The sequence below is a fragment of the Crinia signifera genome, chromosome 8 (genome assembly GCF_055691185.1).
Source record: "Crinia signifera chromosome 8, ASM5569118v1, whole genome shotgun sequence".
Taxonomy (NCBI): domain Eukaryota; kingdom Metazoa; phylum Chordata; class Amphibia; order Anura; family Myobatrachidae; genus Crinia; species Crinia signifera.
Genome location: NC_139224.1, coordinates 114,661,557 through 114,722,504, shown reverse-complemented (window position 1 = coordinate 114,722,504; position 60,948 = coordinate 114,661,557). Strand labels below are relative to the sequence as shown.

The window sequence follows — 60,948 nt, the reverse complement described above, 5'->3', positions numbered from 1 at the left end:
ACTACAGTGCTCAAAACCACCAACCAATGCAGGTTTTAAGGAGGTCTGTGCTTGCAAACAAATGACTCAATCAGGGCTTTAAACATAAAAGAACAGCCTTAAAACTTGGAGTGCCACCGCCTCAGACCAGTTTCTGAGTGGCAATTATGTTTAAATATTTAACAAGTCACCTGCTCAGAAAACAAATATCCCTATTAAAAGTACAAAAAAGTCTGTTAAGGACAGTGTATAGTGTTTAATAAAAAATGTGCTGCACGGTCTCTTCTGTAGAAGATGTAGAACACTTCAAGGCACCAAAAACAAATCTGCAATATTTAAAAAGATAAAAAGAGCATAATAATAAAAAAAGTCCTTCTGATTTAAGGTGCATTACATTATTTTGTTTATCCTTTAGCTTTGGCGCCATCAGCAGCATGAACGAGGCAGATCAGAATGTCCTGAGCTTTCAGCTGCGCATATAGAATTGAATTGCATAGTTCAAAAGGCCTTAACAGTATCCATAAAAAGGCACTTCATCTAAGTGTGTGCTTTAAATCTGGTGGATTGCAGCCAAGAATGTTATCAGAAAGGCAAAGTTTCCGCAGATGTATATAGTCAGCACAATCTTCTTGAAGGTGTGGCCCTGAAAAAAGGTAAAAATATCACATTTACTGTAGCAGCACAAAATACAAACCTACTCATATCATATGTAAACGGCAGCTGCTGCCCCCTGTTGGCAATTATCCGAACTACAAGAATTTTTTTAGATCAGTTTCCTCTGCCTTTCTTTCCTTTGTGCTAAATACCCAAAAAGGACAGTGGACATGAAATGTATAGATAGCTTTGGTGTATCAGGGGATAACTAAATAAAAAAACCACAAATATATGTATAAAATATTTAACTGCTGAAGAACAATTACTTAGAACAGCCCCAGTAACATACCCAGGGACTATCACTCAGAAAGTACTTTAACCATTTTATTTTTCAGAATGTGACTTCATTCAAAGTCGCTAAACTTCTAAACCTTTTCCACTGACAAGAAAATCCTGGGTTATTGCACATAAACCTGAGTTTCCTGTCAGTGGCAACAGCTCAACCCAAGTCCAGTGACCTGGGAATCCAACCCTGCTAATGATGTTATTTTCCCAGGAAGAGCCTGCGTAATGCTCAGTGTAAATAGTTAAGCAGGGTTGATCCGACCCTCAGTCCATATACAGCATAGGTAAGGCCAGCACTAGGAGATTATCACATCTTCATACACCAGCGCTGCTCACATTAGCAGTGATGTCACCAACCATCAACGGTGCCAGTCTGAAAGGTGTCTCAGCCAGGCAGCGGTGTAGCTAGGTGCCATGGTGCCCGGAGCAAGGGCATATTTCGCCCCCCCCCCATGAATTGGGGGCATGGCTAACATGTGTTGGCATGTTACATTTAAAATATATAAGACGCTGTAACGGAATCTGCTGCGCTATATAAGACGCTGTAACGGAATCTGCTGCGCTATATAAGACGCTATAACGGAATCTGCTGCGCTATACAAGACGCTGTAACGGAATCTGCTGCGCTATATAAGACGCTGTAACGGAATCTGCTGCGCTATATAAGACACTAACAGAATCTGCCGCACTATATAAGACACTGTAACGAAATCTGCTGCGCTATATAAGACGCTATAACGGAATCTGCTGCGCTATATAAGACGTTGTAACGGAATCTGCTGCTCTATATAAGATGCTGTAATGGAATCTGCTGCGCTATATAAGACACTGTAACAGAATCTTCTGCGCTATATAAGACACTGTAATGGAATCTGCTGCGCTATATAAGACGCTGTAATGGAATCTGCTGCTCTATATAAGACGCTGTAGCGGAATCTGCTGCGCTATATAAGACACTGTAATGGAATCTGCTGCGCTATATAAGACACTGACGGAATCTGCTGTGCTATATAAAAGATGCTGACAGCTGTAAATAAATATATATACAGATAAAGAATAAAGATATATACAGCACACAGAAGGGCCGGGGGGCAGCAGAAGCCAGAGAGATTCACTCTCCACTAGTGTATAATATTCCAATTGTATACATCTGTAGCACACTGACTGTATATATAATTTATGTATACAGTAGTTGGAGCCATGTTGCTGTCCCCTAATGGTCAACCCTTCACCCCTATATAAATGTCAAGGTGCTAGTCTAGGTGGTGGCCGGGTCAGGTGACACTGTACTTACAGTTCTGCCTCCAGAGTCCTGCTTAGCTCATGTTTCCAACACAGGCAGCTGCTGCAGCAGTGTCTTCTGCCCAGCTTCCGTCCCCTCAGGCGGCTGAGGGATGTAGAGCAGTAAGTGCAGCCAGCCGGGTGACGGGGAGGTGCAGGGCAGCGCTGCTTACAATAAGCATTCAGGACGGGACGCCTCAGCTTAGAATAAGTACTCCGCCGGCGGCTGCTTCTAAAGAAAAGCACTCTGCCGGGTGCCGCTAGTCCTTGCTAACGGCTCAAGCTGTCAATCAGCAGCGGGGCCCGGAGCAGAGTGCAGCGCAATAACTAAATGCACAGCCTGTTGCTGACAGGCGCCAGCGCCCACCGCAGACCCCGCTGGCTCTTGCTCCTCCAAGCAGCCGCGAGGTCTGCCTCACGGTGGCTACGGCGCCACTGCTTGAACTGCAGGCAGGTATCATTTGCGGAGGGGGGGCGGGCCGGCGGCGCCAATCCACCAATCGGCGCCCGGAGCATGAGCTCCGGTGGCTCCGCCCTCCCTACGCCTCTGCAGCCAGGTTTTGTAAACCACTCCTTACCCAGTCAGTTTACAAAATCCCCAATGCAACCCAGACTTTTGATCTAAAATGGTGTATTCAGGATATCTGGAGAACGGTGGGAATACCTAAATTCCAGAATTACCAGAACACAAAAAAAAAGTTCATGTTGTGTGTGTTATGACATCATAGGAAGTATATTGCGAATGACATTTGCGGTGAAAGGGATCAGCAGAGTCCTACCTCATATTCAGTCTGTGACGTGTTTAGAATTTCAACTCGATCTTCTGCTCTTTTTTCGGAATCTACATTAAAAAAAAAAAAAAGCGTTAAAGCTAAATCTATATGACAAAAATAACTACTGATAAAATGTAGGTCATCATGTTGGTGCATGTGTACAAATGCCAGCTACCACATGTGGTCGGTAGCAGCTTGGCATCTAAATGTGACGGCCGCTGGAGAACTACCGGAGTTAAAAATGGAAGAGTGATTAGCAATCTATATAGTCATAATAATAAATGCAGTATTTCTAGGACTGAACCAATATTCGGGAGAATACAGCCTACCAATACACTTGGAAAAAACGATGCCGAGGCACTAGATCCCATGACAGTATATACAGTTCGCCAGCACAGACAGTGTTGTCATCTATATTCACAGCCACTGTAGGGTTTCTTTCTTCAGACAAATGGCTGTCAGTATCACAAATTGAACTACGTTTCCCTTTTCTATATAAAACACATTTTCCACCAAAATGCTGCGTCCAACCCGGGTTTTCAAACATGGTTGCAACTCATGTCCCAGCCGGCGCAGATCCCGTTCAAACCGAAGGCTGGACCTGGCATCATGGCAGGTAGATCCCATTCAGACTGCACCTGTGTGCATTCTGCTTGCTCTGCTGGGAATGGGTCGACTTAATTTAGGTCAATAGCAAGGTCAACATACAAATGGCCAATATGAGTTTTTCACTTTTTTTTTTGTCCTGGATGTTGACATAGTCGACATGGACACCCTCAAATTGTACCGCATCTGCTCACCATGCTCTGGGCACGGTACCTGGGTGCGCTTGGCACACTATACCCTAGTGGATGGTAGGGCATGAAATACCACCTGTCGGCACATGTTGGCTCCAAAAAAAATTTGAAAAACTAAATTACGACCCTGACTGTCGACCTTGCCATTGTCGACCTAATGAATGTGTTGCCTTCCAACCATGTTGACCTATTTCTGGACTGAAATAGGGTGACCCTAATGGACGTATCCCATTCTGCTAGTACTTGCAGTTGATATCTAGTGTCCATGACCTGTCCCTCTGCATTCTTTTAAGCGCAACCCAAACCAGAAGACAAGGGTTGCGCAATTCACATTGCACCAATAACCAGGTTGGTGCTGGGCTCCACCATGGTGGTTACCTGGGTTGGATTCCTTCGTAAAGTGTTGCAAGTTAATTTTTATTGACCCTTTTTAAACCAATCCTCAACCCGAGCAACCCGAGTTAAAAGTTTGATGTATAAAAGGTATTTGAAAGCTGAATACTAGCACTGTTGGCTCTGATAGCAAGTCAGTATTACTACATTTGAGGTACATCTTCCTGACCCCACCATATTACATGCCATACTGTGATAGTACACTATAGAATGGCATATACTGTAATTTGTTACAATCCTATCAGAATCCTATCTATATATCAGCCAGGAGGTGGTGGGCAGTGATAAATGTCTATTGATTTATGTCATTAATATTTATGGCCAAATGTAATAGGTGTGAGAATCAGAAAAAAAGATATTTTGGGAGAGTTCATTTTTTTTTTTTAAAGTGGCAATCCATTACATGGCAAAATCAACCTAGTTTTTTAGTATAAATGATTGCCGCTTTAAAAAAGTGGGAAAATGTTCTCTGTTTTCTAAACATTGGGGAATAATAAACAAAGCCTTTTTCAATTGTATGAGGGGACGTAGTAGTGGTAAGGACCATACACTAAAATAGTCTTTACAAATTTCCAACTAGAAGGCTGGTTGGAATGAAAACCTGGTATGTGAGCAATCACTAGCCACCATTTGCTCCCAACACTTGGAAAATGGACGAATATAGTGGTTCAGACACCTTGGTTAAACCAACAGTGGATTGCCATTTGTTCCCAAAGATTACTACATTTTACTTCAAAACTCCTTAGGTGTATGGCCAGCTTCACTAATATTGCAACAAATCCAAGTTTTTGAAAGTCCCCCATTATCTTATATAAATAATTTTATGTTAATGACTACAAATTTACTTTGCTTTACCAGTGTTTGAGGAAGAATTGATCACTGCATGGCATTATTCTGTTGTTAATACAAAAATGCACTCAAAGCCTCTAAAGAAGCATTTTTTTTAAGCAGTGCAGACAATTTAATGGAAGCTCTGTATATCTATCTATTCAATAAAAAAAAAAGAACTTACGCTTCCGAAGAAGACAGAAGCTATGAACTTCCAGCAAGATGTCTACACTGACGTGCCACAATATAAACCCAACCATTGTATAGGTGTCCCAGGGGTCTGGGAGGTCCAGAGCTTGTAAATCCATTCCAAGGAACATGGCGGACACTGTTTGAGAGGGGAAAACAAACGTCACAGAGCAGAAAGAGACTTTATACCATGAGGGTTATCAGAAATAACCAATAATCTCTGGGCCGACTGCCTGCCACTATTTCAGCCACTTACCCGCCACTATCCTGGCAATGGTACCACTTCCCCAATGCGTCCAGTTAAACAGCGGCCTCCTAAATGGTAAGGGGGGAAATATAATTATAGATTTTGTTTTTTACCCCATTTAGACAAAATCAGTCAAAATATATCAGATCACCTAAACCTTATTGTAAAGTAAGAGCTTGTTAATACTTTGAGAGCCAAGTGAATGTCAAAATAGGTGTAAAAATTGGCAAGCACACATTTTAATTCATCATAATGACCTGGAAGGTTAACTTTTTCCACAACATTTTTATTTGAATTTATATAACAAATGAGAGCGATGCTGGCATTTTAGTGGATATTTTGAACATCTCTCACAGATATGTTGCCAGTCAAAGGGTTAATAGATCAATACCAGAGTCACAAGACCGTAAGCTGAGCCACTGAGACTTTGGGGGGCATTTACTAAGATTGAATGGGTATGAATGCACCCATTCAATGTTCATTACGGCCGGGACCCGGCATCCAGCAAATTTACAATCAGCCAAATTTGTCAGAGCGTGAACACACACTAACACAGGGGTGGTATATAGATTACATATACCTGCCAAACATATTTCCAGATTTTATAAGTGGCAATGTCATCACATTTCTAGTTGAACACTAGAAACAACTATCAAATTAATCACCCGATTGCAGCTTTTAAGCATATTTAACATGTTGGTCTGTCTGCTTGCACATTTCTGGTTCTTCTAGAAGTGGTTTAATATGTGATATTGCTACTGGTTGTTATCCACTCAACCACTATATCTCCTGAACATTAGTACATCCTGTATTGGAGAATGAGCACATAAGGCACTCACAGACTAGCAGACTGGCAGTCTGGCAATCAGACCCAATTGATATTGCCAGAGTAAAGCAGAGGCATCATCATCTAGAGCAGGGGTGGGCCACAGAGGGCCTGCAAACAGCTCCTGACTGGCCCGCCACTGCTGTATGTGGGTTTGATGGCAGCTGTGTGGCCGTGCAACATAGTCCTGTATAGCTGATGCTCAGCCTGTGCGTAGCAGGCATATGCACGAAGGACTACGCTGCGTGTACACACAGCCACCATCGGACACATATACAGCAGCGCCGAGTGAATTTTGGCATATTCAGTGTGGCATAATGTGAATTTTGGCTCCTTCCATGTGACTTTTGGCTCATTTGGTTTGAAATAATGTGAATTTTTACTACTTCAGGGTGAAATTTCACTGTGTGGCATAATGTGACTTTTGCCTCAATCTGTGCAGCATAATATGTAAGGGGCAAGTATAAGGGGCCAACTATTGTGTTGCATGATGTTTAAAAGGGGTATATGGTGTGCTACAGTACATTTAAAGACACCCCCCTTTTGAGTGAATACACCCCCTATTTCTGGAGTGCGGCCCTCAAATATCTGCTGGAAGTATTAAGTGGCCCCTCAGCTGAAATAATTGCCCACCAATGATCTAGAGTGACATAAACCAGAGCCCTGGACTTCTTACCTGGAACTGTAAGGTGGGGGTCTGAAAACTGCCAAAATAGGCTGGAGAATGGTCAAAGCCATAACTACACAGCCCAAATATGGGTGAACACCGGCTCGCTGCAAAAAACAAAAACAGAATTTTCACTTAGCTTTAAAGTAAAACAAAGGATACCAGTTATTCTTCTTTTATGTGAATACAATTCTAAAAACAGGAACACAGAATTTGATGGTAGATAGTACCTCTTCGCCCATCAAATCTGCCTATTTTTTGGCAACTATTTTTTGGCAACTTCAACCCTATTTGTTCATAAGGATATTCTTAGGTCTACACCAAGGGTGTTTAAATTGCTCCACTTTCTGAGCCTCAACCATCTCTGATGGGAGGCTGTTCCACTATGTCCACTACCCTTTCTGTGAAGTATTTTTTCTCAAATTTCCCTAAACCGACCTCCCTATAGTTTCAGTGCATGTTCCCCTGTTCTAATACTCCCCCGTGTACCTTGTTGAAATCCTCAATATATTTTAAAGTTTCTATCCTGTCCCCCCTTTCCATTCTCTGCTCCAAACTATACATATTAAGATATTTTAGTCTTTCCTGGTGAGTTTTGTATTGTAGGCCATGCACCATTTTAGTAATCCTTCTTTTGTATGTCCGGTTCTGTATGGCCTCTTGAACCGGACACAGGGCCAGATGCACTAAGCTTGCGCGGTTGGTAAGTCTGTTGACATTTTAGTGAGTACCCAAGCTTAAGAAGTAGTAGTTATAGGCTGATCTAACTTTATTCCATATACATATCATACCAATTTTGTGACAGCAACCATACTAGTAGTACTTACTGTACTCCAGTGGCCTCGGTAATAAAATGGCAGTACAAAAGCAACACCGGTTAGCACCACAGTGGTGACCATGAGGATACGGTGAACCTGGTTAGAGAAGAAAACAGTTTAAACTCCAAAGTTCTCCTTTCCCACCTTTGGTCAGAAATGCTCATAGAATGACATGCATTCAATAACACGTTTTTAAAGAATTCAACCATAAAATATGCTATATTAGGTCCAGCAAAATAATATCGATAATATTTTAGAAATGGTTATTGTGACAAATAGGTTTCCATGGCCATTACAATTTTTAAACTCAGACATTAAATAGATATAGGCAGGTTTGGACTGAGTTACCAACAGTAAGGAGCACAACAAAAGGGATTATATGAAGTCTGTTTGTTCTCGTGCTAGTGTTCATTCTATTTTGAACGGTTTGAGATAAGGGACATTTAAGTCACGTATCAGCTAAGGAATACACAAATACACAAACACCTCTATAGAAGATTAAGAAAACAAAAAAAACTTTGTTCACACCTGGAACCAAATTTCCCCCCCAAACATTCTTGAGTTTGGCCAGACGGGTTTGAAGAATCGGGCGACAAGTACTCCAATGCTTACTGTGGTCATCCATGCCAGGAACATCATCGCACCTAAATAGAGGAGCAGTTAATGTAGTATTTTTCCACACTAGATGCTCAAGGCACCCCAATAGTTTACATTTTAGGTATATTCATGCCTGAGCACAGGTGGCTAAATTACAATGAGTGATGTACTTTGATATCCATGATCTAGTACAAGTGACTTTGGCCTTCATTTCCGATTGACTCAGTCCCCGGCGGGACCGATATTTTAGCACTGCGTATTCACACATTTGCATATGTGCAGGCCTGCTGTGCGGGTCCTTCAGCGCCGTGGCTGGGTGGTGTGGGATGGAGGTGTGCTGCTTAGTGAGCCAGCCAGAATCACCCCCTTCAGTCAGTCACTTGTACTAGAGCATGGATATCAAAGCTTGGTCTGTTATGGTGTCTTGAGGACAGAGGGTGACATTTAATAGGATGCGATTTTTAGTAACATTTAGAAAATCGCACCTTATCGCACTTTTTAAAATCAAATTTTTTGTGCGAATTTGCATATTTAAGTCATTTTTAAATAGCGTGAGGTCCCCCCTCCTGAGCATAACCAGCCCCGGGCTCATTTAGCCGAACCTGGTTCCAAAATATGGGGGACAAAAAGCATCTGGACTCTTGGACCGGTCCTGGTTTCAGAAATACAAGGGACCCCTACGCTGTTTTGAACCAGGCGGGAGGACCCCACGCCGTTTAAAAAATAAAATAAAACACTTTTTACACTTTTTTTTTTTTTTTTTACACAGGACCATGCACAGATCGCAATCTGTGCAGGGTTCTGGCTAATTTGCCTGTCAGAACCTTGTCTACATATGTGGCGAATTTTAGACACAGTGTCCCGATTTCACATCTCATTAAATATGCGAATTGTATACTTTTCAATGGGAAAAAATCTGGATGCGAATGTGCTTTCACTTTCAGAATGTGCAATTTCGCGGCAAAATCGGCGGTATTTGCCGTTTTCGCAACTCATTAAATATGCAAATTCGGGAAAAAGTGTGATTTCGGACATTTTTGTCAAAAAACTAAAATCGCACAAATCACATTTTTGCATCTCATTAAAGGTCACCCAGAGTTTGGGAAACACTGAGGCCCACATTTTTTTATTTCTCTATAATTTTTGTAAAAACTCAATTATTTACAACAAAATTGATTAAAAGTGGAGGAAGAACAGACACTTATTTTGTGTCTTAAAAACATTCTATCATGTGATCATCTCAGACCAAAACAAAGGATAGAACCATGATAAAAACAAAGGAACCTACCATGGAACTTGATGAGTAGAGGAGACCGCGATCCTCCAATGTCTTCAGAAGGCCCAGAGACATTATACATCTTGCTGGTTACGAGAGGCTGGCGACCATGTTTCAAAATAGATCCTTTTAGGAAAAAAGCAAAAAACATTTGTTTACAGCAGAAGCCCAAAAAGAAGGCAGTAGAAAAATAAAAGGAGTAGACAGAAACATACCATCCTTAGCATCGCCATCAGCTAGAAATATATAATAACTGCCATCCAGTGCAAACCTCTCAGCAGAGGATGAAATGTGAATGCTTCTGCGAAAAGAACATTGAAGGATTCCATCTGCCACCCTCCACGCCATGTCCTGCAGACTGTCCTGGAGCAAAAAAAATAATAATTATATTTATATATATATATTCATTCACAGCAGGTGGTGGAACCTATTTCTTCCCAAAGGTCTTCACAGGGCGCTGGGCCACCCATTGCCACCCTCACCCTGCAAAAACAGGACATCATGCTGGGGGGCAGAGCTATAAGGAAATAGATGCTGCATAGTATCTGTTGGCATATCCCTGGGAGACTCCAGGTGGCTCTGCAGCAGAGCCAAGCACCCTGTAAGCCAAACACAGGGTGCTGTGGGGCAGCAACGATGCTACCCCCAAGGCCCTGCGTCTTGCGTGATTGCACAACTAGAAACCTTAGTTATAACAATGATACCCAAATTGTAATCTCAAATTGAAAAAATAAAAAAAAGGCATGCATTCATCTCTAGATAAATGTTTCTTAAATTCTGCTGACTTTTGTTAACGTCCTCTAGCATGACCGGTCATTGTACACTTTTTGAGATCTAATTTTATTTGCTAACAGCAACACCTGCTGACTTATCAGGCCAGAATCTTGTGGTTGCAATTTACAGAAAAAATGTACATAGGCATAAGGCAAGTTGACCACGGTCACATGCAGATTAGTACGTTTCTATGTGTAGTAGTGGTTTTCTGTTCAAATAGTCATCTAAAAACCATTCGTTTTTAAATCCCAGACATTTTGATACAATCATACACCTACATTGTTGCTACTGCTCATTACCCATGAACTGTACACTACTCCAAATAAGAGGATTAGAGTATAATTAAATAATGTTCAAAACCTTGGACCATGGCCAGTCCATACCTTTCCATTAAAGAGTTGTCCCCTCCTCAATTTAACATCCACCCACCATAATTCAATACAACAGTAGCATAACAAATCTGCCATTAGAATTTAAAAATATGGAAACATGTTTGTCCATAGCAGACTCGTCCAAACTCCAAAACGGGAGGAGAGGACTAGTATCTAGTTAGCTAGTTCTTAACTTTACCGTATATTACAACAAAGGTCCTGCACTCAGCGAAATCAATGGGGCCTGATTAAGTGACCCCATTTTTGGGGAAATTAGGACTTTATCACTCAATTATAATCATGGCAATTATTATCGCACTACTTTGCTTCTCTGACTTTTGGTGAAGATCAAGTGTAGTTTCTGTTCTCATCGGTGGGTCTGGTTCAAATCTTTGGTGAGGAGTAGGGAAACACTAGGCTAAGGATCCCTGAGCTGTGAGGCGAAGGCAAGCCTAAGAGGCATCTGAAAACCTTTTTTCCTTCAGTAGGCTTTTTGGCTCTGTGGGGATGGGGTGTAACGGGTCCTTTCTCCTTTTCCAAAGGTCCATGACCTCTGCATGTTTTTTGCACTGCTCAATGGATGTTGAAGCCAGGCTCATTGGGCTTCAAGAAAGCAAAAAGCAAAAAAAAAATAGAATCAACGTTATGATATGGGGAGCGCAACGCCTCCATGATTTTTATTTAAACAATGTGGTAACACACCACATGCACCCCAGATCTAGGAGTGGCGAGTGCAGTGGATCAATGCCTTAAATATATATAAAAGCAGCAGGCCTATAAATAATGGATACCACTAAAATATCTGACTACACTATGTCCAGCAGTAGTTACAACTGAATATTAAAAGTGCATCTGCTGTGAAGGAGAAGGTGTGATTTTCCCTGGCCTTGCCGAGTCATACCGAATGCTTTTAGAAAAGTTTAAGATCCCATTTATTCTGAAAATTCTCTTCTGCATGACGAGAAGACAAAAGTTTTGTTCAACACTTACTCATCAACTATATATGACCAATGCCTAGTGTCCATGCTGCGGTACCAATTGATCTATAACATGAAGATGCAAAACAAAATTACCGGAGATGTCATCTCTGGGTGGGTTCGCCCCCTGTTGTAGCCGGGGTTTATCTCAACACCTTGACCTTCAATCATGCACAAGTAGACATCATCATCGCCCTATGGGATACATCAAAGCATAATATTGTTATACGTAAGCAGTTGGGATGTCCCTGCCCTGTTTGTATTATTTGTTTTTGGACACGCTTAACACAGAATAATGACCACAAATTGAATGAGTGGTTTACCTTATGGAAAGTGTGTGGGAATTCTCATTGCATACAACCATATTTAAATTCCAACTTTCTATTTAAGTAACTACAATACAAAATAAACCTGCACATCCAAAGAAAATTTAAATTAGTTACTGCAGCCATGTGCATAGAATCACTAGAAAGGCACATTCAATAATAAAAAAAGTAACATTATATGTTAAAGAAAAAAAGATATTCCTATATGTCAGCGAATTCACTGACATTGCAAACATTAATATATAAATAACAATACCTCTAATATTGCGCTATAATCTAACTGTGGTCGCTTCCAACATGGAGTCCCCTACTAGTAGGAACTCACCAAAAACTTCAATATACAATAGTGTTTTCTTAGCGCCAAATGTCAAGAGTTAAATTCCTTTCATATACATACAGGTCGAGTATCCCGTATCCGAATATCCGTTATCCGAATTATTCCGAAAACCATACATTCCAGAAAGTGAAGAAAAATTATTTTTTTTTATAAAAACTCACTGGGGACATCTGTAACAGCACTACTGGTGACATGATATGTAACTGGCACTATATATGTGCAAGACAATGATTGCTTGGCATTCAAATTCAATATCTGAGATAGTACACAAATTTTGTTTCATGTTTTGAAACCTTGTTTTTTGAACAAATAAAATATATTTGTGTGTATTTTATGTGGTAATACATTATATATGTGTGTATTTTATGTGTTTATACAGCATAAATGCAAGATACTTCAAAAAACATCATTAAAATATTAAAATATTCCGAAATACGGAATAATCAGTTATCCAAAATTCTCCTGGTCCCGAGCATTTTGGATAAGGGATACTCAACCTGTATAAGAATACATAAGTTCATGTGTAAAAATATTTATTAAAAAGTCCAATAAAATTCAATTCAGGAATTTCTTTACAATGCTCCTTGCGACTGGAGAAATACACAGTGTCTAACAGATGTCTGAAATCAGAAGTGTAGCATACCCTGCTACACTTCTGATTTCAGACAACTGTTAAACACCCACAACTGCTGCCGCTGCTGATTTCCTAGGGCGGGATGTTGTAACATCCGCAGTCCCCCTTCACCGGGCATCACATTATTAATAATGGCATGCGTGCGCATGCGCAGAGTGACCCGCCGGCCGCAGGGCATGCTGGGAGGGATCCCTGCGGTAAGAAGCCCATAGGCTTCTGCAGGGAATCGCCAGCTTTTGCTGGCGATTCCCTCCGCAGCGCTGCCACTGCGGAGGCACAATACAGCATACAGAAATGCGGTAAAAACCCGATAACGGGGTTTTTACCACATTTCTGTGATAGAGAATCGCCCCCCTAGTGCCCTCATCATCCTGACTCCATCTGTGGGGGTGGGGAGGGGGGGGTGTTGAGGTTCGAGGGGAGGGAATTTGGGGGGAGCTTTGATAATCAACCGGGTGGAGCAGCCATGCGGGTGGTGCTGCCAGATGGTGCACCACTGAAGGTAAAACTGGTACACACCTAGGAACCAATGGCATGCATGGAAATTTTCTGGGGTAGCCAATGCCAGCAGCGGTGCTCAGCCTGGAAAGTTTCTGGGCATGCCACTGAAGGAGTTAACAAAAGATCGACTTGCAAAAGGTTGACACTGACTTAAGTTCGACTCAAGCAAAAAGGTTCACATGGAAAAAGTTGACACTTGAAAAGGTTGACATGAGTTTAAAAAGAATTGCGTCAATGTTGACACCTAAGCACGTGGACCCCCAATTAGTGTAGTGCATACTGTAGCATGACCAGTGATTTTACCAATCCCAGAGTATGAAAAAGTCCAAAATACAAAAAAATTTGAGGGGGAAAACTCATGTTGACCTTTTTTATGTGTAATGTATTTGCCATGTCGACTTTTTGTCGATGTTGACTTTGTGCTGATTGACCTAGACCTATTATGCAGATACCATGGGTATACTATAGACTAGGATTTTGTTTGTTACAACCCACAAAATGCATTCCTAACTATGTGTAGGCAATAGGTTTAATTACCATATTTATATATCAGAATGTAAAAATGAAACATTCAACAATGGAAAGTAGCAGCCACTTAATGGGTTTGGTCATATGGAATGCAACCCTCCACCAGTTACTGACACAACAGTGACCTCCCCGCCAATCTCTTGGCATGTGGTGTAGTGCACTTTGACTGTTGCCATCACAGACACTATCCTGGCTATTTCTGGTCTCTGAGGTTAGAGGTCAGCCAGGGGAATAAAGACTACTTGCCAATGAGGAATTTGCTGGGAATGGATGGGCCATAATGCTTCAATAGAAATCTATGAACATTGGGAAATTAACACTTAATTACCACTGGGTGGAGAGAGGCATCACAAGGGGGAGGTGTGTGCGGATTCATGTTCAGCAGGCTACAACACTAGGGGGGATTTGCTACATGAATATATACAATGGTGATTGTAAAATGCTACATGGACCATTGCCAGATACAGCCACAGGGTGGCGCTAGACACATTCTCGGCATCCCCCCTAAAATAATAAATAGCATATTAAATAGATATTATTCACTTAATACAAATAATTTTAAGACCCGTTCATAAGAATATTTGCATTAACATTTTTTAATAGTCTTCTGTATTTACGAACTTATGTGGCAGTTGTACTTAGCCTTGGAGAAATATAAACTCACAACCAATCAGCTCCTGTCATCTGTTAGTACATCCTGGCAGTTCAGGTCTGATTAGCTGGTTCTTTTCCAATCAGAACGTCATATAGGCCAGATACAACATATTGGCCTTAAATCATTCTAGTGTGCACACTGTAATGCTTAGTACATCTACTCCTATGTCATTTAAGCATCTCAAGAAACACCATCTTATTTAGGAGAATATCTAGGTGAATAGGCAAGCTTAATCTGGGTACTAAAAGCCACCGTTGTGGTTTAAATACTAACCATCCATTGGTCATGGGACAAGGCAAACGCCACATAACCTCTTCCTGGGCCACTCATCTCAATCGTCACAGCGTCACCATGCCTTCTAAAGGACAGGAAGAAGCACTGGGCACTCCGCTCTGGATCACAGAAAGAAGGGTTTCTGACACAGAATTTGCTGCTTCCACAATCAGATGCACTGAACTAAAACACAATAAGCATTATTCAGTCATGTTTTTATACAGCTATTTAACTTTTATTGATGAGTAAAACTACAGCCTTACTATAGTGAACATGAAATGCCGGTTTTGCAGAGAATATCTATAATGATAAAGTACTAATGGTAAATTGTAATAATGGTTTGGGTTGGACACCCTGAGGGTAACTCAGTTAGTCACTCAGATTATCTGATGCAGAAGGGGATCACAGAAGCCTGAATTGGGCACTTTTATAGTTAATGCACCACCTGAGACTTTAGCATAATTTCACACAGCCACCTCTGAATCATCTCCTAAACTGGCTTAATAGGGGGATGGTTAAGGTTGTAAATGTCTGGTTGTTTAGCCAGACATTTACTAAGCAACATACAGCTAAAACTAGCGCTTTGCGGTTTTTGATTATTACACACAATTGTAAAGGTTGTGCCAAGTGTTATTTTCTTCCCCCTTGCTTAATGTTAAATATGTAAGAAAACAAAATTATTTTCTGATTAGGCCTAGATGCTTCTTTTTTCTATGAATAATATATTTTCATGACTTGTATTCTATAGGGTGAAATTTAATAGGGTGTGAGAATCAGAAAGTGAGAGATTTGGTAAGAAATCTAATTTTTTTTTAAAGCGGCAATCATTTACACTGCAAAACCATTTCGATTTTGCAATGTAAAGGATTGCCGCTTTAAAAAAAAAAAACAAAAAAAAAAAACTTGGAGATTTCTTACCAATTCTCTCACTTTATAGTTCTCTCTCCCTATTGCATTTCACTCCCTATTTTACAATTACTATGCATTATTTGTGTAACATTTTTCCTTTATACATACAGAAACAGACAGGTTGTGTTAACCAGCCCTGGAAAAGAACCGCACACATGATTAAGGAGGCGTGTTTACAGCTCATGGGGCGTGTCATGAGTCACAAGGGCCTGGCTTTCTGCCATGCCCCAGTCTCTCTGTACATTGGGCAGCTAAGGAGAGCACTGGTAGGTGGAGCTAGTTGGCCAGCACCTGTTTCTGTGAGCCAGCTAAGCCCAATTGCCAGAAGTACCAGATTGGCAGTCTGGCCCTGAATACAAGAGGTTATAACTTGGATCTGGCTTTAATCATTTCTCCATTTTTGTCTGCTTGATGATCTCTGTTGCATGAACAGCATCTCATCTCACACACTGTATGACAAAGCTACCAATGTAGTGGACCCCACATAATCTAAAAATGTTATATTCATAACTTGCTAGATAAAGAGATTTATAACAGAACTGTATATGATCCCCATAACTGTTCAAACTCAAAAGTCACGTGGTTGCATGCACTGACACCATGTGCATGCCTGGTGCTCAGCTGGAACCAGAAAACAGAGCTAAGGAAATTCGATGCCGCACTTCTGCTATTATAGTATAAATTTGTGAGTACAGAGTATGACCAATGTGTTCTGAATAAGGTCTCCCAACTAAGTGTTATCGATCAAGAAACTATCTGCCAACGTCGCTTTGAAAAACGGCAGGCTTCACTTTACGACAAATCGCCAGCAAGAGATTTCCTTTGGTGGGGTGCAGTGGACCCTGAAGAGACATGCCGAAACCAACAGTGTGCGCAATCGCCCGTGACCTGGACAGCCTCATGTTACCACAGAACAAGAAGACAAATATATTACAGTTAATAGTAAATGGTAAAGATTCCAAACAGCCCCACAGAGAGGAGTCACTACTGTCAAGCGCCATCTCAAAGCTATAGGAATATAAACCAGCCCGTAAACTATTGATGAGGCCCATTTACAAAAAGAAGAGGTTACTATGGGCTAAAGCTCACATGGATTGGTCGGCTGAGCAATGGAAGAAGGTTCTTCTCATGGACAAATCAATGTTTGAGCTGTTTGAGTCTAAGAGGCATCACATACCAGGTGAGCCCATGCTCCCAGCATGCATTGAGCCTACAGTGAAGCATGGAGGAGGTTCTATCATGGTTTGGGGCTGTTTCGGGAATGGACCTCTTGGTGAAAAAAGAAGGAATCATGGACTCGAAGCACTATCAAAGCATCTTACACACCATTGCCTCTGGCATGCACCTTACCGGACATGGGTTCACCCTACAGCAACATAATAACCCCTAACAGTCCTCACGTCTTTGCAAAAATGATGTCCAAAGAATGCCAAAATGTGATGAAAAACATGGTTTGGCCAATCCAGAGTCCAGGTTGTAACCCAATTGAAATCTTGTGGGATCACCTTGACAGATGCCTTCAAGAAGATCAAATTATGAGTAAAAATCATCTGTGAGAGGTACTGCAAGAGAAATGGAGGGCAATCGGAGCTGAAATTTTGGTAGCTAGAATGCCCCGAGTGTGCGCTGTGGTGTGCTCTGCTACCGCGGGTTCTTTAATGAAAGCAAAATTTAAGTAAATCATCTTTCCAGTTGTTTAAAAACTGTTTGTTTAAAAACCCTGTCAATAAATTCAAACATGATTACTCCACTTCAAAAAATATGAATTTATCACAAATAGCTTTTCACATGTGTCCCTCCTTAAAAAAAAAATCACAAATATGGTCGGTAGTGTAAGTAACTATTCAGTTGAATTAGAGAGATGCAGTAGGAGAGCCAAATGCATCGGCACTGCTTATAGGCTAGATCAGTGGATCCCAACCCTGGTCCTCAAGTACCCTCAACAGTGCATGTTTTCCAGTTCTCCACACAGAATCACAAGTGACATAATTAGCTCCACCTGTGGATCTTTTAAAATGTGTTTAAATAATGGGTGCACCTGTTGGGTGACCTGGAAAACGTGCACTGTTGCGGGTACTTGAGGACCAGGGTTGGGAACCACTGGGCTAGATGGTGAGGAAGCGTGGCAATCTAGTGTCAAAGCTGTGTAGGCAGCTGCTAATCTTTAGTTGATGCTTGTGAACAAATTGCCAGTTTCAACAATATCATCTCCTTTTTGTAGGTGGGTAATATAATGCTGTTATAATGTGGCTGCAAGGTTAAGCAGTTCTAACCATTGAGCAGTACGTGGCTGGAAAGCAGGATTTTAAAGTAGTTAAAGATAACTAGTAATTCTGATTATTATTTATTTTGGGGCTTTTAAGTCCTTGCATATACTCAACGTCATTAGCGATGCACACTCCCGCATATCGTCAGCGACCCCCCTCTCTGCTGAACAAGCTGATTCTTTGCTGTAGGCAATTTCTCCACTTTGTCCCTTTCCAAGGCTTGATACCTCTCTCCCCCATATCAGGAACATTGTGAAACAATAACATCTGTGTACGGTTTCTCACTGAAAATTCTTGGTTTTAACCACCATTAATAACCATATATGCGCAGGCCATCTGAGCGAGTGGACGCGGTGTCGTGTATAGTTGCCGGCCCTTTTGCACGGATCAGTGTGGGTGGGGGGCATGTGGCCGCAGACTGGAGCTGCACCCATGAAAACACTGGGTGTTCCCATGGTAATTCTCTAGTGATGCAGGTGCCGGAAGTTAACCTCACCGAATGTCAGCTGCCCACCCTCTTCTAGCTGCAAATCTAATGCTGTGTACACACGGGGGAGATATATTGCTCAGTTTCTCCTTTTCAGCAGCGACCAGAGATGGTCGCTGATGAAAAAGAAACTGCCGGGGGGGAGCCCGGCAGTGGTAATCAGCTGGTCGCAGGAGCATGTTCCTGCGACCAGCGATCACCACAGGGGCAAAAACGGGAGCGCGCACCCGGCGATATATCGCCGGTGCACACTCCCATTGCGGGCAATATGGTCGCTCAGCGACCATATTTCCTGCGATTTTGCACAAAATCGCCCCTGTGTGTACGCACCTTAAGACACCAGAGAGTGTCTTAGATTTGTGGACACCTTTAAAATCATTCGATGGTCGGCGACCATCGAATGATTTTGTCCCCGCATGCAAGCTGCGAATGGATGTTTAGGCAAAAAACCCATTTGCATGCGTGTGGATGAAATTTGTATGCCTGCAACGGGCAGTTGTTCGTGAGGGTGGTCTTTAGTTGACTCGAAAAGATGCAAAGTTGCAGCTTTGCAAGTCAACCAGAATGAGGGCCTTTAATAGAACAGAGGTCGAATGCGGAGATCATGCATTGTTACACAATTACTTAGCTAATAAAGGACAAAACCAATCACGCCCAAGCGTGTGAGCAGCGCTTAATGAGGTGACACACACCAAGTTACACTGTAGCAATGTTTTACTTGATAATATTAAAAAACATATAATGAAGTACAATACAAAAATACACAGTAAAAACAATATAGGTACCATAAAAAACGATTCTTCACATCACAAGCTGGGGTGAGTATGGCTGTATTGAGTCCAGTGTAGGACAGGGGAGTATATCATATGATAATATGGAAATGGGAAAGGGAGTGAAAATTGATTACAGGTAAGTGCACATTACCATTTGGTGGACGATCTGTACTGTGACCACGGGTGGTAGTTGGAATCCTCACCCGGGTAGTTGATTTTTGGAGAGTGCTGTCGGTTGGCTTCCGCTAACGATGTGACCCCCTGTAGATTTTTGATGGTATTTTGGGGGGGGGGATGGAATACCCCAACACTTTTTCAATGAGCGGTGTCCGCCAAAGAATCGACAGGAGAAACTCGGAAAGATGGTATTGGTAGATGAAGCAATGTCCTCCTTTTTGGAGATGGCAAGCTGGAATTATGCCGCTGGGTGTTCCAGGAGAGACCTTAGCCACCAAACACAATGGAAAGACTGGGGTGATGAGCGGGGTATTTTGAACAGGTGAATCCGTGGATCAAAGTGTACCAGTGGGAGATTCAATCTGGGTACAGTATCCCACACTTGGAGTGAAGAACCGGAGGTCTGCCTGACGCGTTTCACTGCCAACTGCAGCTTTATCAAAGGTAAACACCTCCTGTTAAGCGCCTGTTATTTTCCCTTGGCCTTGGGAATTTTCTTGTTTAGCTAATAAAGGGCCTGATTCAGATTAGTTCTTGAACAGGTCCTGGGTGGCGGCTTGCAGAGCTCTCTCAACCTCAGTATGATTGATATGTGTTTCTTCTCCATTTTTAGGCGTGAAGAGCTCAGGTCTGGGCTGCCTGGTTCCAATGGTCAGGGTGAGTCCGCTTGCGCACATTGGCCAAAAACAGAGACAATGGTTGTGCTGATTCAATACTGCATCTTCGGATGCAGAGCTTCATGCTGCATTTGCATTTTATTTTTATGTATTGCACAGATGCTATTACTGTGCAAATCAGAACCAGGCCAGAATTTAGAGAACTATGCAGATTTTAATACATTAATACAGAAGATAAAAACAAAAAATTGCCTCGATTGCACCATTTGCTGGGACTCCTATTCTAATGATCAGCGGACAGCTCACTCCAATCAAACCTCTTTGGCCTTCTTAAAACAGGCAAAACCACATTAAGAACCCATGGAGTCCTGGGAATTGGTGTGTCCCCTTCCCACTTCCATATGTAAAAAAACAAACACACACAAATGAAACAACATAAAAACATTGCAATCTGTGCCCCACAAGAGAATTTGCCTGAAGGATAAACCGGTACTTGTTTCCTAGCACGGCCACAATCTTATGGATCGTGTACCTTTAAGTTAAGGTACACGATCCACACGATGGACCCGATTTCCTTTGAAATCAGGTCCATTTGGCCGGCTAAGACACAATATCGGGGGCATCACGTCGGTCGGGACCATTAACATTGGTCCCGACGCGATGCCCCCGATTTTTCCATAGGCTTTAATGTTAAAAAATATTTTAACATTGAAATCGTGTCGGGAAAGGTAAAATATCGGGGGCATCGCGTCGGTCGGGACCATTAACATTGGTCCCGACGCGATACCCCCGATTTTTCCATAGGCTTCAATGTTAAAATATTTTTTAACATTGAAATCGTGAGAAAATGTGAAAAATGTGAAATGGGCCAATATGACCCATTTCACATTATAGATGTCCCCGTCGTCACCCCACGATAGACGCCAACCCGAAGCGTGGTGAGCGCAGCGAGCCCGCGAGGGGCGGCGGTGCGCGTCCTCCGACCTTTTCATTCCCCTACTATCCACGTCGGCGTGGAGTTGAGAATAGAATAGTGTGGCGAGCGCAGCGAGCCACCGAGCCCCAAGCGTGGCGAGCCCCGCGAGGGGACGCGTATAACTTCACAGGTACACGCTGCGCTCGCCACGCTTCGGGCTCGGTGGCTCGCTGCGCTCGCCACACTATTCTATTCTCAACTCCACGCCGACGTGGATAGTAGGGGAATGAAAAGGTCGGAGGACGCGCACCGCTGCGCTCGCCACGCTTCGGGTTGGCGTCTATCGTGGGGTGGGGTTTACGCCGTTAACGCCACCACCTCCCAGGACGACTTCGCTGCGTGACACCTACCTCGTGCTGGCTAATATAGCTAGCTCAAAGGGGCAGGGCGAAGATGCAGTGAGACGTTATTGCTTGGCTGTGGCCATATTGTAATTAATAAATTTTTTGCCAATGCCCGCTATTTTTTGCCAATGCCTTACATTGTCCACTACCTGCCCCTTTGCCTGCTCCTTAAACTTGTACTTATGAGCAGTCTGTTAGACTGACACTGAGCAGCAGGGACCAGCGTATACAAGCTGTTAGTGTGTGACAGACTGATTCGCTGTCCTATCACATCTGTCTCAATGACAGGCGGGTGCTTTGATGTGGGCTGAAGCCACGTCCTTGTCACTGAGGCAGTTGTGTAGGTGTTTTTCAATGGGCTTTGCAGCTTCTTCTCCCTGCGGCTCAGCCCACCCCCACTAATGACAGTTTTTGATTGTCAGCGGGAGGCTACATCTTGTTTTTTTTAAATAATTTTGTGACAGGTGAGGCACTGCCTCATCTAACTGCACATCCCTGGTTTAAGTTCTAACAGAATAGAAAAATGCAGTGTGAGGGGGCCCATGTGCAGCCTGGGTCTGTGCCTCCTCCTCTCTAACAGGCAGAGACCTTGAGAATTTGTGGTGGCCCGTTTCCCAGAGGCCATTTACCCTACTGCATATGTACAAAACGCTGGGGAACTGGCTTATTGGGCATTTTCTTGGAGACCTGCGCACCACCTAGCATCTCACTGTCACTGCACCCATTATAGATATGCTAGTGACCATGATACCCATGAATGGTACATAAAGCCAAAGAAATTCATTTTTTTATTTATTTTCTGTCATAAAGTTCTTATTGTTATACAAAACTCTTGATGAAACATGTGAATGCACATTACCCGTTGTGTAAGCGATGACGTGGAATGCGCACTTTGCGGTGTGAAGGTCTGTGGTTTCTGTGTGAAGGGTGGAGAGCTACTTTGAGAAATAACTGGTCCTGGAATTTTCACCCAGTAAATTGCATATTTTTCCACAACAGTGGTTCTAAAAAACAAAATATACATACAGTATATTATACAGATTTTAATTTCCATACAATACAGAGAATAAGTATAATCCCTTTTTTATTAACTTTGTTTTTCAGCATCTCAGCGTGCGCTGCAATATGTTTTAAAATATGGTGTTCTTGAAAATATTTTCCAATCTTTAGCAGAAATGCCACCTGGTGTGCATACAAAGACTGTGGGTCCAATTCAGACAGGTTAGCAAGGCTGCAATTTTTACAGATGGACAAAGCCATGTGCAATGCAGGCGGGGCAAATGTAACATGTGCAGAGAGAGTAAAGCTGTGTACACACAGTGCAATTTGGTCGCTGAGCGATTTTGGCTTAAGACCCCGGGGGTGGGGTCAGCTGACAGGATGAAGTCCGTCAAGAGGGGGTTCAACATCCTTGCACTGCTGGGCCCAGCAGCACATTCCTGCAGGAGAGGAGGTGTGGGCGGACCATATGGGGCAGTCAGATTCAGTGCTTCCAGCTGTACTTTGTATTAAAAGCGAGTATGGCGTTCAGCACCGCCATTACATTACACAGCAAGCAGCACTGCAGCCCTGACGGCCTGGCACTCTCCTGGTTAGTAATGGATATATTTATTTTGACAATACTCAATGTAAAATTTAGAAAACCTAAAAATACTTTAAAATATGACATAAAAGACACATATATGTGTATTACAAGAGTAAACAGTTTTGGTTATACGTAGACACTTCAATTTTTTCACATAAACACTCCTTTTACAGATTGTTAGTCGCTGTTAGTACTGTTCTTTGACTGTTTGTTAGTAGGAGTTTAGTCGGTTAGGATGTAGAGCCCAATGCGTTTCGTCAGTACGACTTCCTCAGGGGCGAAAGCAAACCGATATTTGAATATTGAATAGGATGTATACCAAACCAGTATTCCCGAATCTCACAAAATAAGGAGTAAACAGCTGTGAAATAGAGTACTTCTATGAAGAGAGTTAGCTCAAAATATATGGCCTTTAGTTCACCCAACAACCATATATAAATGATGTGTCTCAGTTGGATCCCAAAGCTGAAGTTTTTGGGATCCAACTGAGACACGAAAAAGGTCTGACGTTTCGATCCTGTGATGGATCTTTATCAAGGAGAAGTCAAAAGGAGTTATCATCCATAGAGTTCAAAGGGAGACAGCAATCCAGAGGTCCATCTGTGACAGCAAGCAGAGACCTACTGGGAAGCCGCCTGTCCTGGATTTATATACCCACAATATCAGCTAATTGAGTTAGACACCTCCTAGCGCTAATTGGGGAGTTTCCAGTGTATGAACCGCATCACGCAGCTCCTGACAGTGGTACTTCCTCACTAGTGGAACGCATGTACCGCCCAGCCTCCCGGCTGGTGACACGCAAGCTGTTCCATAGTGATGAGTGCTCAATGTGTACGGGGCGCATCCGCGGCATCACCGGGTCCCGTCGCGCACTGGTTCTTAGTGTGTATGGAACAAATGCATCAATGCAGATGTCACAATCGTTACCCGCTGTATACTATACTGTGCTTTAATCAGAGTGACTATTGACTATGCCACTTGCCGGCTGAGGTATTGGGTGCTAAGTTCCAAATGTCTCGGATTGCATGCGCTTATATACACGTGTTACACCAGAGAGTGCTAAAGCGAGAGATACATTATTAGATGCTTACAAAATGTGAACTATGCACCTGTGTGAGTGATAGTGTCAGTGACTAGTTATGCAATAGTCAAAGTATGATGGGTAACTGGCTTGTGACATTGCAGTGTGGGTATAAAACATAAAACAAGAGCCACAATTTCTGGGTGTGCTTAGTACAAAAAGATATATAAACATCATGTCCATGTGATGCAGGACTCAGTAAAAAAACCAGCGCGGGGTCCCCCGCCCGAGCATAACCAGCCCCGGGCTCGAGCCGGTGCTGGTGACATAAAATCACGGTCCCCGACAAATAGGGGTTCCCTTGATTTAATGAAACCAGCACCAGGCTCAAGGTCCGGCGCTGGTTCCCGAAATACGGGGGACAAAATGACTAGGGGTCCCCCGTATTTTAAGAACCAGCACCAGACGCAACCAGCCAGCAGGGTAATGCCCCAGCCGGGGGACACTTATTATATAAGGCCAAAGCATTATCCCCCTGGCTGGTCAGCATGGGCAGGGGTCCTGGGGAAGTGGGGACCCCCCCAATGAAGGGGTTCCCCCCCCTCCAGGACTTACCAGCCCATGCTGAAACTCCGGGGCTGTCCCCGATGCCCCTGGGCATCGGGCTGATGGATAGTGTAAAAAAATAGAAGAAAAACTATTGTTTTCTACTGTAGAACTATGAGTCCCAACAAGCCTACCCCGCATGCTGGGACTTGGAGAACCAAAAGTCCCAGCATGCGGGGCATTAAAGGGCCCGCTGGCACTTATAGTTCTACAGTACAAAAAATAGTTAAATAAAACACACTGACACCCTGAAAAATAAAAGTTTAATAAACACATAACACACACACTGATACTTACCTACCTTGAGCCCGTAGGTCGGTCCCTGGATCCTGGGCTCCTGGACAGAAGAGTCCGGTTCCGGGGCCTTGGTCCTGGTTCCGGGGCTCCAGGGCTGATGTCTCCGGGGTCCAGGATCCGAAGAAGTCCAAAAGGGGTTCCTAAGGAAGGAAATCCTCTCCGGCAGACGCGCTGCTCCCGGCTGGTACCCGCTCACGGACTGAAGAGGCGCAGAGATGTTTCATCTTCCGCGCCTCTTCTCAGAATGATTCCATTGGCCGCCTAGCGGCCAATCAGGAGCCGATAGCGGCCAATAGAATCATCCGGAGGAAAGGCGCGGACGATGAAAATCTCTGCGTCTCTCCAGTCCGTGAGCAGGTACCAGCCGGGAGCAGCGCGTCTGCCGGAGAAGATGCCGAGGTCGTCGCCGGGGACCAGGTGAGTAGGATTTCCTTCCTTAGGTACCCCTTTTGGACTTCTTCGGATCCTGGACCCCGGAGACATCAGCCCTGGAGCCCAGACCAGCCCTGGAACCAGGACCAAGGCCCTGGAACCGGACTCTTCTGTCCAGGAGCCCCGGACCCAGGGACCGACCTACGGGCTCAAATTAGGTAAGTATCAATGTGTGTGTTATGTGTTTATTAAACTTTTATTTTTCAGGGTGTCAGTGTGTTTTATTTAAATATTTTTTGTACTGTAGAACTACAAGTGCCAGCGGGCCCTTTAATGCCCCACATACTGGGACTTGTGGTTCTCCAAGTCCCAGCATGCGGGGTAGGCTTGCTGGGACTCATAGTTCTACAGTAGAAAACAATAGTTTTTCTTCTATTTTTTACACTATCCATCAGCCCGATGCCCACCGCCCAGGGGCATCGGGGACAGCCCCGGACTTTCAGCATGGGCTGGTAAGTCCTGGAGGGGGGGGACCCCTTCATTGGGGGGGTCCCCACTTCCCCAGGACCCCTGCTGACCAGCCAGGGGGATAATGCTTTGTCCGCGGGACCTTATATAATAAGTGTCCCCCGGCTGTGGCATTCCCCTGCTGGCTGGTTGGGTCTGGTGCTGGTTCTTAAAATACGGGGGACCCCTAGTCATTTTGTCCCCCGTATTTCGGGAACCAGCGCCGGACCTTGAGCCTGGTGCTGGTTTCATTAAATCAAGGGGACCCCTATTTGTCGGGGACCCTGAATTTATGTCACCAGCACCGGCTCAATGAGCCCGGGGCTGGTTATGCTCTGGCAGGGGACCCCGCGCTGTTTTTTTTTTTTTATTTTAACTGTTTAAACTGATTTTTACACCAGAACCCTGCACAGATCATTGCGATCTGTGCAGGGTTCTGGCTAATTCGCCCATCAGAACCTGGTCTTGGCTTGGTTTTGGGCGAATTATAGACACACTTTATACAAATCGCATACCATTAAATATGCGATTTGTATACTTTTTCATGTGAAAACATCTGGATGCGATGTGCTGCGAAAAGCAGTCATCGCATTTCCAGTGTGTCCAACTTGTTGGCCAAAATCGCACTTTTTTCACATTTTCGCAGCTCATTAAATATGCGAAAATGGAAAAAAAAATGCGATTTCGGCCGTTTTTGCGAAAAAACTCGCAAAAGTCTAATATTCTCAACCCATAGAATGTCACCCATGATGTGAAAAAAGTCAAATGTAATGCACTATGCATGTGTCAATCCATATTCAATTGATCTAAAATAAAAAACATATAGGGAGATATAAATGGATGAGAGATTCAGAAAGTGAGAGATTTGGGAAGAAATCTCCATTTTTTTTTTTAAAGCGGCAATCATTTACACTGCAAAATTAAACTATTTTTGCAGTGTAAATGATTGCCACTTTAAAAAAAACCTGGAGATTTCTTCCCAAATCTCTCACTTTCTGAATCTCTCATCCATTTAAATCTCACCCTATATGTTTTTTATTTTAGATCAATTGAATATGGATTGACACATGCATAGTGCATTACATTTGACTTTTTTCACATAATGGGTGACATTCTATGGGTTGAGAACATTAGACTTTTGCGAGTTTTTTCTCAAAAACGGCCGAAATCGCATTTTTTTCCATTTTCGCATATTTAAATCTCACCCATTATGTCCCCAAAAAACACCAGTTGCCTATAGTAGTAGCGATGCGTAACGCCAGCACCAGTTGCTGACAGTAGCGGCGCTGTGTAATTAACGCACCAGTTGCCTATAGTAGTAGTGATGCGTAACGCCAGCACCAGTTGCCGACAGTAGTGACGCTGCGCAACTCCCACACCAGTTACTGACAGTAGTAGCACTGCGTAATGCCAGCAGTAGTAGCGCTGCATAACTCCAGCACCAGTTGCTGACAGTAGTAGCGCTGTGTAATTACCGCACCAGTTGCCAATAGTAGTAGCAATGCATAACGTCCACACCAGTTACTGACTGTAGTTGCACTGCGTAACTCCCACACCAGTTACCAACAGTAGTAGCACTGCATAATTGCCACACCAGTTGCCAACAGTAGTATCCCTGCGTAAAGCCAGCAAAAGTTGCTGATAGTAGTAGTGCTGCATAACACCTGCACCAGTTGTCAACAGTAGTATCCCTGCGTAAAGCCAGCACCAATTCCTGACAGTAGTAGTGCTGCATAACACCTGCACCAGTTACTGACAGTATGAAACTCTCTCTCACACTTTAGTTACCTTAAAAGCTAGCTGGCTGGCAGTTCATCTACTTCTCCTTTTATTAGATGTGCTACCGTGTAGCTCCGCCCCTTCTAATCATGTAACTCTGCCCCTCCCTCAGTGTAGCCCCACCCCCTTTCCAGTACCTGCTGTCATGATGACATGAAAGTGGGTTGGGAGTCAGGAGGGACCTCTGTGCTGCCTCTAATGCAGTGTGACAGTGTACTGGCAGTCGGCAGCCACAGAGCCTGAGGACAGAAGCAGGGATAGCGACTCCCTGCACGCAACCATCCTCACACAGTGCACGTCACACACAGAACTGCAGGAGCAGCTGCGTGCGGCCGCACTTGCACACCAACACTCCTGCGGCCATTTTTACTTCTGTAATAGCCGAGGCTGGCGCAGCCATATTTGTTTGGGGCAAAGTGCTGCGGCCACGGCCGTTAACCGCAGAGATGGCGGTCTGCGGCCCAGCCAGGGGAGTGAGCGGCCTTTTCATGACTATTATGGGCCGGCCCACCGGGAAATGGCCCGGTTTCCCACCAGGGCCAATCCACCCCTGGACATATTGTCTAGTGTGTATCCAGCATTACCCTGCTCTTTTCCTATGACTTCGTTCTGATCTTTAGGAGTTTACAAGCCATCTCCTTGCTGCTGATGCTAGGAGTATGCAGCGGAGTAAAGCGCCATAGTAATCAGGGCCCAAACTGTCTTCTCAATTCGTTTCAGCTCCCTGATTACACGCCCTGCCACCCCCTTGATCCCCCGCAGGCATGTGAATGGATGTTTTGCATAACTATACATTTGCAGCTGGCGTGTGGGGAGGAAATCAATTATTGTAACCATCTAATGATTTCTACAGTGCTCACAGACCTAAGACACCTCTGGTGTCTTAGGTCTATGGACACCCTGTGCGGAAAGCAGGCGGGTAGATGGCGTCAGCTGCCTGCACCATCGCAGAATTTCCACGGGAACTCCCAGCGGTTTCATGGGAACGGCCATGAAACCCTTGGCGTTCCCATGGGCGTGACCACTCGCCGCCACCACACTGCGTGTGAGCGGCTGGCGAATAATCAATTCACCATGGCTGCTCGCTCCAAGCAGCTGCACATGAGCATAACATTTTATGCGCATGTCCAGTCGCACTCCATCGCTCCCCTGCGTAAACACGCAGGAGAGCGAATGGTCCAGCATAAGGTCCGGTAACCGACTTTGTATAAGCAGCAGTGAGGTGAATAAGATGTTAGTTTTAGGGAAAAGTAAGGAAAGTTCAGGAAACACTGCGCATGGTGGAGCAACTAAGCTGTGACATAGGGCCTTATTCTAGTTTACTCTGTCTGACAAAATCCTTCTTAGATGGACAAAACCATGTGCACTGCAGGTGGGGCAGGTGTTACTTGTGCAGAGAGAGTTAGATTTGGGTGGGGTTTTACTTCAAAGTGAGATCGATATTGCAGTGTAAAAATAAAGTATTTACCCTGCACAGAAACAAAATAAATCACCCAAATCTAATTCTCTCTGCACAAGTAACATCTGCCCCCCTGCAGTGCACATGGTTTTGTCCATCTAAGAAGGATTTTGTCAGAAAGAGTAAACTAGAATAAGGCCCATAGTGCAAAAATAATAGGTGTACAAGGATTCTGAAATAAGGTACCTGAAATGTAGCACTGGAAAAAGTTAAATTAATTTAAGGGTGGGCGGCCACTTCATTAATATACACTTGAAAAGTAAGCAAATTAATACGGAGTAAATCTTAGACTGGGATAAAATAAGATAAACAAGAGAGCTTTATCATTAGCGTATGCTCACATACAGGATGTGGATATGTTGTGGAGCATCAATGGGAGCAATCCAATAGAATTCCACCTGTTCCTTCCTTCTCTTGCTGGTCTGGCTGACAGCGGAATCCTGTAATAGGACCCAAAGGAAATACATCACTACATGCTTGTTTTAGGGGTGTACTGTGCAGAAGGAGGAGTATACGCATTTGTGTTGATGAGCCATCCCTAAACACTTGGTTTGGTCCAAGTCATCATCACTAGGTCCATCCTTGTTGCTAAAGATACATCTGAAAATATGAGAATTCTGTACAGCCCATAATTCCATCACCACGCCCTCACTAAACACTGCCCACATGAATATGCCCCATTACAGCTTAGTAATGCCCCTTCAGTTGTAAGTGGAGTTGTGACACAAATGTGTACTGCTTATTCTTTGCATATTTTGCGGCCTATTTATCAACAAGTGATTAAACTTTTTTTTCAAACACATGACAGTTAGGAGCTGACTAGCTGCAACAGGTTTTATCATTCATTGACACCTTAGTTCCTGACAGGGCTAGAACTAGGGTGGTGCCAAATGTTCTTTGCATATGCGGAGCATACCCGGGAGCACCCGCAGGGCCACGCCGCAGTATTGTCCACCTGCCCACCATCACTGCCCAGGATGGGGTGTGCCCAGCTTCTTCTCTCACTGCTAATACATGCAGATAGCCAGACAGGACTGCAGCTGCCTGCCCACACATTCTGCCATTTCCCAGTGAACGCACTCCATAGCATTTCCTGGGATGAGAAAGATTGAAAGGTCCAGTAGGCAGGTCAAATAGCCCAGCCCAACACAGCCCACATCAGCAGGAGATGCAGCACAGTGCATGTACACCTGACAGTGACTGTACCCCTGCCCTGCATAGGCCAGTGCCCTCAGCCACAGTCTCACAGATATTGTATGGGGAGAGGTGCAACATGTTTAAGGGGCTCTACTGTGGCATAACATAAAGAGCTCGCCTGTGTGTTGAAATGTGAATTGGTACTGTTCTGTGGCTACGCCCCCTTCCCCATGAGGGTACAATACTATACTTTTGTCATATATTGTGTCCCTATTTAAGTATGGGTGAGGGGCAACAATTATTTTTCTGCACAGGGCGCCAAAATGTCTACTTACAGCTCTGGGTCCTGAGAACACGTGAAAACATGCAAAATATGCTCCACAATTGGGCATACACTAAAATGTGTATTTTACGTAAGCAAAAGAGCCCGCTGTAGGGTGATTGAATAATAGATGCCTCCTTACTGTACAATAGACCAATTCTCTTTCCATCTCAATAGGTAACTTCAATGTAACAAGCAAGTTGTGGTTTATTAACCCATCAAACTTGGGGGCAGATGTATTAAGCCTAAACAAGAGATACATACAAGGATGATAAAGAGAAACGACCAGCCAATCAGCTCCTTACTGACTTTTTTCAAACACAGTCTGTAACATTTCAGTAAGGAGCTGATTGGCTGGACACTTACCTCTTTATCACCTTTGCATTTATCTCTTGTTAAGGCTTAATACATCTGCCCCATTGACCCATGTGGTCAAACAGAAGAAGAATTTATAGATTTATGAATTCTCAGCACTCAATCCTTACATCTTATAGAAAATACAAGCAAAGCAACACTGCACTAATAGCATTTGTCTATGGGCAATACTGTGTACGAAGCATAATGAGTACTATTGTTCCGAGCTCCAGTCACAGAAGTGGGAGAGAGAGAGGGAGGATGGGAGGGAGAACATTCATGTAATAAACATACCCGGACTCCGTCACAGGTCAGAAGTTGGGAAACCTGATCATCAATCAATGAGAAAGATCCCACTGCATTGCCGTCTAAGTTTTCAGCATTTCGTGCCTGAATGAAGAATCCAGTAAAGCGTGGTCCGGACAAAGTGACTGAAATGTATAGGAATTGTCATTCAGAGCTCACACTACACATCAGAAAACCAATCATAGCATGTGTGATGGGGAGAGACGAAACACTTTAAAGGGCATCTGTCACTGAAATGCATTGGAAGCAGCCATGCCCGGGGTATACATTTCTGAGCATGTGTGGGCATCATTGTTTTGTTTTCTAGAGAACACTATTGATTCATAAAATGTTTACCTTCTGTTATCTGCATTACAAATAAATGATAAAGCACAGTAAAGGTGTGTACACACGGTAGATATGCCGTGCTATGCGAGTCCCGATACGATCAGATGGTATCGGGACTCGCATCGCACGGCATTCTGCAGTGGCACAATTCTCACTATATAGTGCAGATCTGCATCGGGCTCGCAAGCCCTAAAAAAAACCCACACACAATCAGCATGCAATATGGCATCCGATGTCCACTATATCGGCAACATCGGAAGCCATATCGCACCGTGTGTACACACTATTAGAGTATACTGCAGATAATCACTGATTCAAGAAACATTTTAAAATCACAATGTATAATACCACTCTATGGGCTGCCTTTCCAGCTACAGCATGGCAACAGGAAAATATGAGGATGCGGTTAACACCCCCAGCAAACAGGATGCTGTCAGTCAGAATATCAACTGCCCAGCATCCCGATCATAAGCATCTGGACGGTTTAGCATTAGCAGGTGGGCGTTAGGTTTAGGCACTAGAGGAGGGGCTTACGCTGGCAGGGGTGGGTTAGGGGGCAGGAGGAAGGAAAGTACTTCACAGACCCCTGCTGGGATTCCCAACACAGGTCATCCATATGTATTCCCAAATATGGTGCTGTACTAGCATACAAAAGGCACCATGCCACTGAAGCATCAATCGGCTCTGTGGAATGGGCAGAGGGGGCACCGCTTTAGTATGGCAAGCAGCCCTGGTTTGGTTAGCTATTTTCTATACACACTGGGGATTGGAAGATTCACCTCGCAGCATGATCTTCCTTAGGGGCAGAAAAAAAATTATTCCAAGGTCTAAAAGCAAAAGACAGGAGCTCCATAAAGTACTTTCATGGTTCAGAGAACAGCTAAAGTTCCCCAGACTCCAGTGTCCTTTCAGGTCCTATGCCAGCCTGCGAAAACGAAAACGAACCCTAGTCTGTGGATGTGATGTGGGAAATAGAGCGCAAGCTGCACTGGGGCAGGTACTGATGTCAATAGCTAGTTTATCCATTAGCTGCTGCAGTATACATGTGCTACAGTATATTAAGAACTGGTGATCATAAGAAATTCGGCAATAAATCCTATTTGTTGAGTAGTGGCGAGCTTATACATAGATATTTACCAAAGTAAAATATATATAGTAAAGCCTAGTATTAACTCTAGCACCCTGCACCTTTCAAATCCCTTGCATTTCCTCTATCATGCCTGGGGTGTCACTCTCTGCTGTGGAGTCTATGACATTGTGGCCTGTATCTCAGTCCAGTCCAGACTGGGATTCAGTATTAAATTCCGGCGGGCGGGATCCCGGCGTTCAAAATCCCGACGCCGGAATCCCGACAAGGGAGGGGACGTGGATCGCCACCCCTCTTGCGGGCTCGCTACGCTCGCCACGTAGCGGGCCCGGTGCCTCGCTATGCTCGGCACACTAATTTATTCTCCCTCCGGGAGTGTCGTGGGCACCCACGGAGGGAGAAAGTGTTGGGATTTCGGCGTCGGGATTTTGAGCGTCGGGATCCTGACCGCCAGGATTTACACTGCATCCCCCCAGACTGTACTAGAAGCAGACATGGAGACCTCAGACAGGAAACAAGATTTGCACAGGTTTTGAAAGGTGCAGGGACATTGCAAGCCCATTATTAGGTTTTGACATTGTCACCTTTGATGCGATCTCCTGGTTTAAACACATTTTTGTCCACGGTTATGCTATGCTGGATTTCAGTTTGAGGGCTATGACCATGTCCTGGAGTCATCGAGTTGCAGGCGATAGTTACTTTGCCATCGGGGTAGCTGGCTACAGGTGCAGTAGTGCAAGCCAGCAGCCAGAGGAGAGAAGCAGCAGCTAGTGGCGACATCTACAAAGACAGAAATAACCAGTTTTACAAGTGTGCAACATATTTGCCATATTTGCCTGTCCTTTCAAAGTACATCTCTGGGAGAAGCCAGCAAGACGAAGCAGCAGGGAGGGGGAACCAAGCAGTCACATCCAATGACGGTAAATTGTGGGTCCTCAAGGAGCTAGCAGAGTTACAATGATGGCAATTTGCTATGTTTCAGCCATATCCTCTCTGCAAGGACTCAGGATTCCTGGCATTACGTGCATTGACTGCCCTCTTTCTCTAGGAAGTGGATGGGATGCAGTGGGAGTACCCACTCTTTTGGAGTACTTCTCCAAATAGGGCGCATATTACGTAACTTCCAGGAGAGTAGGTAAGTATGCTGTACATATAAATCACCAACCATTGTACCCTGTATAGTGATGGTTAAACTGGATTAAAATCTAATACAGCAGAAAGCTTGTAGGAAGGGGGGGGGGGGGGGGGGGGGGGGAGTGATTATTAATGACAACCCTGCATATGTCACCTAAGTATGCCGGTCAATTTTGGCTGTGTAGCAATGACCTGTATGTTCAGCTGGGTCTCAGTAAAGTCGCTGAATGATATCTTTCAGTGTGTATGCACTAGATCAGTGGTTCACAGACTATTTAGAATCACGGTGTCCAGTGGCGTAACTACAAATATAGCGCCCCCCACCTGGGAAATTTTGGCACCCCCCCCCTCCTTACCCCCGTTGCTGCTTGCCACTGCCACCTCTGTAACCAGGACACGAAGCGATGACCACTCCTGGCTCAGCTCCTGCTATTATGCAAAATCTCCGAGACAAAATGTCAGTCAGCCTTACAGCAGACCGTTTTTTTGGATGCTAGAGGAGGTGGCGGCCTCCTCTAGCATCCAAATAAACTGTCTGCTATAAGGGGGAGGCCATTTTGTGAGGGAGATTTTTCATAATAATAGGAGCTGAGCCAGCAGAAGCGCCGGGACCGGTCATCACAAAGAAGTAGATCTGCGTGTCGCAGTTAGAGGCGGCGGCAAGCAACAACTGGGGTAAGGCAGGAGAGGAACAATAGCCCTGCAGACCCCCGGCGCCCACACTTTACTCAGCGACTCCCCGCCGCCGCGGAGCCTGCGGGGCTATTGTTACGCCACTGACGCCGCCCACATATGTTATGATTGGAAGCCACCAGTACTGGTTATGCTTTGCCTTGACTGTAAGTAATTTGGGTACTTGTGTATTATCACGGCGCCCAAGTTTCTTACGTACGGCACCATAGGAAAATCGCATTGCATGGGCCATTGTAACGGCCGTGCGATCTGATCCTCCTATGTAATTTATTCACTTAGCCCCGGGGGATAGCATCGCACCTCCGCATATATAGGGTGTACGATGGCATTACATTACCTATACAATTATATCATTGTATGAAATACAATGAGGTTTTAGGCACCCCCCCACTATCCACACCACCCCGAAGCGTGGCGAGCACAGCGAGGCCCGCGAGGAGCGGCGGAATGCGTCCTCCGACCTTTTCATACCCCTACTATACATGTCGGCGTGGAGTTTATTTTATACAATGTGGCGAGCGCAGCGAGTCCCGCGAGGGGACACGGATTACTTTACATGTATTCCGCATCCCCTCGCCTCACTATATAAAATCAATTCCACGCCGACGTGGATAGTAGGGGGATGAAAAGGTCGTAGGACGCGTTCCGCTGCGCTCGCCACGCTTCGGGTGGCGTGGATAGTGTGTGTGTGTGTGTGTGGGGGGGGGTGCCTAAAACCTCATTGTATGTCATTATTGTATACCTAGTGGCATTGTACACCCTATACAATATAAATAAAAGAGCACTGAATACATTACATAGGAAAATCGGATCGCATCACATCGCACGGCACTTACAATGGCCCATGCTATGCGATTTCCCTACGCAGAATAGCCCACTAAGCAAATAGCTTAGTGGGCGCCATGGTAATACACAAGTACCATCATTTGAATTGGTCATGGACCATCCAAGGCACCCAGGGAGCCACGGCATACAGTTTGGGAACCACTGCACTAGACATTAGGCAGGGAGTTCAAGGGGGAAACATTGATAATACTGCTTATGGAGCGAATAGTCTAGTAGTGTATATGCACTATATCTTTTTTCAGGGAGTTCCAGGCAGTTCAAGGGAAATAGTGGATGATATTGCATAGTTTGCATTCTCTAATGTGTACCCAACTTTCTGTGGAGTCACTTCTGACAATGAAGATGAAGAGCAGACAATAAATCAACAGATTAAACAATAAATGCCCCCATACACACACTGGTTTCCCTGGCAGCTTTACATACAATTTGGCACTTGATGTGCCATTTTTTACGGGTGCCGGACGGGGTCCCGACAGTCATTAACCCGACGTCGGGATCCCGACTGTTAAAACACTGACGGCCGGGTTCCCGACGGCTGCCGGCTATTTTCCCATAGAGGGAGAATAGAAACACCATGCCCGCAGCGTGACGAGCGCAGCGAGCCCGCAAGGGGCTTTGTTGCGCTGGCCACGCTGTCTGAGACCAGGCAGTCGGGATCCCGACTGTCGGTGATTCATACCACACCCATTTTTTACATGTGATAAATCGCATGCAATTCCTGGGGAGCTGCAGGTGGATGGGGCATAGGCGAATCTAGGGGGTGGTCCGGGGGTGCACAGGACCACCCATTAGCCCATTTTGTAGCTGAGGGATGGAGCTTTCCAACGAGCCCAGCCCCGTGTCTCTAGCCCCCTGGGAACCGGAGATACGACCAGGCAAATTTGGAACATTTTCCCTATAGGATAACATGGGACCCGCTAATTCCGACCCCCACCCAGTTCAATGGCTGCCAGTTCCCCCTTCGGCATCACTGAAGCTCGAGGTTGATCTCAGTCGAACCCAAATTGCTGGGCCTTTAATCTGATACCAGGCTGGATCCATATGGGTTAATTGGTTCCAGGGATATTGAGGTTAAACCGTTTGTTTTTTTCATTTCTTAAATGTAATTTCATTACTGTTTATGTTCTTTGGTTCTCTGTAACCAAACAGCCCAGTTTCATGGGACCAAAATCATTTGAAGCCAACTCAAAAGTTCTTCAATATGATACTGGTCTCATGTAAATGGGTCAGTTGGTTTTGAAGATATAGCTGGTTGGTTAAAGGGGGGTAGGGAGAGGGAAGTGGTTGTCTGTCCCCCTCACACCAGAAAATGCATGGACTAGGCTGGTGTATAAGGTGTCAAGCCTGGGAATGTCCCTGCATGATCCTGGGACCATATTCCCGGGTAAATCCCTGAATTTTCTGTTGTGAAAGGGGTATTATTTCTCTGAATACAGCCGGGCAGCCCCCTGCTCTCTGCCCAGCTGTCAATGACTGTCACCCCTGCAGCTTCCACTCCAATTCTTCTTCCCGCTTTCACCTCAGCCTCCCCCCCCCCCTTTAATCATGTGGTGCCGGCGCCCGGCGTGCTCCCCCGACATCACGCACAACAACAGCGCGCACAATATTTCAAATGTCCACTCGGATAGAGGGGACACCAGGAGGGGAGTAGGAGCATGCTCTGCGCTGCACTCTGCTCCTCTCCCCATAGAAGCAGCTGCACCGTTCTCCATCTCTCCCTGCAGCAGCAGCGAAGGCTCATATAAAAATTTACAGTAAGTGGCACTTTTGGGGGCATTGCTTAAGGGACGCTACAAGTAGCGGTATGTGGGGGCATTATGCATAATGTGTGGCTTAATGTGTAAGGGGCATTATGGTGTGCAGCATCATGTGTAAGCGGCATAATGTGTGCTGCATCATGTGTAAGGGACATTATGTGTGCAGCATCATGTGTAATGGGTACTATGGTGCACGGCATCATGTGTAATGGACATTATGTGTGTGGCATCATGTGTAATGGGTACTATGGTGCGCGGCATCATGTGTAATGGGTACTATGGTGTGCGGCATCATGTGTAATGGGTACTATGGTGTGCGGCATCATGTGTAATGGGTACTATGGTGTGCGGCATCATGTGTAATGGGTACTATGGTGCCATCAAGCAAGAACCCCCTAGCAATGAGCACGTAGGTAAGCAGCACTTATGTGGCAAATATGTAATGGGCATAACGGTTTGTTATACAGTATGTAATGGGCATCATGATGTGTGGCACAATGTGTAATGGGCATTATGGTGTGTGGCCTTATGTGTAAGTGGCATTACGGCGTGTGGCTTTATGTGTAATGGGTATTACAGAGTTTGCTAAAATGTGCTATGGGCATTACTGTGTATGGTCTAAAGTGTAACACCACACCCCTTTTTGTGATGCCACGCCTCATTCCCATGAGTCCACCCCCTTTTTACCGCGCGGCTGCGCTAAGGTCCCCCTACTGTAATGTCTAGATTTGGGACCACCCATTACCATAATTCTAGATTCGCCTATGGGAGGAGGATGCAGGAGAATACAAAAAATCCCATAAAAAGACAGCCACTTTTTGGCTGAGAGAGCTGGGGTGCCTGTCCATATGTATGTTTTTCAATTTGCCTGCCACCCGCCCCCTACCTCTGAACGGCTTCACATACGATTTATGGCTTTCTGAGCAATATTGTGGTGAATATTGATTAATGTATACACAAATTGTCGGTAACGAACTCCCCCCCCACCCCTTGTCCATGTATGTCTGGACGAGGGAGGTTCTTATTAACGACAGCACATTCGTCGCTTCTCCCACCACCGCCCTGCTGTCACTCACCCCAGACCAGGCATCGGCAAGTGTGTATGGACTTGCCGACGCCTGCCCCCCAGACGCTGCCAATATCGGCGGCAGGGACAATTGGCAAGCGTGTATGGGCCTTTAGAAATGGAGCTCCGTGTGTATGCCCTGCAGCGATGGTGATGCTCGGTCCCGCACGTCACTATTTCCCGCAGGGAAAGTCAGTGATTGCTATGTGTGCTGAGCGATCGTGCTGAAGAACGTAGCTCAGCCAAAAAGATGGCGCTTTAGGTTCCAGCAGAATTATGCAGCCACTAGGACTAAATGTAGAACATGAAAACACATGAACCACACACTACAACATAAAATCTATTTTTTATTTTGTACCGCCTTGAGAACATAGTTACCGTGCATAGGAAGTTCTGTCTATATTTCCATAATGCACCTGTCACACAGGAAACTAAACCACCTGCAAACTCCAACATAACAATAAGATGGGACAGTACCCACATCAGCAGTGATTGTTTGCTACATATAAAGTTTGCATTGCAGATCTGACACTGCTGCCCACATAGACAAGGAAGTGCTATGCCTGCCAGTAACACCACCTACAGTCCTACACCAGAAGTTGCTGCTCAGCATTCCTGTCTAGCCTGTTGGATGGCTGACTACAGTAGACACATGGCCAGAGAGCAGCAGCTTCACAACCCCCAATAGTGACATATGATACATACCCCGCACATGCTGAGCTCCTTGCCCGGTCTACCTTTCACCAGTCGCCCAGCACCGGCTGCGACTACGCGCAGAAAAAGTCATTCACCAGCCACCCGCAGCAACAGGAGTGCGAGATTACCAGTGCGATCGGACAGAAAGGCGTGCCCACAGTCACCTCTACGTTCATTGGGTCTCATCTTTGGGGGCGTGGCTAGGAGCTCACCGCTGTAGGGACTGTCAGGTGTAAAACTGAGCCCATTCATTGTTCTATTGTTAAGAGCTGATCGCGTTGCAGATAACCTGTAACCTGTGCACACGGCTGCGGCTCTGCCTGCAACAAGGGAGCTTCCAGTTAAAGAGACCCCGTACTTATTATACTGAGTCATAGTTGCAGTGTGTAATAGCTCCAATTCCCTGGGATCACTGACAATGAGAGTCATTTATTTGTACCCAAATTTGACCCTACTTTTTTAGGTTGTTGAACATTTTTCTCCTACTTCCACAAATTATTATTATCATCATCATCCTCTTCATCCTTTGTTAATAACAACTAATATATTTGGCTAAATGTGCTGATGAAAGCTACTGTAGATATGTTTATATATGTGGCTGCTACAAAGTGTTTTTTTCACACACTGCATTGTAAATTGTAATTAAACCTGGCGTATAATTATCCCCTTAGAAATGTTTTTGTACACAAAAAAGCTTTTTTTTTTGCAATATTTTGGTACTTGTTTCTTAGCACGGCCACAATCGCGGCCATCGTGTACCTTTAAGTTAAGGTACACGATGGCCGCGATGGACCCGATTTCCTTTGAAATCAGGTCCATTTTGCCGGCAAAGGGAAAATCGGGGGCATCGCGTTGGTCGGGACCATTAACATTGGCCCCGACGTTGGCGTGGAGTTGAGAATATATAGTGTGGCGAGCGCAGCGAGCCACTGAGCCTGAAGCGTGGCGAGCGGACATGTATACCTGTGAAGTTATACGCGTCCCCTCGCGGGGCTCGCTACGCTTCGGGCTCGGTGGCTCGCTGCGCTCGCCACACTATATATTCTCAACTCCACGCTGACGTGGATAGTAGGGGAATGAAAAGGTCGGAGGACGCGCACCGCCGCCCCTCGCGGGCTCGCTGCGCTCGCCACGCTTCGGGTTCACGTCAATCGTGGGGTGGGGTTTACGCTGTAAAATTGGGGGTCTAGGGAATATTTTACATTGAATCCAATGTAAAATCTGGTCCCAGGGACACTATTCACATTTGATTCAATAAAAAAATCGGGTCGGTCGCGTCGGTCGCATCGCATGCGACCAAATCGCATGCGATGCAATCGACGCGATTTTTCCGACACGACCACCCCGATGGAAATCGGGGTGGCCGTGCTAGGAAACAAGTACCAATATTTTTATTGCTACATTTTTTTAAGTATCAGCTAAATCTTCCAAAATACTTAAGATCCACAAAAAGCCACAGACCTATGTATTTCCGCTGAGACAGACACAACCAAATCCTATTCAAGCTGAAAATCCCTCCGAGTCCTGAGCAAATTGTATTGTGAGTTTGTAGGTGAAAACAGGGTTGCCCAAGGGCCTGATTCACTAAGTAGTGCTCTGACGCTGCGTAGCGAGCGAGTAACTGCTCACCGGCCCACCAAATGTCTGCCCCCCACCGGCATCCCCTCTGTAACATGCAAGCGGATGTGTCCAAGAACACATCCTTTCACATGCGGCCCATAGGGGAGAGAAATCATTCGAAGGTCGCCATCCGATCAAATCTGATTCACCCCCTACATTGTTTTTGCATAGCATAGATTTCTCACCCCAAGTCCTCAAGATCCCTGACACAGTCCAGAGCCACAGGTGACCTGAAAAACATGAAACTGAGGGGTCAGTTTGAGAACCAATGGCATAGTCTCTTCATCTTGACCATTTATAAGAAGCATGGCCATTGGCACATCCAATGGGTTGGGAGGGGGTGTGTTCAGGTCAATTGCAACCAATAACACTTCTCTCTTGGCTATATCCATCATCTCTAGCACAGTAGCATACCCTTGCTTTGCTGCCAGACCTGACAGCTGTAGCCAGGAAGCCTGAGAACCACGTGACACATGAGGCATGAGCACTTACAAATATCACTGGAAACAATAACATTAGGTAGTGTCCAGTGGCGTAAGTTCGTCCCAGTTGCCCGGAGGCAAGATAAATATTGGTGTCCCCCCAATAGTTCAATCAGTAAGGTGTCTGTCTCCAGTAAGACAGGTCATGGATTCTAATACAGGGTGTGACACTTGCAAATATGATGTTAGGAGGGGGAGTCAGCCACAGAAGTGATATTAACGTCTTTCAATTAACTGATTCAAACTCACAGGGGAGGAGAGGTGCCCCCTTGGGAGCAGGAGCCCGGCGGCAGATGACTCCATTGCCTCCCAGAGTTCTGCTTCTGGTAGTGTGCAAAAACTGCCCATATAGCAAGTCATTCATGTGGAGAAATGCGTTGAAAATGAATGAAAAGTCTTTGGTAGCCATAAATATATCCTGACTTTTTTGAGAAAATTTTATTTTTTTTAAAGAGTACTTTACAGCATACTTGCCTACTTTTGAAAACTAGTTTCAGGGAGATTATAGTTGGTAATATAATTTTGTACAGCGCCCCATTGAGGGGGCGTGTCATACTCCACCCAAAGGGCGTCTCTAGTTCCATATATGGAGAGATTGTGAACGTGGCACCTAGAAGCGTGGGTGTGTACTGCTACATCTGAGAGGAATTGACTTATATCCAAATGTAGATGAGCCCCAGAGCAGTTAGTAAGAGCTACTATACTTGGTAAAGTGCTGGGAAATGGTGCTGATGATTCAATGTAAATGTATCTATCTCTCATTCCTTTTTTCCCAAAAAATGTAACAGTGTAATGTGGGCTAGGTGATATGAAGGAGATTGCTAGACTAATGAGGGGGAGGGGAGAGGCAGATTGCTGCTATTTCAGGGAGTCTCCTGCAGAATGCATGAGGGTAGGCAACTATGCTTTACAGTATGTTATATGTAAGGTGTAAAACAATAATAATAATAAACTTGATGGAGACCACATAAACCAAGGGCAATATCTTCAATTATAACACCTTCACTTCATACCTCGGACCCGGGTTATTGCACCACAGCTTATAACCTGGGTCGACCAACCCGGCAATTCGACCTGGCTCAAGCTCTTTTACACTAATTCCGGGTCCCCCATTATACAGAGGGCAACCTGGGTTTAACCCCTCTTATAACCTGGATCACCCTCTGTATAATGGGTGACCTAGGTTTAGTGTAAAAGCACTTGAGTCAGCGATCTGAAAGGGATATCAGTCAGCGTACTACTCAGACCATTGGTGAAACTTTTGAGTTGTGGGCCCAGGTGCAAAAATATTTTGGCTGGTTTGGGCAGCAGTAGGCCCCTTAGTCCTCAGGAGCCTTGGTGCAATGCACCTGCCGCAACAATGGTAGTTCCTCTTCTGACTCACTGGTATGTCAATTGGTTTATGACCGAATCATATGTGTTTGTATCAGTGCCATGTAGATATGTAAATCCCATATGCTATCAGCCCCTATGTCTCCCTAAAATTGCAATTTTGTGTGGAAACTAGAAATACTATTTAAATCTTATGATTTATGGCCAACTGTGTAGCTAGCGGGTGGCTGGTTATAATTATGCTGTCATGATGTGGAGGCCTGGACCTGGACCTCCATCTGCCCCATTGGTAATCTGGCCCTGGCACCATATAATATAACCGTTAATCAATAATAAAATACTCCCAGGTAACATTGCTAGCAGACTTGCTTCTTTGCTTTCCTTCTACTCTTGTGAGATAAAGGCGGCCATCCCCTAGTGCGATAGATCTGCTTTTATGCGATTCCGATGCACTGCTGCGATGGATCGCATTAAAAGTGATACAACGCATGCCAGTGCCCTGTGATTGCGATGTGAGGCGCGTGCCTGAGTGCCTCCGCCTCGCATCGCAGACACAGATCCTACAGGCTGCCATGAATATTTGTCACAGCCAGTGTTCCCTCTAAGCTGTGCGCACGTGCGCGCGCACACAACTCGGCGAGCGTTCGCACACACATTTCAACAGAGCGCACAAAGCAGCAGTGGTCCCTTGTTGCAGTTGTGGACTCAATTAATGTGTGTTTCACCCATTAACTACATTGTGTGTTGTGTTTTGAATGTTTAAACGTTTAATATCATTTTGAAGTAAAGTTAACACAAATGCTGAACGTTATTTTCCAGTTATATATAAGTGACGCACAAAAATTTAAATTTCCTTCCAAAGTTGCACAGCCAAAATCTTTTGCCGCACACAGCCTTCGTAAAATTAGAGGGAACATTGGTCACAGCCCGTAGCTCTTGTATATGATACATTGTATACAAAAGGACTGCATACAATGTACCATATGTGATCCTGCTGCCCTGCAGTTGCCATGTGTGATACGTCACCCTAGTCGATGGGGGTCTTGAAGAAACTGAAATAAGGAAGGCAGAAAGCACAGCTAATATACAGCCGACTCCCAGAGGGTGCAGGTAATGGGTGTGCGGCACAACCTTTGTCTCTGCTCTATCAGCAAAAATCTGTGTTTTTACACTTAGATGTTACATAAGATACTGTATTGAAATAGGTTATCTCAAAAGTGACAGAGAGATGGATGGACTTTGCATAGAGGCTAGCATTTTAATACTATTTATGGTATATTTTATTGCATGTCCTCACTTATCAGCTCTGTCAGACTTCAGTACTAACTTTGGGGGTCATTCAGGTGTGGTTGGTGAATGGTGAAACAGAAGCCTCTTGCTGCAAAAATGATCAGACCTGAATCCTGGGGCCTGATTCAGACCTGAAAGCATGGCTGCTAATTTGCACAGCGGACGATTATCGATACGCTGGGCATGCGTATGGTCAGGGCCTGTGCTAGGGTGTCTGGCGCCCTCCTGCAAACCATACATTTGCGCCCTTTCACATTGCCATTGCAGCAAGCTGCAGCTCGTTTGTGGGAGCGTATGCACTGTCCACCGTCCCCGCTGCCTATGGCCTGTTGCAGGGGCATCACTTCAGCATTTCATGCAAGCCTTTGTCATTACCCACCCTCCACACCGCTGATGGCCTGTTGTGGGGGCATCGCTTCAGCATTTTATGCGAGTGGTCGAGACAATGCAGGCATGTCAGGTGGAGGGCTTCGATGGCTGGGTGACATCGCACACAACCCAACACAAGGCTGGCCTGCATCTGGTTTAACAGCTACTGTAGGCTGTGCAGCCAGGATGCAGCCGATACTGTGCAAATGTTTCACTGTGTAGCAAACCGCTCGCATCTCAGTGCTGTGTCTGCAAAATGTTGTAGGCATTATTTAAAAAGTGTCTAATATTAAAAAAATATACAATTATTAAAAAATATGTTATAAACATGTATAATAAAAGACTCACTGTTCTTTGCTGTTTAAATCTTGTACAGTCCCTCCTCTTCTATCTGCGTAGGCAGGACGCTGAGGACGCCATTTCCTCTGCTTGTGACTGAGGGGGAAAGGAGGGGAGAGAAGGAGGAGATGGAAGTTGAGGGGAGGAGATAGTGGGGGCGGAGTGTTGAGGAATGGGCTGCACTGCACATTGAGAAGAGGGAAGGATGGGGAGGCGGTCTGTTCATCATTTGATTGACAGGCGCAGGGAGCAATGGGTAGAGGGCGGACCCGGTCATGACATCAAGGCATTCACAGTGTCAGTGAGTGAGGGGAGCTGCTCTTCAGGCTACAATATTTGACAAGCTGCGGCAGCCAGTAGCCATGATCAAAATAGAAAGTTTAGACGAGCGCAAAGCACGGCACTGGCTGCACAGGCTGTACAGAGACTGGGCGGGAGGGATCAAGCACTGCCACATTGCACAGTCACCGCCGCTCTTTGTTATTACAGCACTGCCTGCAACAGCACAAGCGTCCAATGACCTTCCGTTGAGGAAGAGGGGGCAAGAGGAGGACTTTGGAGGACAGACAGAGTGTGTGTGTGCACTCGGGGTGAGGGAGCAGCTTTTCTGCGGGCAGCGTGCAGGCAGTGACAGTGAGGGCTGAGGCAGCTTTAGCAGAGCAGGGAGAGAGCGCCTTTTCAGCATGGCCCCTCCCTGCTTTGCAGGAGCTGCTGAGTGGGTAGCGCCGGCCCTGCGTATGGTTCGCAGTACGCATGGGCACGGCTATCCTGCAAAGAAATCCTGCTATTTTTTCTATCCTCACACCGGGGGTTATTTTGGTTCACTCTTTCTGACAAATTCATTCTTACATGGACAAAACCATGTGCACTGCAGGGGGGCAGATGTAACATGTGCAGATATAATTAGATTTGGGTGGGGTTTTACTTCAAAGTGAGATCTATTTTGCAGTGTAAAAATCAAGCAGTCAGTATTTTCCCTGCACAGAAACAAAATAACTCACTCAAATCTAAAGGCCCCATACATTAGTCCGGCTTGTCTTAGGGACAAGTCGGACTTGATTTCCCCTGCAGCTCCCTCAATTGCTGATTGGCTGAGAAAGCTCTCAGCCAGTCAATGGCTCCCCATTTGTTTGTATTGGTTTTTTTTTTCCTTGGAGCTGCGGCTGCCTGGTCCTCCTGCCCAGCACATTACCTGTTTCCCTCGCCGGTTCACCGGCGTCCCCCCGCCCGCTGCCTATGTGTCCGCTGCCCCTGCCAGCCTCTCCCCATGCCCGGCTCACCGACGTCCCCACCTGCTGAGTATTTGTCAGCTCACACTGCCCGGCTAAGGAAAATCTTATGTGCAGCCTGTGCTTTAGGAAATCTTATGTGCAGGCGTTGCGACTGCCCGACTCCGATGCGCACAGGACCGCGCATCGGGTCGGACGGGGTGTGAAAACATGCGATTTGGGACGATTTCACGGCCCGATTCATTAGAATCAGGTGAAATCGAGCCCAAATCGCATAATGTATGGGGGCCTTAATTCTCTCTCTGCACATGTTACATCTGCCCCACCTGCAGTGCACATGGTTTTGTCCATCTAAGAAGCAATAGTACTTGTTTCCTAGCACGGCACCCATCGCATCGCATACCATAAGCCATACAATGGTATGTGATGCGATGTTACGCGATGACAGCAGATGTTATACAATTTTAAATTGTATACCATCGCATTGTATGCCTTTGTTCGCCATATACTGCAGCGGTGTATGGGGACAAATCTGCTGCTGCCATGCAGAGGAAGGAAGGAGGTGCCTGGGAAAGGAGCTCTCGATGATGGGCGGAGGGGGAGGAAAGCAGTCACTGACCGGCGGAGGGGAGATGGAGGTGACGGGCGGAGGGAGGAAGTAAGGAGGGAGTAATCACACACCGGATGTGAAGGAAGCGCCGGTCAGCATCCGGCCTGCGTCTTTAAAGGGTAGGAGGCGGAGGGGAGGGCGCATCATTATGAGGTACCTGTGCACCCCTGGCATCCCACCACCCCACCCCCGTGCGCACGCCTATATTGGGAGGCCAGTCCACTGCTGCCCGGAAGCGCTGTAGGCGGCCGGACTGACCTCTGACCCATCAGGCAGGCCAGCCAGCCAGCAGGCAGGACCAGCCGGCCCAACAGAGGGTGGATTGGGTCGGCCTGCCGGGATTTCTCCCGGTATCCCATGGCCCAATCGCCCCTGGAATGAGTAAACCAAAATATCCTCCACCGTTCGCAACCGGCAGTTTAGTGGGAGTGCTAAGAAAAATGCAGGAGTGTCAGGGAAAATCCTGCGAATGTCAGGGAAAATGCTTGGGCGTGCCAGGTGGGATTTCACACTAGCGGGGTGGCATCTTAACTGAATGCTGGCGGTACAAATCTGCACCTGTGCCTTCAGGAGTGAATCAGGCCCCTAGTACGTGGCTTTGGATCATTGGCCAGGAAATCTTGTTGCAACTGTACACTGGAGATCCCTGGTCTCTCCCCACCCCCGAAATGACAGACAGGGTCCTGTGCATGCACAAAGTACCAAAAATCAGGGCTTTGAGCTGCTTTGGGCCTGACTGAGGTCATATATGTGGATGCCTCTAAGTATGCGATTATTAACGCAAAGGACACTTCTTGCATTAAGATCTGTCCTTTTCGTTGTGGCCAGCGATGTACAGCGGGTCCCCCCTCCCTCCCTGGACCCTTACTCGGCTGCTGTTGCTTGGCCAGGGCTTCGCCTCCTCCTCTCTGCACTCGGAAGAGGTGCAGGAAGGAGGAGGTCACTGGTCTTGGCAGCAGAGCAGGAAGCTGCCTGGACACAGGTGAGGGGGGAAGCCCATAGGCATAGCCGGCACTAGGCATAGGTATACTAGGCAATTGCCTAGGGTAGCAGCCTGTGCCTAGGGACAGCACTGCGGCAGGGAATGTGATTAAATTTTGCCGCCCGCTGCTCAGGCACAGGCGCGACTCACCCCCACGTGACTGGTGCATACCACGCTGTCACTGCCATGGCGCATGCTGGGAGAAGGAGAAGGCGGGACAGCAGTCAGTCGGGCGGGCGCCATCGCAGCTCCGCAGCGGCATGATCATCATTCATCTGGATCTGGTCTCCATCTGACAGAGCCCAGGAGAGGACCCACTGCCTGCGCAGTTTGTAATTCGGCCCAGGAAGATCCATCATCACCCTTCCAGTCCCGAGGTGAGTGCACTTGTCTAGTGTGTACACGCAATATTGTTAATGATATCCTCCCTTGTTCTGCATGTACAAACAAGGGAGGACCTCATGCTGTCCCTGCTGTAGGTCCTTTCTGCAGCTGGTGGATTCTAGTGTGTATGGCTCTTAAAGGTGGCCATACACTGTTGTGATGTCTTGCAGCAGTGTATAGCCAGCCGATTGCCCCCGAGCCGCCCGTGCGGCAGGAACGCATGCGATCCCTCACAATTTGTTGTAATGGATCACATGTCATCATGCTCCCCGCCCGGCCTGCCACCAGGAGGGAGGTCCAAGGTTGAGTGGTCGGATGGCCAACAGGTCCGACCACCGACTCAAGTCTGAGGGGACCTGAGGGGACTGCAAACTGACCCGATTTGAAGGCCAAATTTGCGGGAATTCGCATATCTAAGGTTGCTTAGAGAAACCTTAGATCTGCATGCACAGTCGGACGGGCAGCTGACATCAGGTAATGTCAGTTACCCGCCCCTCACACCCACATCATCAGCCCATTAGCATGAGAACGCCCAGCGTTCTTATGGGAACGCCCATAAAATGCTGAACAGTTCCATATTCTAATGGGACTCCTTGCCACTCCCTCCCCCCACCCTCCGTTTGCAAGTATGGGTGTGTGCACCCAGCAAACAGTTTGTTCCCTGTGTACGCACGCACCCAGTGCAGAAATGGGCATGCGCAATGCAAAAACATTGGCCCTGTGCGAACACACACAGCCTTGCAAATGGACCAGAATAAGGTCATTTATACATTCAGGTGATACATAATATTTGCAGCTAACCTAGCTGCAAATTTGAAATGATAAATGGGCCCCTAATACCCCTTTCACACCAGAAATGCAGAGACCAACCCGGGAATTAAATTCCAGGGACAAGCAGGGACAGCACCTTTCATACTGAACCCAGGATGACCCTGCATTTCTATAAGAATATCATTGAAAATGGCAGTTTTTTGGCCCACAAAGATGAGGTAATTAGGGAGAGGGGTAAAGGGAGAGAGGGAGAGCGGGTCTTTGCAGACATTACAGGTTTCCAGGGGTGAAATAGCACTGCTGGGTTCTGTTGTGCCACAGAGCTTGCACAGTGTCTTCCTGTATGCTGTGTGATTGACAATGCAGACATTCTTGGCTTTCAGGCTTCAGGGGTTAAAACACACTTCTGTGGTCTGTGGTGCCACAGAACATGCACAGTGTCTCCCTGCAGGCTGTATGCTACCTCTGGGCCTGTCTGTGAGTGTCCACCACAAGGATGTTGCCATGCTAGCAAATCAGCATTAGCAGAGACAACACGGGAAGCAGGGACATGTCCCTGCACCTTTTACACCAGCCAATAGTCCGGGAAGGACCCGGGAGCAACCCTGCTACAGCAGGGTTGAATTGCCAGCAAATTAACCTGGGAATTTGTCCCTGGAACCTTTCACACCAGCGCTAGTCCCGGGTTGTTCCCGGACCCAACCTGGGAATTTAGGCTGGTGTGAAAGGGGTATTAGTAACACCCATTTTACACCGAGGCGAAGACCCAGGTCGGACCCAGGTCAGCGTCGGTGTAAAAGGGGCCGACCCAGGTCCAGTAACACTGGTTTCCTACCCAGGTCCTGACCAGTGTTGAACACTGGTTGTACCTGGGTCGTGGGCGGTGTAAATGGTCCCAACCCAGGTTGGGACATCCGGGTAGTGCTGAAAGGATATCCGAAGTAAAGACAGCAGCCAGGAAGCATATGGGTAGAGGGGGTAGGGGGTAGCACATGGGAGATTCGGTCTGCTGCTGCAGGGGAAGGGAACTGGGGGAGCACATGGGAAATGCTGCACTTTTTTAACTGCTATGTGTGCTTGAGCACTGAATATAACTTTTTGAAAAAATATTTTACAAAATAAACAAACCAACATGTTTCAATGCTAACTTGTCATGTCTTTTAATTTTTATTTTAAGTCATTGAGGGAAGGTTGGCTGGCAGTTGATCAGTCCTAAAATGGACATTTTTAATGTAATCCATAGGGAACAAGCAGGGCTGACCCCAGGGGCAAACGCAGGATTTTCAGAAGGGGGTTTCCAGAGAGGGGCGGAAAAAGAACGGAGATGGACACTTAGGTGACCCAGTATATGCTAATAATAATAATATACACATTATATATATATATATATATATATATATATATATATATATATATATATATATATATATATACATACACACACACACATAACAGCAGTGTAGACCCCTGGGCATAGTATTGGGGCCCCTACCTATCCTCCAGCGGGAAAGGTGGGGGGTGCTATGAGCTGAAGCTTGGATGTCCCGCGGGTGGTAGGGGGTTATCAACCGCTCAGCATGTAGGGCCTGGATCAGTAATTTCCACTAATTATCCTTTACTGCACAGATGGTGGGAGATGAGATGGGAGAAGGGGGCATTGGGCTGAATGAAGGGGCCCTGATACATAACTTCCAGGGTGGTAGAGGAAGTTTAAAACGCAGAGGAGGGGTGTATAGTGGAGTGGGCTTATTATTCCAAATTTTCTGGTGGGAGGACAGCTTGCTTGACTGCAGATATCTCCAGTTCACAGAACTAGATTTCTTAGCTTTTAATGGAATTAAAAACTAGGTATTGGGCACTAGGGGATCAGAGTTCAGGAGGCAGAACAATCTCCCAACGAGTATATAAAACTACATACCAGGTGTGTGGAGCTGGAGCAGTAACCAGCTGCTGGAAGGCTGATATCTCTGGTTCTGGGCACAGTAGAGACAAGCTACTAGTGTCCCTCAAAGGGGGAGAGTCCCAGCTTTTGGAATATACCCTCAAAAAAACTCTATGTCAGAACCTGAAATATCTGACTAGGAAGAGCAATTAACAGGCTTGGATGGGGACCACTGCTTTGAGGTCAGATATCTCCGGTTCCCCAGGGCCGATCTTTAAAATTCTTGTACCCAAGGGCCCTTACATTCTTGGGAGGGGGGGGGGGGGGGTTGTGGGTACTCAGAAACTCCCCCTGCGTGCGCCACTGACCCAGGTTCAGTGTAAACTGTGCAGACCTGGGTCTGACCTGGGTCACAGTGCTGGGTCCAACCCTGGAAACTCCAATCTTCAAAGACAGGGTCCGACCAGTGATTTTGGTGTAAAAGGGGTATAACTTATGCTCTGCTGTCTGTTCTACCCCCAGAACAGACTTCTTCCTTCAACACCAAAGCCAGAGTCTACTGTGCTTTCAGATGGGAGGGGGCCAGCAAGGATCCCGCATACATTTCTTCTATTCTTTTAAACAACCACTGAATCTATATTATATCTATTTTAATAAGTTTTAGATATAATATAGATCCTTACTTAACACCACACTTCCAGACACATCTTGCGTAAGACCTCTGGTAAACATGATCCCTTCTCCTTAGCGACTGTTGTGTCACTGATACTCAGCATCATTCTCTGCTTGTGTGCTGATAAGAGTTTCTACTTTACATTTGTGCCAGGAGATAAAGCACATTTGTGTTACTGAGATAGCCGCTGGTTAAACACACTTCAGCTGACTAGGGCAGGTTAATGGTATGTCTGACAGAAGCATTAAGTACGCAGGCCTGAACCTTAAAGTGCTATCTGAAAGTGCAAAAATCCAGTAGGAATACAAATAAATAATAAAGGATGTATTGGATTAAAAGGACAACTATTTTGTAGAGCACACGTGCAATGTGAAAGGCAAGCATTGCTAATTGTTTGATTTGCAAATTCTCTCATTAGCCATCCATGCTGAATAACCCCAAAAATTCATTTTTCTGACATTTTTTTTTGGGGGGGGGGGGGGGGGGATTTTGCTAGGCTGCGAACATACACAGATCAACACACAGGTCTGAATCAGTCTGAATCAGACCATTTACTAATACATTATAAATATTAAGCATAATAAAAAGTAAAACAAAGGGCATAAGTGCTGCACTGATACAGCTTTTATTATATTGTGCATTAATGAAACAACAATCTAGCCTGGTCAAGGTCATGTACACATAGTCTGCACTGCACTATGCCTATGATGGCGGCAAAGCAGAGATCTCTGTGACTAAAATAGAGGGGGTTGTTGGTGAACATTTGGCAGAAGCCGCAGTGACCAAGAAAATGTAACCTTTTAACATTTCATTTAGAAATGGTGTCTAAGAGCAATATTGGGCAGAATTCCCTAAACCAGTGGCTCTCAAGCCGGAGATGCTGTGGCACTCCCAGTAGTGCCACCAGTTTGTGGTCCAGTATCCAATAAAATAATTATTTTGTTCAACGGTATAAACCAGAGCTGCCAATCATAAAATATGTGAACGCATGAAGCGCAACTCTGTCCACCACCCCATAACTGAACCTAAAGATGACAGGTATGAGCAATTTACTTAATGCAATATTTTGCATGTGGACACCGTAATACGCTGTGACCCAGCGATGCTTTAAGAGAGGAGGAGGCCTGTGTGCAGCCTCCTCCATTCGGGCCCCTCCTCTCTCTCAGCCTCCGCAGCACTGCACTAGTGCTCAGCTCAGTAGAGTCTGGGCTCTAGAGGTCTCAGACTTTACTGCGCATGTGCAGAACTTTGGAAAAAATGGCGCTACAGCCATTTTTATGCGATTCCGGCAGTGCTGCTGCCTTTATCGCAGGACTCCAGAGGGTACAGTGTGGGCCCCCTAGGTCTCAGGGGCCCGTGTGTACCGCACACATTGCACCCATTAGAAATACACCACTGCTGTATTCCAAGGAAGTTTGAGAACCACTGCCCTAACCCTTTCCTGCAGTAAATCAATGCAAATCAGTTGAGAGAGCAAATTTGATCAAGTGTAGTGAGTAGAAAGTTTTATCAGAAAGGATCCGTTGAGAAAGCGCACAGTTTGTGAGATCAGTGGTACAAGGAGCACCGTCAGTGTACTTATAAACAGCAGGGGAATGGGGATATCTTCAGATATATCATCATGATGTTCAAGTGGTCAAAAGCACCTCTAGGAAGGGGCACCCATTATAACTATGCCCCTGCCTCTGGGTAGGGATGGCTATCTGAAGCCTGCCATCACACTAATCATCACATCCAAGCACATCAAATATTTCACTTAGAAAACCATTGTGATGGAGGATGCATGTGCAATAAACGAGTTTTGTGCATGGGCAACATATACCTGTGTCCGGGCTTCATGTTAAACAGCTAGATTCAGCTGTATTTTAGTATCAGAGGGCCTTAACTTCCACATCACTCTATGGCAGCTGCCATAAGAAAGCCATCATTGAATGGTGAAAACACTACCCTCAGAAGAAAAAACTGAAGTCCATCCCTACGTCTCGCACAAAAGTAAAGAATCCAAAGTGTTTCCACAAGTGACAGGTTCTTGTGCTACTGTTATACTCCTTTTTCACCAAATAAATGTCCTGGGATGTTGCCGGGTTGACTTGGGTCATGGCTCAGTATAAATCCTCCCTAGAAATCTATCCTGGGTCAGAGGAAAACGCATCGGTAGGGGGGGGGGTTCTGGTTGTCTTGGCAAGTGCCTTAAATTGTGACAACAATAGCTGGTATATAATATGTTCAATAGAGCTACCACCACATCACGCCGTGTGTGGGATAGAGCAGAGCTGTATCACATGCCCAGTGTACCAGCTTCTTCTACCACTGTATGTGTGTATCTGAGCCCTCAAACATCGCAATGAACCACTCACATTCTCCCACCTCATAGTAAGGCTCCTATCTCCTCTTCATGGCAACTGCTCTCTGGTCCATTGCACAGCCTGAGGACACCACAAACTTACTACCACTGGGCATGTGCAGCAGGTCCGCTCTGTCCCTTACACTGCATGATGTGGCGACAACTCCAGTAATTGTATTATATACGATTGCTATTGTCATCATTTCAACCACTTGCCATGAGGATGGGAGTTTCTGGGCAACCAGAACCCCCCCCCCCCCCCCTGCATTTGCCTATGCTAAAATCCTGCGTTTGCCAAGGTGGGTCTTTGACCTGGCAATCCTACACAGGAATTGTGCCAGGTGAGACCATAGGCGTGTGCAAGGGGGGGTGCCGGGGGTTCCCAGGCACCCCCTAATGGCCGGCACCCCCTAATGATCAGCTCCCTCTTCATCAGACAATGGCGCAGGCAGCAGCAGGGAGCCAGCGCCTCAGTCTCTGTCTGCGGTGGTCACTTCAAAGATGGCCCCCACCTTGGTGGAGACAGACACTAGAGGTGGGCATGACCTCTAGTGTCTGTCAGAGGAGCATTCAACACAGCGTGCCCAGCGGGGGCCACGCTACTCGGCTGGCGCGCTGTTAGAAAGAATCCTGTAGGTAACTTATCTTTTCATGGATTTGAACTGCCCTGTCTCGCCCAGCAACCGCACCATGGATAAAGTGGTACCTCCCTGAGCAGGGCCGGTGTAAGGCTTCTCAGCACCCTAGGCAAAACATCAAGCTACTGCCGCCCCATCCACCCCCCCTTTCTATACTGCCACCAATACCTACTTTTCAACTCCTTAAGGCATACTTTCCTAACAATCCAGAATGGAGGCTTCCAAAAATCGGGTGGTCCTCCCAGCCCCCTGGGAAGGTGGGAACGTTCCATGCTTTCCCTGGAGGACCACAGTAGGGGGCAGAAAAATAGGGAAATAGGCCTCAAGGGAAAGTATGGAGGTTAGGCCTTAGAACAGGCATGTCCAAACTCTGGCCATCCAGCTGTTGTGGAACTACACATCCCACCATGCCTTGCCTAGTTTTAGCATCCCCTAATAGCAAAACTATGGCAAGGCACGATGGGACTTGTAGTTTCACAACAGCTGGAGGGCCATAGTTTGGACATGCCTGTCTTAGAAATTCCCCAGTCATCACCTGAATTAAGTACAAGGATCCTCATAGACATCCTAGATTTTTTGACTAAAGCTGCCTAATGGTAGAGCCGGCCCTGTCCGTGAGCCTCACGGCCACATAATGGGAGAAGCAGTTAAGTTCCTCCTATTTCTGCACAGGGCTCACTAGTACTTTCCTCCAGGGACGGATTGGCTTACCGGGAAACCGGGCCATTTCCTTGTGGGCCGGCCCATAAAAGACATGAAGTGGCCGCTTACACCGCTGGCTGGGTGACTGCCAAGTCTGCGGTCCGCAGCCACGGCAACAGCACTTTGCCCAAAATAAATATGGCCGCGGCCAGCCTCATCGCTGACAGAAGATAAAATGGCAGCGGGAGGGCTGGTGCGCATGTGCGGTCGCACGCAGCTCCTCCTGCGGTGCTTTGCTGTGCGCGCGTCTGCTCCCTTCCCTTGCCTATATGTCAGGAGGGGAGGTCTGTCCACGGCTGCTGGAGGAATGCACCACAGTGCCAGCCAAGGGCAGGGAGAGCAGACAGGTTTCCTAGAACCGGAGGTCCCCGCTGGAGCAATGCAGAGCTGCAGTCTATTCTGTGGGTCTGGAAGTCACCCAAAAGCAGCCTCCCTTTAAGAAGGGTAAAGGTTAGTAATCCACTGCAGGGTAACCCTTATACTACACCCCCCATCCTAACTTTAACCATATACCCCCCACCATAACTAAGACCATAAACCACCTAAACTAACTTTGACCATACACCCCCCCAACCTAACGCTGACCATTCACCCCCCAGCCTAACTCTGACCATAAACCCCCCAGCCTAACTCTGACCATAAACCCCCCAAGTGTAACTCTAACCTTGCATCCCCCCCAGCCTAACCCTGACCATACACTCCTCCAGCCTGTCTCTGACCATATACCCACCCAACCTATCACATACCATACAACCCCCCCAGCCTATAACTTAACATACACCCGCCAAGTGTAACTCTAACCTTGCGCCCCCCAGCCTAACTCTGACCATACACCCCCCCAACCTGTCTCTGACCATATACCCCCCCCAACCTATCACTTACCATACAACCCCCCAGCCTAACTCTGACCATACTCCCCCCCTCCCCCCAACCTATCTCTGGCCATACACCCCCCAACCTATCTTTGACTATACACCCCTCTAGCCTATCTCTGGCCATACACGCCCAACCTATCTCTGCCCATACACCCCCAGCCTATCTCTGACTATACAACCCCCCCAACCTATACCTGCCCATACACCCCCCAGCCTATCTCTGACTATACACCCCACTAGCCTAACTCTGGCCATACACCCCCCAGTCTATCTCTGACCAAACACCCCCCAGCCTAACTCTGACCATCCCGTCTGCATTCTAACTCTGACCACATACCCCTCTTGCAGCCCTACTCTGACCACATAGCCCCTCCCACAGCCTAACTGTGACCACACCCCCCCTCCCGCAGCCTAACTCTAATTATACATCCACCAGCAGCCTATGCCCCTCCTGCAGCCTATACCTAGCTATACACCCCCCTACAGCCTACCCTTATCCATCCATACACACCGCCACAGCCTAACCATACACACACACACCCCTGCAGCCTAACCCTAACCATTCACACAGACAATATATAATATTATACAAATAACTCTGCAAGCCTAGGCCCAGCTCAACTTCACAGCGGGAAGCAAACCAGAAGCACCTGACTTTACTTTAATCAGTGCTGTCACCTGTGCCTAGCGGTGCCCGCTTCTCATCCTTGTGCTTCCCCCGATAATCTGTAGGATGGCTCTGGCCGACCCACGGGGTCGGCTTGAAGAGATTAGCTCAGCTGACCCATGTGGCAAAGAGAGAGTGGTGTGCTAATGCTGCTGTGTAGGAGTTGGGAGTGGGAAATAGAAGCATCCCTCTGCAGAGGCGTACCTAGATATTCACAGGCCCCATAGCAAAAGTTTGTAAGGGCCCCCTATTTAGCAACTGATGGTGATAAATATACATAAAACATATTACTTAAACAGCAAAGATGGAGCCCCTGCAGCTCTGGGCCCCATAGCAGCTGCACCCCTTGCACCAATGGTAGTTACGCCTTTGTCCCTCTGCAGCTCTCACCTGTGTAAGGCTGCTTCCGATAGCAGAGGGAATGACGGAGGCTGGGACCCGGGAGCTGCGGAGAGAAGGTGAGATTCTGGTTTCCTTTCCTTCATATCCTGCCCTGCTTCCACTACACCAGCTGGCCTGTTTCCCACTACTACTCTCAGCCTGCCAACTTATCCGCACTACCACTTCTCCAGTCTGCCCCTACTTCCCACTATGGCTCTCAGCTGGTCCCGATTCCCACACTACCACTCCCAACAGCTCCCTCCTTCCCACTACTAATTCCAGCCTGCCCCTGCTTCCCAATACTACTCCCTGCCTGCCGTTTTCTCCCCACCACTACTAACTGCCTGCCCTCTCATCCACACTACCTCTACCAGTCTGCTTTCTGCGAACCACTGCTACTCCCAGCCTGCTTCACACCATTTCTCCTATCAGCCAATCCCCTTATCCACACTACCTCTACCAGCCTGCATCCTGATCACCACTACTACTTCCAACCTGCTTCCCACCACTACTACTGTCAACTTGTCCCCTTATCTGCGCTACCACTACTCCAGCCTGACCCTGCTTCTCACTACTACTCCACACGGCCCCCTGCTCCCCTCCAGGCATCATCGTACAGTACCCACCCTAAACATCACTCCACCTTTGTCATATAGCCGCAATCCAATACATCCCCAGCCTCCAAAATATACCCTTTCCTAGATGCACATACATACAGAACTTGCCCTCCCCCCAGCAGGTAAATAGACTGTACACGCTAACCCAAGTCCTCCTAGACACAGTATCTCCAGTCTAGGGACATATACTTTACACCCCAATTGTTTTTCTATTGTGGAGCACAATGTGTTTTCATTTTATTCCCGTGGGGGCTAATGTTTAATGATTGTTATTTTTATTTTTTTCGGGGGGGGGGGGGGGGGGGGGGGGGGGGGGGCTTGTTGTTTCAGTGTGGTTTTTGGTTTGGTTTCTCTGTTTGGCGCCAATGTGTTTATTCCTGTGGGGACAGATGTTTTTCCCCCTTCAAGGGTCAGTTTGTTTACCTATCGGGGTCAATTTAATATTTTCTGTAAGGGTAATGCCTTTTATTGTTTTAAGTGTATTATAAATGTGTTCTGCTTTCCTAGCGAATACAAGGGGTTGGCTATTCAGACACATTATGGGTGTGTGATTTGTGGGGTTTTAGCATCAAACGGGTAGGCACAGGTGAGGATTTGGCACAGACTTAGACAGTGACATCACGGCTTGGGTCCAAAACAGGGCTTGCCTGAGTTTTATTGCAGCACTCAGAGCAAGAAACTAACAACAGCCTTTACACTTCAGGCAAAACAGAAAACAAAAACCTGCTCGTCTGAGCTCTAACTAAACAGAATAAACGTCCCTCTCTATACCAGGGCCACACTATGTGACACTGGACACATACAGCAGATATAGATCCAGTAATGCAGTACTTACAGCCTTGTCTCTCTCTAGCAGCAGCTTACTGCCTCCAACACCCAGGGAGAGAGAGAGCCTCTTTGGAAAGGGCTGACTCCTTTTTAAAAGAATCAGGTGCTCTCCTGATTACCAGCCCAGGACAGAACACCCTTTGTAAGCTGGAGCTTACCACACAGATTGAAATAGCCTGCAGTCTATATGCCATAAGACAGGATTCTAGGGGAAAAGTACCTGCCATCTATGACTTTCCCTGCCACTGTCTTACATACCCTCCCCCTCTGTTCGAACCTGTGGGGTCGGACACTGTCTGCCAACTGGCAGTATGTTCGGGATAGGGCATCGGCATTACCCTGAAGCCTTCCTGCTCTGTGTTCCACTGTAAATTTGAAATTTTGCAAATTGAGAAACCATCTCATGACCCTTGCATTTCTCTCTTTGGCTTGGTACATCCATGTAAGTGGGGAGTGGTCAGTGATTAATCTAAAGGAGCGTCCTAAGAGATAGTACTTTAGGGATTCAAGGGCCCACTTGATTGCTAAGCACTCCCGCTCGACTATACTGTAGTTTCTCTCCGTAGGTGTGAGCTTCCTGCTCAAATATGTTACCGGGTGTTCCTCTCCACCAACTTCTTGGGAGAGGACAGCACCTAGTCCCACATCAGAAGCATCAGTCTGTACGACAAACTCTTTTTTAAAATCTGGAGTGATCAGGACTGGTTGATTACAAAGGGCCACTTTTAATTCTTGGAATGCCCTTTCAGCCTCTGGGTTCCAGCTGACCATAACTGCCCTACCTCCTTTGGTAAGATCGGTTAGGGGCGCTGCCATGGTTGCAAACTGGGGAATGAACCTACGGTAATACCCCAGAATTCCCAAAAAAGCCCTGACTTGTTTTTTTGTCGAAGGACGAGGCCAGTCTTGGATAGCCTCCACTTTATTTATTTGTGGCTTTATTATACCTCTCCCGATAACATACCCCAGGTAACGTTTTTGGACCTCCCCAGATATGGCCTGTCTACGCGCTTCTGGAACTCGATAGGGTTTTAAGCGTACCCGAACTCCAGGTTCGGTGACAATGTCATGTTTTATGGCTGTGGTGCGCCCTGGAAGTTCTGAGAACACATCATAATTCCTTTGTACTAACTCTTTAGTTTCCTGCTTCTGGGATTTGGACAGGGTCTCTGACACCCGCACCTCTGGGCTATCACTAGAGGGGGCACTTACAGCTGTCAGAGTCTCTCTGTCTTTCCAGGGTTTAATTAAGTTCACATGGTACAACTGTTCTGGCTTCCGTTTACCTGGTTGATACACTTTATAATTTACACTTCCCACTTTTTTATCTACCCGATACAGTAGATCCCGGTTAACGGCCATATATGGGAACTCTTTGTCAGCATTGGGGTATTGGGGCTCACCATTTATGACTTTAGGATTTTCCCTAGCTCTTAATAAGGTGGGATCTCTAAGTTGAGCAGTCCCAAAATTATCACGTGACATCTCTAGCTCAGGCATGTCACACGCTTCTTCCTGCTCCTCAGCTTCACCTGCAAGAACAGCTAGGGGAAAACTGTCAGATTCAATAGTGGTCACCCCTACCGTTTGAACCTCAGTATCCTGATCAAAAGGCTCAGGACTAATCACAGGGCACACATTCTCATTATTAACAGCATTTCTAGTGCAGTGTACACTCTGTTTCCACAAGTCCCAGAACAATGGGAAGTCTCTTCCCAGGATCACACTATGCATCAGGGTCTCTACCACGCCCACTTCATGGGACACAGTTCCACAAGTACTCTTTAGCTGGACTAAAGCTGTGGGATACTCCTTGGTGTCCCCATGTATGCACAAGACCCCTATGTAACGTCCTGTGAGTGTCCCAGGGTCTACCAAGCTGGCATGGATGAGAGTAACTAAACTCCCAGAGTCCAGTAGAGCCCTCCCGGGATAACCATCCACCTTTACATGACATATTTGCTGTCCAGTTTCTGACACAGTCTCAGCAGAGAAAACAGAACGTGCATATAAAGAGCTTCGCCAGGCTGTATCATACTCCATTGGCTCAGAAGTAAAGGGGCAATTGGCAGCAATATGCCCAGGTTCATGACAACGCCAACACTGTATGCGGCCCCAGTCTTTTTGCGGCCCAGGTTTGGACCCTACTGTCCCTTGGGAACGCCTCTCCACTGTTTGTTCCCCATCTAGGCCACCTCCCTTTACAACATTATTCACCCCTCTAGTAAACGGAACAGTCTTACCAGATGATCCGGCCGCTTTGCTGTTCTTGAGGGTGGAATGTCCAGGAGGCACTTCTTGGAGTAGATTTTCAGTAGCTCTGTACCTCTCAACCAAGTTGACAAGCCCCTCGGCATCATTAGGGTCGCCCTGACCGACCCAGCGCTGAACCTTTGGAGGTAAGGAACAACGATACTTGTCCAGCACGACTCTCTCCACGATCTGCGCTGGTGTAGACTCCTCTGGCTGTAGCCATTTCTTTACCAGGTGGACCAGGTCATACATTTGGGACCGCGCAGGTAACTGTTCAGAAAAAGTCCAGTTATGCACCTTCCGGGCACGCACACTCATGTTTACGCCTAAGCGAGCAAGGATCTCTCCCTTGAGTTTCGCGTAGTCGTTAGCATCCTGCTCACTCAGATCAAAATACGCCTTTTGTGGTTCTCCAGTTAGAAAAGGTGCTACCACACCTGCCCATTGATCCACGGGTAACTGTTCACGCTCTGCTACACGTTCAAACACCGCAAGAAAGGCCTCTACATCATCCGTGAGAGTCATCTTTTGCAGAGATTTCTGTACTGCAGCCCGTGTGGTTGGAAGCAAGGGTTGGGGTGTTTGCACACTCTGCGCCACACTCTTAGCCACATTCTGTATTTGCTCTTGTAATTGCAGATTAATTTGCTGCTGTTCCTTTAAGGCTAGTCTGTTGGATTCAAGCAGCAAAACATTGGTTTCAGCCTGGGCACGCATGGCCTCCTCATGCACCTTTTGCTGACATGCGTTTGCCTGCACCAAGTGTTTTAAAAGGTCCTCCATTTTAACAGTC

The 60,948-nt window shown here is 46.2% G+C and overlaps 1 protein-coding gene across 3 annotated transcripts; it reads right to left on the bottom strand.

The window, feature by feature from the left end:
• Window positions 1-220: 220 nt before the first annotated feature.
• On the bottom strand, window positions 221-44,463 carry LOC146026402 (ferric reductase 1-like). Of its 3 annotated transcripts, XM_083157049.1 has the most exons (17): window positions 44,329-44,463; window positions 40,693-40,737; window positions 33,280-33,475; window positions 31,270-31,406; window positions 29,508-29,602; window positions 22,396-22,540; window positions 14,987-15,169; window positions 11,829-11,927; window positions 9,826-9,973; window positions 9,623-9,736; window positions 8,266-8,381; window positions 7,747-7,833; window positions 6,929-7,026; window positions 5,436-5,494; window positions 5,175-5,318; window positions 2,979-3,040; window positions 221-622 (listed from the first exon to the last, which is right to left on the bottom strand). In XM_083157049.1, exons 3-17 carry the CDS (start codon window positions 33,473-33,475, stop codon window positions 530-532), a joined length of 1,776 nt encoding a protein of 591 aa, XP_083013175.1. In that variant the 5' UTR covers window positions 40,693-40,737; window positions 44,329-44,463; the 3' UTR covers window positions 221-529. The 3 variants fall into 3 exon arrangements, with proteins under 3 accessions (XP_083013175.1, XP_083013174.1, XP_083013173.1); XM_083157048.1 differs by lacking the exon at window positions 40,693-40,737 and having other exon boundaries at window positions 44,329-44,462; XM_083157047.1 differs by lacking the exons at window positions 40,693-40,737; window positions 44,329-44,463 and adding an exon at window positions 38,897-39,050.
• Between the last annotated feature and the right edge of the window lie 16,485 nt (window positions 44,464-60,948).

Bases quoted from the DNA above. Each gene is read 5' to 3' on its own strand.
- LOC146026402 (XM_083157047.1), bottom strand. The intron at 31,407-33,279 runs GTGACAATGTCA...TATACATTTCAG, and splicing joins ACCAGGAGATCGCATCAAAG to TCACTTTGTCCGGACCACGC. The intron at 3,041-5,174 runs GTAAGTTCTTTT...TTTTTAATGTAG, and splicing joins CTTCTGTCTTCTTCGGAAGC to ATTCCGAAAAAAGAGCAGAA.